General features: G+C 34.7%; 6 protein-coding genes and 2 long non-coding RNA genes across 16 annotated transcripts; 3 read left to right on the top strand and 5 right to left on the bottom strand.

Moving 5' to 3' along the window:
• The first annotated feature begins 1,110 nt into the window (after positions 1–1,110).
• Positions 1,111–14,423, top strand: LOC132055722 (uncharacterized). Of its 6 annotated transcripts, XR_009414639.1 has the most exons (7): positions 1,111–1,404; positions 2,580–2,664; positions 5,090–5,196; positions 5,284–5,426; positions 5,719–5,796; positions 5,884–6,081; positions 9,743–10,043. It is a non-coding gene; the product is annotated as an uncharacterized LOC132055722 (long non-coding RNA). The 6 variants fall into 6 exon arrangements; XR_009414637.1 differs by lacking the exons at positions 2,580–2,664; positions 9,743–10,043 and adding an exon at positions 14,202–14,423 and having other exon boundaries at positions 1,118–1,404; XR_009414638.1 differs by lacking the exons at positions 2,580–2,664; positions 9,743–10,043 and adding an exon at positions 9,134–9,446 and having other exon boundaries at positions 1,118–1,404.
• LOC132055717 (uncharacterized) lies at positions 3,263–7,680 on the bottom strand. Of its 2 annotated transcripts, none has more exons than XM_059447670.1 (4): positions 7,533–7,680; positions 6,795–6,861; positions 6,253–6,313; positions 3,263–6,126 (listed from the first exon to the last, which is right to left on the bottom strand). In XM_059447670.1, exon 4 carries the CDS (start codon positions 6,095–6,097, stop codon positions 3,485–3,487), a length of 2,613 nt encoding a protein of 870 aa, XP_059303653.1. In that variant the 5' UTR covers positions 6,098–6,126; positions 6,253–6,313; positions 6,795–6,861; positions 7,533–7,680; the 3' UTR covers positions 3,263–3,484. The 2 variants fall into 2 exon arrangements, with proteins under 2 accessions (XP_059303653.1, XP_059303652.1); XM_059447669.1 differs by having other exon boundaries at positions 6,253–6,291.
• Positions 14,424–25,766: 11,343 nt separating the features above from the next.
• LOC132055721 (flavin-containing monooxygenase FMO GS-OX-like 8) lies at positions 25,767–29,511 on the top strand. Its single transcript, XM_059447673.1, has 7 exons — positions 25,767–26,390; positions 26,962–27,032; positions 27,330–27,488; positions 27,590–27,672; positions 28,011–28,146; positions 28,769–28,942; positions 29,056–29,511. The coding sequence occupies exons 1-7, from the start codon at positions 25,838–25,840 to the stop codon at positions 29,245–29,247; spliced, it is 1,368 nt and encodes a 455-aa protein (XP_059303656.1). The 5' UTR covers positions 25,767–25,837; the 3' UTR covers positions 29,248–29,511.
• Positions 29,512–41,624: 12,113 nt separating this feature from the next.
• LOC132055720 (flavin-containing monooxygenase FMO GS-OX-like 9) lies at positions 41,625–45,163 on the top strand. The gene is made up of 7 exons (XM_059447672.1): positions 41,625–42,298; positions 42,754–42,824; positions 43,082–43,240; positions 43,341–43,423; positions 43,781–43,916; positions 44,349–44,522; positions 44,636–45,163. Exons 1-7 carry the CDS (start codon positions 41,746–41,748, stop codon positions 44,825–44,827), a joined length of 1,368 nt encoding a protein of 455 aa, XP_059303655.1. The 5' UTR covers positions 41,625–41,745; the 3' UTR covers positions 44,828–45,163.
• A 220-nt stretch (positions 45,164–45,383) lies between these two features.
• Positions 45,384–48,268, bottom strand: LOC132055718 (pentatricopeptide repeat-containing protein At2g02980, chloroplastic-like). Its single transcript, XM_059447671.1, has 2 exons — positions 45,731–48,268; positions 45,384–45,647 (listed from the first exon to the last, which is right to left on the bottom strand). The coding sequence occupies exon 1, from the start codon at positions 48,071–48,073 to the stop codon at positions 46,406–46,408; it is 1,668 nt and encodes a 555-aa protein (XP_059303654.1). The 5' UTR covers positions 48,074–48,268; the 3' UTR covers positions 45,384–45,647; positions 45,731–46,405.
• Positions 48,269–49,188: 920 nt separating this feature from the next.
• On the bottom strand, positions 49,189–52,952 carry LOC132055716 (DNA excision repair protein ERCC-1). Its single transcript, XM_059447668.1, has 9 exons — positions 52,603–52,952; positions 52,403–52,499; positions 51,630–51,733; positions 51,278–51,377; positions 51,110–51,186; positions 50,768–50,867; positions 50,520–50,591; positions 50,371–50,439; positions 49,189–49,969 (listed from the first exon to the last, which is right to left on the bottom strand). The coding sequence occupies exons 1-9, from the start codon at positions 52,827–52,829 to the stop codon at positions 49,646–49,648; spliced, it is 1,170 nt and encodes a 389-aa protein (XP_059303651.1). The 5' UTR covers positions 52,830–52,952; the 3' UTR covers positions 49,189–49,645.
• A 2,921-nt stretch (positions 52,953–55,873) lies between these two features.
• LOC132055715 (uncharacterized) lies at positions 55,874–60,593 on the bottom strand. Of its 3 annotated transcripts, none has more exons than XM_059447666.1 (4): positions 60,216–60,593; positions 58,842–59,073; positions 57,738–58,431; positions 55,874–57,514 (listed from the first exon to the last, which is right to left on the bottom strand). In XM_059447666.1, the coding sequence occupies exons 2-4, from the start codon at positions 59,058–59,060 to the stop codon at positions 56,196–56,198; spliced, it is 2,232 nt and encodes a 743-aa protein (XP_059303649.1). In that variant the 5' UTR covers positions 59,061–59,073; positions 60,216–60,593; the 3' UTR covers positions 55,874–56,195. The 3 variants fall into 3 exon arrangements, with proteins under 3 accessions (XP_059303649.1, XP_059303648.1, XP_059303650.1); XM_059447665.1 differs by having other exon boundaries at positions 55,874–57,520; positions 60,216–60,591; XM_059447667.1 differs by lacking the exon at positions 58,842–59,073 and having other exon boundaries at positions 55,874–57,520; positions 60,216–60,592.
• A 7,679-nt stretch (positions 60,594–68,272) lies between these two features.
• On the bottom strand, positions 68,273–69,413 carry LOC132058153 (uncharacterized). Its single transcript, XR_009415196.1, has 2 exons — positions 69,126–69,413; positions 68,273–68,975 (listed from the first exon to the last, which is right to left on the bottom strand). It is a non-coding gene; the product is annotated as an uncharacterized LOC132058153 (long non-coding RNA).
• Between the last annotated feature and the right edge of the window lie 1,155 nt (positions 69,414–70,568).

Below are 70,568 nucleotides of genomic sequence, written 5' to 3'. Positions count from 1 at the left end.
TATACACCACTTTTGTAACGAAGGGTATATCTGCTCTAAATCGCAAAGTTGAGGAGTATATTTGCACCTTTGCCCTTAAACTTATGATGTTGGATTTTTAGAATTTTCCCTTTCTGTGGGTTAAAAAAATCTGACTAAAACCATCTTTTCCTATGACCATTTAGATTTTAAATTAATTAAAAGAACTAGTCTTACGCCTTCAGCATATAAAAATGAAGTAAATTCTTCAAATGCTCACTGTGTACCCCTAAAATCGGTACAATTAAATTTGTATACGTGGTCAAGGACACGTGGATAAATATGACCGAAATAATGAGATAATTACAATAGAACTTAATATGAACAAAATGTAATTGAAAATAAGGAGTTAGAATAGCCTAAGCCTTGGAGAAGCTTTTGAGCTAGAGTCTCCGGGCAAGCGAACAATCAGAACTCTGCTTAATTAAACAAGAGCAATTAAGAACTAAAAGCAAAATAAGAGGTATTTCTTGTATATATTTTCAGATGTCCCTTCCAATGAAATGAGAAGCTTTATTTATACTTGAGCCATGGGGTACAAGTTCCATGAACTCTGTCCCCTTTACTTCCAATATCAATGCTATTATGGTGAATGACAATAAAGAGTATTAATGAACATTTAAGACTGGAGGAAGACTTGGGATTTCTTGTAACAGCTATGCATTGGACGACGTTTGACCAGTGAGTTGACATGCTTCTCCAGGCCCTTTATAATTTCTGTCTCCAGTAGCGGTTACCAAATTACTTCTCTGGATGTCGTATGTTTTCACGGGGCCCCTCGCTTGCTGATTCGAATCTGACTTGTCACCATCGACACATATCATATTTTGATATGTCCACTTGATGTCTACGGATTTTGTCCTATCTGAGTCACTCATGTTGACCAAATTACCTAGTAAAATTATTTTTTTATCACAATAAATCGCTCAATTATCGAAAAAGCTTTCAAAAAATGAAAGACACCAATTAAATTTCTTTCCGACTACGAAACACATGAGTTAAAATTTCTATTAAATTTAAATAGTTTATTTCATAGGCCATGTCGGACGAAAATCATATTTCAAAGGCTATTTCCACAACACCCAAGTACCCGACCTAATCATATTAAGTTATATATACGACTGTTAAAAGAAATTTACACAATCATATAATTAGTTGTTATAATAACAAATAATCTACCTTATTTTTAAGATTATAAATTCATATATTTCTGATTGACTTGATAATGTACAGAAATTTTACACTATTGACCTAGATAACTTAAATTTAAGTAAAACACAAGCGTGATTTTTTTAAGGGAATCTGGATTGGTGTGTCTCAACGTGAATATTGGACGCAGACAATTGATCCTTCTTTGCAGACGCGGGAATCCTCTCGTCATGACTGGTAAGACTCTTTGTCTTCTTTAGAAATCACATAAGTTTGGGAGTGGTACATAACGTGGTTACTGAAACTGACCAAGTCGTGGAAGAGTCACATCTTATATTTCAAAACTTCCATAAATCTCGCTCTGTCCCAAATTAAGTGTCTTAGTTTGACTAGCCATATAAGTGACTTAGTTTGACTAGCCATAGAGTTTTAGAAAATAAAGAGACTTGTGGTTCTGAATTAAAGATATGTAATGTAGTAAAATATTTTTTTGAATATTGTGGTTATAAACTTACCATTAAATTATCAACTTAGAGCCTATTTGGATTGGCTTATTTTATGTGCTTTGAAGCACTTTACAGTGTTTGGGTAAAATGAAAAAGTGATTTCAAGCACTTATTTTCAAGCCAAAATTGCAAAAATAAGTCAAAAGCAATAAGGCAACCCAATCATGCTGTTGCTAAAGTAACATTGATGGTAAAATGCTGTTTTTTGTTTTTGTTTGATCAAGTAACATTGATAGTAAAACTAAGCTGGTGTTGCTGAAATTGGAGACTTTGATCTCAACAACGCGGGCAATGATGTGATCTCCTGTATACATAGTTCTAGTTTCCCTACACAACGAACACTCTAATGTGCGAGGAATATAATCTCCGGTTATATATATATATATATATATTTTTTTTTGTAGGTTCTAAGCAACAGATTAATTAAGCTAAAGAGGAACGAAAAAGCTGAGGATTGAAGGTGCTTCTTCCCAGTGTAGAGTATATTTCAAGTTGATTTGCATCTGCTAATGTTTTACTAGTACTGAATTTTCTGCAAATATTCTGTAGCTAATTAGCTAAGCTTTTTTCTCCTCCTATTTGCTCTAGTTTCTTGCCTGCTGAAATATTCGATCTGTTTAAAAGCTATGCATTATATTTTCACACTAACAGGTTAGAACTGTGACTGAAGACGAAATGTTTAAATCTAGTTTAGGGAAGATTAAAGTACTTTCCCAGTTTGTCCAGTTGACAATTTGTTTTTGACAGTTTTGTATTACCTTATGATAATTTGAGGCCTGACCGTGCTCTGACCTGTATTCTCCATCTTAAAACTTTTATTGTAGAATTTTGAGATATGTAAATGCTAGGGTATTTATGAGTACCTTGCAAGACTGAAACTTGGTTAGTCTTTCTCGTACAATGTAGGAATGCACATGGAAAGGAAGCTAACACTTAATTTTGCAAGAAATCGCTCCTTTAATTTGTGTTCCGTTTGGAGCAATTTTTCATGGTATTGCTTCTAGTGCTTATTGCTTTTGTATATTTAGGAACTTTTCTTAGTTTGATGGCGAGAAATAATGTAAAGAATTTCTAGTTTCCCCAGTTTATGACATGTTTCCTACTTTCTGCCATCAACTTTCTTTTTTTTTGTTCGTTTTAAATTGAATGTAAAACAAGCTCTTTTAGCTTTTTGTTGTCGTGCTCGGATGCATGAAATATTGAAATGAACATATGGTATATTTAGGTAATCTGTATTTGGGAGAAGTAGCAGTGTTAAAAGTAAACCCTTTTGCTTTGGTTGAATATGAAATTTTTGCACCCTATCAATCAGAATAATTTAAGTTCAGCAATTTCTTCTTATTTTTCTCTGATCATCAAGCAATCAGGGAATGAAAAATCTAGTTCACGCTCCTTGGTTGTTCAACTCAAGGAGAATGTTTAAAGAGTAAGGAAACATTACTGATTCTATCTACGACGATATAAGTATTCATTGGTATCTAATAATATTCTGTTTTTAGATGACTGTTATCTTTTAAATTACAATAGAGGACAAGCTTTAAAGTTGTAATTATCATCAATTGTCTTAGAGAAAGAATACACAAGTATGATTAATGTGCAGCAATGTAAAATATAATGTCGCGTTACAAAAATAACTTACAACTACACCACTACACCCCTCCAATGACATTTACGAAGTATATAGAATCAGTTTGGAAGTATATATATCCAGACAGAGTAGTGCTTGAAATCCTGCACCTACTGCTTCAGTTATGTAACTCAATTTATCTATTAATTTATATACAGATTCCTTCTGTCAAAGCACGTAGCTATCATCTCCAAATAATTGGAGGTGAGGATGTTGGATCCTGAAGGGAGATTATAGTTTCAAAAGCACCCACCAAAGCCTTAACCTTGCTTCTCCTGGTCTCGACAAGCTTGGTTGCAGTCTCTTCAAGCACATTGTTAAACAAGATTGGAGCCTCTTTTTTGTCTCCTCTAGATTGGTGTCGAAGATTAACTTTCATATTTTCATCTTTAGCAGAATTTGACCTTCCATAAGCAATAAGTCTCCGAGAGCTTCTTCCTCTAACAAGAGGACTTCCATATCCGTTGTTATCTAGTATTTTGGCCGGCCTGAATTTTAATCTTCTTGGACTGACTTTCTCAGACTGAAAATCAATTATTTTTCCTCTCCTGAACTTGAGATTTTTAGGACTGCAAATTGCAGCCCTTCCAACTTTTATATCTTGGTTTGGGCTTGTGGTTCCACTTTTCTTGGAATTGCTGACTATTGCATCACCATTAATAGACTCGCATGCAGAAGTTGATGATAGGGAGGATTTCCTGTTGCCAACGTTTCTGGAGCTACTGCCACCAGAATGTGGAGAAGATGATGGGGAGAGAAGGGGTGACGATTTCTTCCCTCTTATTGGGCCATGTCTATCTAAGGAGGAGACTCTGGTCTTCTGATTTTCTTGAGAGATCTGTATGGTCTGGCTTTTAGTCTTTGATTCTCTGATGTGCAATGTCCCCTTTGGAACACTCCTGTAACTTCCTTGCTCCATCTTGCCTCGTTTAAGACTAGGACATTTTCTAAGTTGAGATGCCTTGTTTGGAAAGTTTGCATGACTTGGTTGCACTTTCTTTGTTCGTGCAAGGCTATTCAAATTATTAATTTGAGATACCTTGTTTGGATCATCTTCATGACTCACTTTGCCTGTTTTGCTGGGAAGACTAATCTGCTTATTGCGTTGATATACAATTCTTGAAGAATTGTTATTTAACTTTTTGCCTGATACCCTCTTCACAGAAGTTCTTGTAGTGTGGGAAATAATTATGGCATCCTTTTTATTGCTCAACCCTTCGGATCCCTTTTCGACAGCTATTTTGGTAGATGCTGGGATTTCCTCTCCCTGGGCTCGAAAAGTGGTTGGGCTCTTGAAATTTGGTAGCTCACTTGAGCTTAACAGTTTCTTCCCTATCTGCAACTTCACAGTTGTAGCCATTTCTGGGACTTCTCCTGATGCTCTTACAGGTCTTGTGGGGTGGAGAGTCCTCGCCTTTGTTTTAAGATCACTTTCCACTGTGTATCTGCAAACTTCTCGGCGAGATCCTGTTGGAACACTCAGAAAACGTGACAAGACCTGGGATTCACCCTTTTCAATAACTAAGCTGCCAGTTGAGTTCCTTCTCAAATAGCCAACTCTGGGTTCAATTTCGTTCAGGTTCGCGGGCATGACAACATCCTTTTTCTTGCTCAACTCATAAGATACAATGCCCTTATCCATCTCGCTTCCTCTGTCTGGTTTTGTGGTGGTTGCATCATCCAATAGAGACCCCTGAAGTGTTGGCAAACCCCGTGTTATAAGACTCTGACTGTATCTTCTTCTGCTTAGTTTGTTGTGTCCTGACACAGAATTAGCATTTTCTTCTAGATGCTTCAGCTTCAGATCACTTCGATGACTTGCAGAAACGGATAATTTTTTGGTGCATGCTTGCATTTCCTCTCCGTGGGAAATTTTCTGGCTTCTGAAATTTGCAGGTAGTTTAGTTGAGCGTAGTGGTTTCTTCCGTATCTGCCACTTCACAGTTGTAGCCAGTTTTGAATTTTCTCCTGATGATGTTACAGATCTTGCGGACATGTGAGTCCTCGCCTTTGTTTTGCAGTTGCGCTCCGCACCATCTTTGCTGGCGTCAAGCGAAGAACCTGTTGGAACACTCACATCACGTGACAAGACCTTGGAGTCACCCATTTCAATACTTAAGTTGCCAGTTGAGTTCCTTCTCAAATAACCATGTTCTGGTTCAATTTTCTCCAAGTTTGCAGGTTTCCCAACAGCCTTCTTGTTGCTCAAATTAGAAGATCCAGTGTTTTTCTCCATCCTGTTTCCTTTGTTTGGTGTGCTAGTTGCACCATCCAATGGAGAATCCCGAGCAATTGGTGATGTTCCCCCTCGTGTGATAATGTCACTGTATCCTCTTATCCTCAGCTTATAGCTTCTGGACATAGAATTAGCATTTTCCTGCAAAGACTTCATCTTCGAACCATTTCGTTGTTTTACAGAAACAGCTAAGCTTTTGGTGTATGCTGGGATCTCCTGTCTCTGGGCTTTACCAGTTGTACGCCTCTTGAAATTCACAGGTAGCTTACTTGAGCGTAGTGGTTTCTTCCTTATCTGCACCTGTACATTTGTAGCCAGTTCTGGGATATTTTCTGATGCTGCTACAGTTCTACTCAGCAGGGAAGTCCTTGCTTTTGTTGTTTGAAGATCACGTTCCGCACCTTTGCAAGCGTCATGGCAAGAACCTTGTGGACCACTCAGATAACGTGACAAGACCTTGGATTTAGCAATTTGAATGCCTAAGCTTCCAGTTGAGTTCCTTCTCAAAAAGCGAACTTCACGCTCAATTCTATCCAGATGCGCAGGTATGCCATCAGCCATTTTGATCTAGACCAATGAAACTAGTACCACTGCAGATAATATCATGAGACACAGAGAGGTTTAGGGAAGAAACTATCATGCTTGTTTCCGTTTATGTTTTTCAAAGCTGTTAAACAAGAACACTTAACGAGAGAAAAATGATGAGAAGCAGAAACCTTTTGATTGAAACCTCAGCCTCACAAGCACAGCATAGCCTAATAGAAAAGAAACAAGGACCTGTGAGAAAACTGGTAATAAAAAAGCAAGCTCATATCCTGTTTAATCGTAAAGATTTGGAGGGAGTCATGTTTTTTCATCTACTTCTTGTTGACTAAACATATCCATTGCGTCCAATAATATGCAGGCAAAGTGGTTTATTAAAGGTGTAAGCTTTTGCTTAGTCTTCCTTTTCTTCCTTCTTTGGTAACATACTCTTCAGTCACATGTAGTTAATGTTTTATATTGCTCGGACTCTACGAAAATGCTGACGTGTGCATTTCGGATCCTCCAAAAGTAGTGCATTTTGGAGGATCTGGCACGAGTTCAACAATATTTTGAAGAGTCCGAGCAACAAAGAAATATATAAAAACCTATCATAGCAATGATGATTCAGATAATATGATCAACAGTTGGAAAACTAAAGAATGTATATGCTATTGTGCAGTTGCAGGACAACAATTTAAGCGAACAACATTGTTAAAGGATGAAAAGAAAGTACTTATTCTGCAGCTTGCACTTCTTCCTCCATCTGAATGTTCCTCAAACTGCACTTGTACTCTTGTTACCTAATTAATGCATCCAAATTAGAGAAAACTCTCATCAAGAACTAAGTAATAAATTGCTTATCAATGGCATTATACATATAGATTTGGCACATATGTATTTTACAAAACAATTCTGTAACGAAAATAAGTTATGACACCTTTACCCATTAATTAATGTACAAACAATAGAAACGTATGATGCACCAGTATTCCCAAAATAATCCTACGATAACCGATGAGAAAAAGAGATGTCATTTCGTTTCAATAAGAATATAAATACTCCATGATATCCTTTTATCAAAACTAATAAAAATCTTCCTACACCAAACATGCAATCTTAATCTCCATCGTTTGGAACAAATTCAGAGGAGAAAAAGTGCCTTAAACATTTATATTTTCTTCAACAAATTCAGGTGAAAATTGCTGTTGAAAGGAAATTAAGAATTTAAAGGGACGCTAAGTTCGGCCTGGGGGTTGTAAAACTATATTGTATCATTCAAACATTAATACATCAAGAAGCAATAGCAAAACCAAACAAAAGGATGAATTCAGGATTTCATTAACATGGATTCTTTTCAGCTTCAATTAAAAATTCAATCTTTGAAGAACACAATCAAGAACCATTAGCATTAACAAAAAAGAAAGGAAAAAAAAAAGAAAATTCTGGTGGAAAGTGGAAGTTGAAATTATACCTTTTTTCTTGATAAGTTGGGAATGGAAAACCAAAGAAAGAGGGACTATAACAATTTGTTGGTAATTTTTTGAGGGAGCAGAATTTCTAAAATTGTAAAGAAAGAAAGCAAAATGAAAAAAAATGAGTGGAAATACTTGGTGGAAGAGAGATTATATAATTCATGAACATTTGTAAGAATAAGCGTGATTAATGCAAAGGATATAGATCAGCTTTGACACTAACAAAAATAGATATTTCGATCATAAGAAAAGCTATACAAAAAAGGAGAAAATAAAATGAGCGTAATAGAAAAGTGATCCCGCAATCTTCGTAGTCGTTGCATGTTGTACATGGCATGCAACGGATAAACTCTTCCACATACCCTATTGAAATTCTTGATTATTGCCTAAATATACTAAAAACATCCTTCTTATAACTTCTAAGTATATCTAATTGTTTTATACATAGTTAAATAGAGAAAGAAGAAATGAAACAAGGAAAGACATTTGTAAACACAACTTTGGACCCTCTCGCCATTTTTCTCAAAAAGGGTGAAAATCATTTATATCCCCCAACTTAGCTTTAAAAATCAAGCTCCCCACTCAACTCTGAACAATAGACATTCTCCTCCCTTTATCCTAATTGATTTTTTAAAATGCCTACTTTATCCTTTCATTATTAACTTTTTTTTTTTTTTACTTCTTTAAAATCATGTTATTTTTCATTTTTTTAATTTATGTAACAAATTTCTTATAAAAAACAAATATTATCTTCTAGGTGAAGTAAAAAGTGAGAAATACTAATTGAGTATGTAAGTTAATGATGTTCTATAATAAATAAGTTAGCAGAATAAACAAAAAATTAATTTTATTAAAAATAATCAAAACTTTAATATTTTTTTATACAAGTAAAAAATAACAGGTCATAATAACTTTATAAATATATTTCTATATGTAGATAATGCAAAAACAATTAAAAAATAGAGGCAAATTTTTAAAATTTATTTATTTATACTGTAAATGAATTTTATTATAATTTAAGAAATATTCCATTAGAGACAACCAAAACTTGTTTATTTATATAAACAATAGAGAATAAGGGAGAAGTAAAACTTAAATATACACACATGCATATACATACATATATACATACTTACTGCAAATAATATTGAAATAACAATCATAAAAGATAGCATTATCTTTTTGTTATAAATTCATAAAAGTATTATTCTACTTATAATGTTAATGAACTTAAAATAAGAATCTATAAATACCTAGATTAAATAAATAAATATTATATATAATATAAAAATGTATTACATAAATGGAGGATTGTAAAAAATAAGGGTGAAATAGTCATTGCATAGGATAAAGGGGGGAGAATGTTTATTGTTCAAAGTTGAGGGGGAAGTTTAATGTTTATTGTTCAAAGTTGAGGGGGAAGTTTGATTTTAAAGCAAAGTTCAGGGGGGGGGGGGGGGGGTCTAAATGGTTTCACCCTTTCTCAAAATGATCAAATTTTTTTAAAAAAGTGAAACTTTTATTGTGCTTTTCACATATCTTCTCCTCACAGAGGGGAGTTGCCATTTGTCTAGTTGAACTAAACCTTTAACTTCTCTAGGAAGATTTTGAGAAGAGGCATAGAAGGTTTGTTTTCCACTAGATGATGTCAATTTTGCAAAGAAATCAGCAACCTGATTTGCTTCCCTCAAACAATGAACAGAGTTATTTCAGCTTCTTCAACCATGTTGATAGTGTCAGAGACTATCTTCTTTATCTTCATGTTGGTGGTCCTCTTGTTAGTGATCATGTTGGAGATGATTTGAGAGTCTAGTTCCACATGAAGATTATGGTATCCTTTACTAATACACCACTTTATCCCTTGTTTAGCAGCCAATGCTTCAGCTTGAATATTAGTGTTACATTGTATTGGTCTGAACTAAACCTTTAACTTCTCTAGGAAGATTTTGAGAAGAGGCATAGAAGGTTTGTTTTCCACTAGATGATGTCAATTTTGCAAAGAAATCAGCAACCTGATTTGCTTCCCTCAAACAATGAACAGAGTTATTTCAGCTTCTTCAACCATGTTGATAGTGTCGGAGACTATCTTCTTTATCTTCATGTGTGTCCTCTTGTTAGTGATCATGTTGGAGATGATTCGGTAGAGTCTAGTTCACATGAAGATTATGGTATCCTTTACTAATACACCACTTTATCCCTTGTTTAGCAGCCAATGCTTCAGCTTGAATATTAGTGTTACATTGTATTGGTCTGAAAGTGCCACGATGACCTCTCCTTCACTGTCTCTGATGACTGCACCTATTCCCGCTCTTCCGTTGCTGCTGATGTAGCTTCCATCCAAATTTAGTTTGATGCATCCTACATTTGGTTTGATCCATCTAACTTGTTTAATAATCACCACTGGTTAAGTCTTTCAATGGTATTGAACATGGTTGCCAGTTTCCTATGATGCTACATTTTGGAAATTCTAATTATAATACTGCTTGTAGATTCCATATTGTTTGATATTCCATTTTGTTGTTATAAATCTTCCTTTGACTTCCAAATTTACATGTTGTCCATTCCTTCCAGATTTGCCAACAGATGATGACAGGGGCAACCTGCAAAATCATACTATACACTCTATTTTTACTGCTTATGTCCTACCATTCTTTGAAATTTTTTCTGTGGCCCTGCATGGTGTGTGATGCCAAGGGGAGCACCAATGAATCTCCATATATGCCTTTTTGCTTCACCTTCTGAGAAAGTATGCTGCATAGAGTCTGTTACGGGGGTGTTACAACATAAACAAAGAGCATTAAATTCATTTCCAAACCTAGAAATAGCTTCATTAAAAGGCAGCTTACCATAACCAGCCTTGTCACGCCCCGAACACGGCCGAGCATAACACGCCAAGCTTCGGCCTTGTACGTGTGTCCGAGTGAACCTCATGGCTTGCTTGTCAACATGGGCATCAAAACAATATAATCTATATGATGCAATTTAAATGAATCATGAAAATGTAATTGCGGAATAAAGTCTTGAAATTATCGCATAGCATGAAATAATCATGAAAACGTAATAGTCTACAAACATGAAAGCATTACTGACTCTGTGAACTAAAATCTGTCTATGAAACCTTTAAAGCATGTCTGAATACTAACTACCAAGACATGGCCCTGGACTACCATAAACTGAATACTAACGCACTCCATGTCGAACCGAGAGAATGGGGCTCACCAATAAGCCGATAACTCGAGGCGATTCTACCGGCGTGTGTATGCTCCGAAAACCCGTATCCGTACCGCGGGCGTGTGCCCCGGCATGGTGAATAGTACTAGTATGTAAACCCGCCGAAATAAAGAACATGGCACAACATAGGTATAGGACATGAACTGAAACTGAATATAACTTGAACATGAGCGTGAAACGTGAGTAAATTCTGAAAACAGTAAATCAATGGAAATACGTGTATCTATAAACTGCTTGTAACGTGGGGAATGCTATAGTATAACTGACAACATAATCTAGTACTTGCGTCCTACCAGCAGAATACTCACACCTTGCCAGGAATATGAGATTTAAGTAATAATAAGCATGTAAGTATCCAAACTGCATAATGAAAGTGTTGCCTCCTTGCTGACAACTCTTATCCTACGGTGGCTACGTAGTTTCGGTGCTTTATCGAGCCTTCTCGGTTAACTAAGCAAATCCCAAAAACATGAACATGATGTAGTTGGCTAAGAAGCCCATGATTTTCGTGAAATAACTTGTAACATGGTTTCAAGAGATATCTTGTAATATGATTTCATGAGATAACTTGTCATAGTCTTGCAAACATGTTCTTGATTCATGAGTAATAACAATAGTTCATGATTATATATATACTTGACTTGAAAACATGCTTGTAACTTGCTAGATAAAAATCATAAAGTTTCATATAAACACAATGAGAACACATGAGGAAGAATTCGTGATTCATGGATTAAGCTAGGGTTCCTAATAACCGAAATGGAAGATTACAAATACAATACCGAATATAGATACAAAGTTCATGTACATAAATACATAAATACGGGCTACCGATATGTTGGGTTTAATGCCCTAGGATTTGAACTTCATGGATATCAAGAAACAGAGCATGGGGAAGAACGTAGAGATTCCCATACGTGGATAGAAGTTCTACATACCTTAATTGCTCCAAAACTTGAATTAAAGACTTGAATTTTGGAGAAGATTTCCTAAATCTTGATTCTTGAACCCGAGATGGGTTTCTTGAAAACCCTAGATTAGTAACAATGATTTCTTGCTTAGATTATTAGAGTCTATGTTAGAATTGAGTAGGAAAGGTTTGGATTGACTTGCCTTGATGTTTTGAATTGTTGCTAGGGCTTGGAATTATGAATAATGAAATAAAAGAATTCAAGGCTTGAATTTATACAAAAGTGAGGCGGAAATTATATGGACATATTATACCGTCCGTATAAAGTTATACGGTCCGTATAATATGACCATATTTTATCATGGCATAAAACAGAACGTCAGGTTGAGGTTTCATGAAGTGCGGACGAGTTATACGGTCCGTATAAAATTATATGGGCCATGTAACTAGTTTGTATAACATGACCAGTGAACGGACTGCTCTATAATCCTTCAATAAAATGGCCATAACTTTTTGCATGTATGTCCCTCGACCCCATAATATACCGTTGGAAAGGTATTTCAAAAAGATACAACTTTCATTCAGAAAGTTTTCCCAAATTCCTAATTAATAAAGAGGTTGTGGTCGTTGGAAGTAAGACCTTCTACTAAGACCTTCTACAAACTCACTTGCAAACATGCCCCGTAGAGTGGCTTCCAACTTTGCTTTGCCCAAAGACATTTCTTATGACTTGATTAGTTTTCAAAACACTTCTTATAACCCTCATATTGGTTCCATTATATTATCATCTTACGAGTCAAACCTTCGCCCGAAGTTACGAGGTGTTACAACAATCTCCAACTCAAAAAAGAAAATTGAAAGGTAGAGATTTGTGCCATAGTTTTCTTAGGAAACTGTCTCTTGTTTTGGAAATTCTAATGCTATTCTAAGCAGGTTTGTTAGAGTAGTTCCCACCCTCAGATAAGTTCCAAATAGGTTCATCATTTAGATCCAGAGAGCCAATATCAATAGAAAGAATATTTTGAATGATATTATCAGGAAGAACATTAGCCAAAAGGTTGATGTCCCATACACCATTACTACTGAAATTCCTTACAGTGATCTTGTTGATATTTCCCTCAAGCAACATATGTGGGCCTTGAATCAACAGCCCCATCTCAGACCAGAAACTGGAGTTTTCTCTATTAATTCCCCACATGGGTGTTATGCTCTACTTGCTTCTAGCCCAAATCAAGTTTTTCCATCCCTGAGAGTTACTAGGGATCCATTTTTTTTTTGAGTTATATGAACTCTACAACAGTATTGACTTTGATAAAGTCTGCCCAAAGAGAATCTTTGGTTCTCAGTCTTCACCACCTCTTGATAGAAAGGGTATTAAAAATGCAATTTAATGACCTGATGCCCACTCTACCTTCTTCTTTAGGGAAGCATAGATTGAGCTAAGATCTCCAATGATATTTTTTCTTTTCAGGAGAAGAACCCCAGAAAAATCTGGCAATGTGCTTTTCAATCAGATTCAAAGTGTTCTTTGGAGGATTCAGAGCAGTGAGGATATAAGTGGGAAGAGATTGAAGCACACGTTTAATCTACACTGCCCTTCTCCCAAAGCTTAATATCTTACCTTGCCCACCATTCAACCTTTTCACAACTTTAGTCACCATAGGATCAAAGTAGGCAAATTCTTTTCCTACCAGCATAAATAGGGCAGCCGAAATAAGTAAAAGAAAATGGTTTGTCCATAAAACCAGTACAGTTTCTCAGTCTATTGGTTTAGTGAGCACTAGTTTTAGAGCTGGTTAAAAAAAACTTTTATCTCTGTTATAAATCAATAATTGACCTTTCTACGTTTTTTTTCTTTTTAAAATTCGTTACTAAAAAAGATCACTTTCATTAGCATGGCTCTGCAAAACCCGTTGACTTGCTCGATTTGACTTCATCATCTACAAAACCGTTGACCATCTGTCGCTTGATTACAAGGCTGAATGTAATGTATATTCTAAACTGCTATGTTGTTTGGATTCTCCAAAAAAATCATTGCACCGACTATGGATCATTATTTTTGGAGGATCCAACACATATCCGACAACATTTTGGACAGTCTGACTTTCGACAACATTATTCTGAAGTGAGTCTGCTTATTATATGACTAGATTCTAGTAGCCCGTGCTAGCATCTACCCAACAATTTGTATAACATTACCTCTAGTTCAAAATGTCTTATGAGGCTTTTGTGAAGAGAAAACGAATCTAAAAAGCAATATAGTTATTTTCTCTTTCAATTTATGAGATACTTTTCGCTTCTTAAGAGTCAATTTAACTAATGTTTGAACCTAAATTGAATTATATATCAACTCAATATTTTAAAATTAACATTTAAATACTCAGAAACTATCCGAAAAGTACTATAAGTTGCATTTATTCTCATGTCAATGATAAAAAATATATACTTTAAAATATGGCATCGATAGACACCTGTGGTCATCCGGTTCTTTCACTTGAACACCTCAACTAAACCTTATTTCATTTAGACACCTGAGGTGATATGATCCTTCTTGGCACACTTCACTTCAAGACATCCACCTGAGGCCAAGTCATGGAACTTCAAACTCCACAAGCAGCGTGGATGACAAGGATGGCATGGAAGGCCTTTTGAGGCTCCTACAAGCCACATAAGATGGCTTACGATGTGTGGAAGGTAGCTTGGGCGAGGCTTGGAGAAGAAGCTACTAGAAAGGAACTCAAAAGTGGCTAGACGTGCAAAAGAAGGGACATAGATGCAAACGGTCACAATTGCAAGCTTTGAGGATTGGATGATGGCTATATGTGCAAGACAGAGTCTTTTCAAGTTTCAAGACAATATCTAACTAGCCGAACAAGGCCCTTGCTTCATTAAGGGCAATAATGTAATAGTTAGGTTTCTTTTTATTTCCTAGAAGTATAAGTAGGAGGATGACCCTCATTTACACTTAAATTATGATGATATGAAATACTCTTTGAGTGATAGATTGTTTAGTTAGAATTAACTTAATTTTAGTGTTAGAATGATGGTGGATTCCATTATTGGTTGTAGAACCTTTTATTTCCAACGAATTCATGAAGATTGTTCATTTGTGGATTTCAATTGAACTCTGTGCCTTGATTCATATTGCTTTGGTTCTTTTGGGTGTTTGAATTCAAATTAGAAGGGTTTAGGTTTAATAAACCTAGATTTGTCTATAGGATTCCAATTCGGGTCAAGTATCTATCATTCTATTTCTCATTTTCAATTCTCATTCCAATTTCTTGAATTGATTCTTTAATTCCACGTTTTAGTGTTGATCATTTGGTGTTCCGAGCCCAATTAAATCGTTCTTATCTTTCTATCCTAGGTTCGTATTTTGAAAATCACAAAAAAATCAAAAATTTGAAAAATTTAGAGAACAAAAAATTCAAAATTGGTGTTTTGATGTTTGTTTGTTGGATTTGAGGTTGAATCTGTGTTTATTGCTATCTAAAATCTCTAAATCCGAAGTTTGGAGTGGTTTGGTGAAGATTGGAGCATTTCACCATTGTTAGGGTTTTGAAGCTCTTAAAGAACTTGAAAAAAAAAGGGTGTTCTTCGATTTTGAGTTGGAATTGAGTGTTGTTGAGGATAGATTTGAACTTATTGGCATCAAATCTAGTAGGATACAAATTTTGGTGGCATTTGGAGAAGTTTGGAAAGGGGTTTGTAGTTTTTACCATTGAAGACTTACAAAGAACTTGAAGAACTTCAAATGGGTCTTCAAATTTTGGGTTAAATTGAAGCTAATTGAGTGTTGAATCTTGTTCTCTAGGTGAAGGGGATCGTAAATCTAAAAGTCGGTGGAAGAACAAGAAGATTTGAAAGGGTTTTGAATTTGGGTGTTCTTGGTGTTCTTGAGGGTCTTCATATCTTCATAAGGAAGAAGGTGACCAAAGAGGAGTTTGATCCAAAGAGATTCATCCAAAGTTGTAAAAAGTTATTTTTTCACCCCCAAAAAGAAATATCCTAGGTTGAGTGGGCCCAATACATCAACAAAATTCAAAAAAAAAAAATCGGCCCAAAGTTCGAGGAATCGAGTACGGACCGTATAAATTATACGATCTCGCGTGTTGCACACGAGAATTGCGACGATTTACGGTCCGCCCAGATCCGCACAATTGTCAAACACCATCGAAGTGTTTGAACGGCTAATGGGCTCGACACGGAAACACCATCACATGTTAGCCCCGCGACGCGGACTCGACACGGAAAGAGAAATTTTCAGAGACTGATTTTTGCGTGTTGGTCCCACGACGCATGGCCAACACCTGATCAAATTTCTAAGTGTCCAAAATGGTTTGAATCTTTCCTAATCTCTTTTCTTTGATTCTTACAAGTAATTAACAACTAGTAATCGCTCTTATTAGTTGTTAACTAGTTCTTGAGTTTGATTCATTTCGTGCCAATTTTTTCAAGCTTTTCTCATTTAAACCTCGTTGAATCTTCTTGGTTCAAGTACTTTTGCTTTATAGAGTCTTCCTTATTTCGATTAACAAGAATCTATTCCTCCACAAAGATTAGCAATCTGGTGAATTGATTTGGATTAAAAGGGTTCTTGACCAACCTTGGAAGAAGCTTAGGTTGAGAGGTAAGTTTGAGTGCAAATATAAGTGACGTGAGGAGCTTTTCCTACTAATCTTGTTAGCTCATTTTGTAGGTACACGAAGAGGAGACATAAGGAGAAAGAGAGATAAGGATGTCATTCATAGCTTCCGATTCTTGTGGAGATGATTTTAAAGGTTATGCCTCTAGCAATGGAGGGTATGACTATGAGAGTAATGGAGGCTATGAGGGAGTTGACGAGAGTTATGACCATGATGGTGGGCATGACTATTCTTAAAATGAATATGATGGTGATGGTGCTCATAGATCGAATGATGAATATGGTCGATATGATCATAACCTGTATGAGGGTGAAGAATACTACTCCGAGGGAAATTGTGAGGCAACACCTCATGAGGCTTATGAAGAAGAAGAAGTAGATGATTATGACGAAGAGTTCTATGGTGGATACGAGCATGAAGAGTCTCATCCTACACGCCATGGACATGGGGGCGAATTGAGGTATGCTCCTTCCTTACACTTTCTATATGAACCAATTGGTGGGAACTTGCAAGAATAGGAAGAATATGGTGATGATGAGCCTAGTGGCTATGCACTTCATGGTGAATATGTTTGAGAAGACAATGAAGTTGAATATGCTACTTATGAGGGGTCTTCTAGTTGATATTCATGTACGTCGCCTTGTAATACTTTCCATTCCAAGCAAAATGGTATAAGTGTGTAGGTTGGGCTGAGTAGAAGTCCTTCTAGGAGGAGAAGAGAGCATACATTCCCCATGCCAAGAAATACATCGAATCATTACTCTTATCCTAATCCGGAGTTACCATATGTGAAATATGGTCATGGTATGGAAGGTAGGTGGTGATGTAATGAGAGGCGGAGGAAGTAGAGCAAATGCAAGATCTCAAGTTAGAAATGACCCGGAGAGGCGAATACTTAAGACAAAAATCACTTTGCTTGGTAGTGCGGGGTATATTCTTGTGTTGGATGATTGGAGCTGTGGCAACTACCTTGCACCTCAAGCGGTTGGACAATTGGGTATAGAGTGTATGATGAAACAAGACCCTTACTATGAGTCACGAGGGTACTTGGTTGATAGGAGCATGAAGGTGTTCTTTAGCCGTGGCGACTACCATGAAGAAGAGGTTTGGTGTGATATACTCCCACTAGACGATTGTCACATGTGTTTGGGTAATCCTTGGTTCCAAAAGCATAGGGTTTCGTTTGGGCGAAGGTGGCATGAGTTTGTAGTGGACAATGAAGGAGTGCCTCTCTTTCCAGAGAATGGAGGGCCTTCACTAAGGCTCAAGGAGCAATTAGAAGAAATGCACCGCATAATGTTGGGACGCTTACTCAAACAATGGGAGGAAGATGAACCCAACCCTTGTGAAGAGGAAGAGAATGAGGTAGAGAGTTTTCCCAACCCTTCTAAAGAAATACTTAGCACTTGTCCCAACTCTAATGAAATTGAGAGAGAAAAGATTGAGAGGAGTAAGGGAGCGAAAAGTGACAACTCTAGAGAGGATGTGAGCAGTGATGTCAGAGAGTTGTCACAAACTCTATCTAACCCTTGTAACTTTCCTTTCTTTTCTAGTGGTCTTGATGATAGTGCGGGTATTCTTGGGAGCAAGCCGGATGATGAACCTCAACCTTTGAAGGTTCTTGAGGTAGTTGAGAGCTCACCGGAGGAGCAAACGAGCTCCAAAGTTGAAACCCGAGGCAAATAAAATGAATGCGGATTTCAAGGTACAATAGCTAATCTTAACTCTCTAAGTAATGTGAATGACCATGTTGTTGAAATGAGTGTGAATGATAGATTTTTCGTAATTGAGCTTAATGAGTCTTTGCCTTATGATGAGCTTAGTGCTATAATGACAATTGACAATGTAGTTGAAATGGATGATCCAACAGTAGTTGATCCTATTGATGACTATCTTGACTCTTCTTTTGAGTTCAAGTTGTGTCCACCTAGATATGCATGTTAGTACATTGTCATGTGAATTGTTAGTACACCCACTAGTTGATCCTAGCGATGACCGAATTGAATCTTCTAGCAAGGTCGATTTGTGTCCAACTAGTATGGGTGATAGTGTTGGTCAACTTGCTTATATTGATAGTCCATTAATTAAGAAATGTTATGATACGCCTAATGAATCTCAATTTAGTGATAACTTTGACCAAGTTGATAGTGAATTTGAATATGACACACCACTCGTGTTTGATACATATGGAGATAGTCCCATGACCTTGACTTGTTGTCATTTTTGGAGACTCAAGATCTTAATGGTGTTATGTGTCATATAGTTAGTCATGAGAATGAAAATGCCTTGAAAAATGACCTTTGTCTTTTTTAGAGTGACATTGCATGCTTTGATCCTTCATTGTTCATTGATTCTTCTCTCTTTATAGATAATGCGTTATTTGAAATTGACATGACTATTGAGAGTGATGAACCTAGTGGGGTGTTTGGTAATGTTGAACGTTTGATTTCCTTTGGAGACTATAATGTGATATGTAACTCATTATGGGATGACGAAAATCTTCCCTATGATGGAAATCTTCCCTTGAGGGGTTGTAACCCTGGGGAGGGAAAGTGTTGCAAAGGAAAGTGATTCTTGTCTAGAAATTGCTAATTCTTCCTTTCATGTTCAACTTCATAGTAGCCCATTGGATAATCTTGTCCTTGAACCATATGGTGAGGTTACATTGGAAAGTGATATTGATGAGGAAGTTATTTTACGAGATACCTTTCTCTACTACTTAATTTCATATGATGACATTCTTGAGCATATAGGGAGTGCATCTTATGTGGGAGAAGGCTCTTATGATCTAGCCGATTGTGTTCTTGACCATACTAGGTGGATGTTCTTCCCATTTGATCCGGGTGACACCTTGTGTGATTTGAGAGCACTATCTTGGGAGAGTCCTTGTTTGAAAAATGAGAGTGTCCTTGTTTGGACATTGTGCTACATGTCATTGTAAACGGTTTTATTAGATCCAATGTCATGAACCTTGGAGGAATCAACTTCTTGATACCTCATGTGTGCAAATGTTAGTCATGATTGTCATAGATGTGTGGTTATACCAGAAGTTTGTTCATCCTTGGCATGAATATGTGATTATTGCTTTGTGTGCTAACCCTCAATCCTTGAGGAGTATGTTTTTGTATGTCTTCCCTTGGGTTTTGCTAGGTTCGGATTCGAGGACGAATCGTTTTGAAGAAGGGGAGGATGACATGATCCTACTGGCACACTTCACTTCAAGACATCCACCCGAGGCCAAGTTATGGAACTTCAAACTCTACAAGCGGCGTGGATGACAAGAATGGCATGGAAGGCCTTTAGAGGCTCTTACAAACCACATAAGATGGCTTACGATGTGTGGAAGGTAGCTTGGGCGAGGCTTGGAGAAAAAGCTACTAGAAAGGAGGCCTATAACTCAAAAGTGGCTAGAAGTGCAAAGGGGTAGAAATGCAAATGTGGCTAGACATGCAAAAGAAGGGACATAGATGCAAATGATCACAATTGCAAGCTTTAAAGATTGGATGATGGCTATATGTGCAAGACGGAGTCTTTTCAAGTTTCAAGCCAACATCCAACCAGCCGAACAAGGCCCTTGCCTCATTAAGGGTAATAATGTAATAGTTAGGTTTCTTTTTATTTCCTAGAACGATAATCAGGAGGTTGACCCTCATTTACACTTAGACTTAAATGATGAATATTTCAGAGATACTCATATTTTGAGTGATAGATTGTTTAGCTAGTATAATCTTGATTTTAGTGTTAGAATGATGGTGGATTCCATTGTTGGTTGTAGAACCTTTTATTTCCAGTGAATTAATGAAGATTGTTCATTTGTGGATTTCAAGTGAATTTCTTGCCTTGATTCATATTGCTTTGGTTCTTTGGTTGAATTCAAAATGGGAGGGTCTAGGTTTCATATACTTAGATTTGCCTATAGGATTCATTACCAGTTGGGCTAAGTACCTATCCTTCTATCTTCTCATCTTCAATTCTCATCCCAATTTCTTGTTATCCTTTAATTCCATGTTTTAGTGTTGAATTGGTGTTTTTCCCCAATTCAAATCGTATCATGAGGCAGGGTCCAACGGTGCCATTTAGACATTTCTCGCTGAATCAGTCAAATTTACAAAGTGTGTGCAATACACTCGCTGCTGACGTGGCAAATGACGAATAAAATGAGGACACGTGTCTTTTTTTAATTAAAAAACACTATTTTAAATATTTAATAACAAATTAAAAGTAATACTCTCAAAAAGGAAAAAAAAAATTGATTTACACCAAATTAGAAAAGGACACATTATTTACAAAAAGAAAAAGAAAGAAAGGACACGTTGAAAATGCTGAAATGAATAGCTGTTCTTGGTGCTTCACAATCTTCAGTTCTTGTTACAATCACGATTTTAATCCAAATTCTCAAGATAAACTCCTCCAAATTTGTTATAACTTCAGCTAAAGATTTCCCACGAAGACCCAAAGACAATCCAACATTAATTTCTCAAAATTTTCAGCAAATCAATTAACCCATCTTAAACCTGCAAGCTTTCTAAAGACTCCATTAATGACAAGTTTTTTTTTTTTGTTTTTAATCTTTTTGGGATTTTTTTCTTTTGTTCATTAAATAGATTTATTCAAAGAAAAATCATCTTTCTTTTCCTATAAACGCTTAGGGAGAGAGGGTGTTGGCGGTCTTGATTTTTCCGGTGAGCAAGATAGCGGTGGAAGGTTTGTTAAATGGAGAAGAAAGAGAAAGAATAAACTGATTTGTTCTCTTCTTTTTCATATTTATTCTATGTTCGTCAACGAACACCTCAAGAAGCATTTAGTTTGCTAGCTTAAGCGATAATGTACAATTATTCATTCAACGATAGTTTTTCAGATAATATAATACAAATAGCTGCTCAAGTAATCATTTAACATGTACTGATGAATGGGTCATTGATTTTTTTTGACAACATCACTTGATTGACCTCAATTTGATTTAAAAGTTACAGATTTTAATATAGGTACTTTAAAATATATACGTACTATTTAATTTTAGTGAGCCGTCATTTTGTTTAATTTGAAATAGCAAAATTGAGCAATCAAATTGGTGCGTTAACTTGTAGTTTAGCATGTAACTATTAAACTATATATTTAATCAAGAATACAAATGAAAATGAAAAATGAAAAATGAAAAGGGTGTGTATCTTTGCTATGTAGAAAATGTAATATAATCATCATTTCCCAACACGTGGCAGTATATTGGTTCAAAGAGCAAGTGATGTGTTGATTTTATCCAATCAACAATACAGCTATTAACTGAGCCCACAAAGGGCTAAAGTGCCTTTGATAATCGTTTAAGAAAAAAGGAAGACTTTTAAAATATGTAGTTTAAAATAAATCTTATATAAATGTGTGATTGTAAATTATCTCGTAAAATTAAATTATTTCTAAATATATAAAGATAATATTCTTTTTGGGACAGATAAAAAAAATAATGCCAATAAATTGGAACAGAGGAAGTAATATTATATATCCTGAAAGGACTAAAAGATGCTTTGGTCGGTAAGCTGACAAGACAATGGCCAGCTGCTTGCCAAGGCTCTTCTATATATTTATAGTAATTAGTAAAGTAAAACTTCAGAGATGACATCAATTGAACATGTAGATAAATGTATTTCTCGTAGTGCTTGATCAGCTATACTGTTGAAAATGATTCTCCCCCATTTAGCAAATTTATGCAGTTCCACTTTAATGTGGTGTAAAAATTCCTTAATTATTCTATGTTTCCGAATTGGAGATTCGCAGACGCTGGCCATATTTTAAACAACTATCCTAAAAGTGGATATCTTTGAAAGTCATCCCATTTTTAGGCTATTCATTTCCACCACCGAAGAAAAGATTTTAGCCCAAGATTACATATCAAACCCAAAAAGGATGGTGCCATGTAAAATTTTCTTTAATTTTTGTCCCTCATAACAAACAACTTTTTTGCGGGATATAAATTTATATTTTTGCATTATGATATCCACAAGATATGTCTCGCGTCATTAAGAACTAATGCCCCACTTGACATGAATTCGATGTTAAAGGGCAAAAATTAAAGACCAGCCCCCACCACCGAAGAAAAGGTTTTAGCCCAAGATTATAGTGCCATTTCTTTAATTTTTGCCAGGAGGCAATTTGCACGATTGTCCTTATTCGGGGGTGGTCTTTAATTTTTGCTCCTCAAATTAGTGGTCTTTAATTTTTTTCCTTCGCTAGAACCTCTTGGTTTCGGGTTTGAATTCCGGCTCAGTAAATTTTTTTTAAAAAATTCGCAAGGTAGAGGTCGGATTCGCCAGGCAGAGATTTGTCAACCTTAAGGCAGAGTTTTGCCTTATGACTGAAGGCAAAAAGTTTTTTTTTTTTTTTTTTTTTTTTTTTTTTAATTCAGTTGGAATTTTGCAAAACTCTGGCTTAAGGCCTAACTTTGCTACAAAACTCTGTCTTGCGAATTTTTTTTTTTATTTTTTTATTTTTACTGAGACGGGATTCGAACCCCAAACCTCATGGTATTAGGCGAAGGACAAAAATTAAAGACAAGTGCATTTGAAGGGCAATCCGCACAAAAAAAAAATCATTTTTGCTCCTCATAACAAATAATTTTTTTGCGGGATATAAATTTATATTTTCGCATCATAATATCTCACAAGATATGTCACACGTCATTGAGAAGTAATGTCCCACTTAACATAAATTCGATTTTAAAGGGCAAAAATTGAAGATCAGCCCGTTTGAAGGGCAAATGTGTAATTATTTTCCTCTTGTTGTATTACAAAAGGTGGATCTTCATGAGTGGTGAGTAGTGGTCTCTCGACCATACGAACAGTTGGTGCTCTATTTCTATCAGCTTGCAACAGCTCCAACATATCATGTGGAGGTTCCAAAAGGGTGATAACTTCGCTCCACAAAAGGTAAAATCAACTTTAACAACAAATAGCCTAAAAAGTTAATAATAAAAAGAAAATCTACTTTAACAAAAAAAAAAAAAAAAAATATGAAGAAGAAGAAGAAGAAAAGATTTAGGAGACTATGCCGACTACTTTACTCCCTCCATTCCATATTAAGTGACCTTTTAGACTTTTTATTTCGTTTCAAAATATGTGACGCTTTAGGATTTCAAGAAGAAATTAATCCTATTCTTCCAAACTTACCCTTATTTATAATCAAGAATCATTAAATAATTTTCTTTTTCTAAGCATTAATTAGGGGTAAGTTAGTAAAAATACTCATAATTTTCTAGGAGTAAGCAACTTTTTAAAGGGTGTGCATGAGTTAAAAGAGTCACTTATTATGAAATGGAGGGAGTAATAATTTCCCTAAAGAAAATGTTGGGACTTGTAGGCCAAGCATTGTTACAGTATCAAGAACTAGACTCCAACGCTCGATGACTATAATAATTACATAATTGCATGAGAAATTTGGCAAAACCTATTTTTGACGTTTCTTCTTTTTTCTTTGACGAGACCATGCTTTTTAAGTTTCAACAATGAAATAAAGTTGGTATTGAAGTATTAAAAAAGGTACTCTAAATGCCTTTTCCCCATCATCTGGACCAATGTAGTTTGTCTCCAAAGTTTCCAAGCTAGTGACTCATAATTTACTAGTACTACTTATTTAAGTGTAAAACATGAATCATGCTTGTCCTATTATACTTGAATTGCACCCCAAGAAGAAATATAGTTATAAATTAAAATCATATTCTATTTGAACTATTACCACCGAGGATAGTAATAGGATAGATATGCTCGATTGATCCCTCCACCCTTAACCAAATATTTTGAGTTCAAGTTCTGAGAATACAGAACTCTTAATATGAAGTCGCTTCTTTTATAATGGCTCTTACGACCCGCATTCGAATTAATCGGGACCTCAAAGTAGGTAATGGATATCGAGAAAAACTATTGAAGATTGATGAGTGGAAAGTGGAAATGTACCTTTTAAAAAAAATATTTTTACTTAGCTTTAGTTTAAAGAGGCAAAAACGGAAGGCTGAGATTTAAATGATGAACGTGCATGCTGAATCGGTAACACTATCTCATGATTGTTGATGTTCCCTTGGCTTCAAGAAGGGGAAATCAAATGGTTGACTCAAAAAAGACTGTCAGTTACCATCATTCCTCTCTCTCTTCTTTGATAATGTTAACCTAACTATATAGTAATAATGATTGCCTAATTATGTTTAGCATCTACCTAAGATATTTGCTTAAGTATATATTGTCTTTTCTCGTGTAAAAATGTGATGTGCGAGGCAATTAATGTAAATTTAGCCACGGGGGAACAAATTAGCCCTTTAAAGCTCAACCTCAAGAATGTTTAAGGGTGTGGTTGGTACGAGCTAGTAGTCATCCTTCAAAAAATATATTTTATGAGGAAGTCATTTTCTAGTGATTGGTTACAGGAATATTTTAAAATGGAGAAATGACTTCCTAACTTGTGTCCGATAATCACTTTTCATAGAGCTATTTTGACTTTTAACTTTATACTAATTGCTTTACTAACAGTTAGACATCATTATTTATATACAATTTTTTGAAGGGAAAAGGGTCAAATATACCCCTCTACTTTAGTTTATTGGTTAAATTTGCCCTTCGTTAGTCAAAGTAGTCAAATATACCCCTCTGTTAACCAAAGTATACACATATACCCCTTGAATAAATGAAAATCCCAAATTAGCCAAAATTACTCAATTTCAATTAAAATTATCCGACCCATCTCTTATAACCCGACCTGCGACCCCATCTCCACTCTCTCCTCTTTGTTGCTTGCTCCTAGCCCATCATTGCGGCATGGGCTATGGAGCAAGCAAATGCTGAGGGGAGAGGAGATCGGGGTCTCGGGGTCGGTTATAAGAGAAGAGTGTCCGATAATTTTAATTGAAATGAGTAATTTTTACCGATCGTGATTTCCATCCATTCAAGGGTATATGTGTATACTTTGATTAATAGGGGTATATTTGACTACTTGACTAACAGAGGGTAAATTTAACCAATAAACTAAAGTAGAGGAATATATTTGACCCTTTTCCCTTTTTTGAAATATAGTTTTCACCCACCAATGATATAATAAAAAATGACGAACCACACCCTAAAATAAAAAGAAAAGAAAGATGTTGTGACTTTTGTACGTGTACCTTTATTGAGGTCCTTAAGGATTAGGTCCTTAACCAAGTACTGAAAAATGCGTTATCCACATTTTCTTTTCAAGAGCAAGGAATCATTAATTCTTTGTCTTTGGGAACGCAAGTATATGTAATATGCCTATCAATATAGAAATTTGATTTTAGAATATTTCCTTGTTGTTTAGTGGGGTACAAGAATTGATTAGAGATGCAGTCAAAAAATTAGTGAGCAAGTCAAATACAGCTGATCATGAGTGTAAATACTGGGCAGTTCTTTTTCTATTCCTAGCCACTGATCCTATATATAAACCCCCCACATCATTTTTAACTTCAAAACATAAAACACAAGAAATAAACTGCATTGCTTCCAGGAGTTTTTTTCCAATATCAAACATGGTTTCTGAGAGAAATTTGTCCAAGAATGTGTGCATAATCGGTGCTCAACCGTCGGGGTTGGTGGCTGCTAGAGAGCTGAGGAAGGAAGGGCACAATGTGGTAGTTTTTGAACAAAACCATGATGTAGGAGGGCAATGGCTATACGAGCCTAAAGTTGAAGATCAAGATCCTTTAGGAAGTACTAAAGTCCAAAATGTTCATAGCAGTATTTCTGCATCTTTAAGGCTCATCTCACCGAGAGAGGTCATGGGGTATACTAATTTTCCTTTTGTGGTGAAGAAAGGGAGGGATACAAGAAGATTTCCTGGACATAGGGAACTTCTGTTGTATTTACAAGATTTTTGTGAATATTTTGGACTAAGGGAGATGATAAGGTTTACTACCAGAGTTGAGTATGTAGGAATGTTGAATTATCCCGAGTATGGTAAGGATTTGAGATGGACTGTGAAGAGCAAAGAGAAGGATGCTGAGAAGGGGATGGAGGAAATTTTTGATGCCATAGTTGTGGCAACCGGTCATTACTCTCAACCAAGGTTGCCTAACATTAAAGGTTTGTCAAAATCTTCATATCTTTGTAACAAAAGAAACTTTGCATCATAAGAAGATATAAAGACACCAGAAGTAGCAAAAAAATAGTGGTCATTTCAAGGCACACAGTCACCAAAACTAGGAAAAAAATAGTGGTCATTTCAAGGCACACAGTTGAATAAGAAAACCATAGGACCTTTTTATTATAAGTTATAACATGTGATTTATACTTGCATTGATAGTGTAGATTTTCTTTACACTGTGACGTGTATATAACTTAATCTCCCTTACAAAGAGACTTCGGATCAAAAGAAGATGAAAGAGAGACGCTAAAAGTAGCAAAAGATCCCAGAATTATAACTACCTTTATCAATCAAACAATTCCTTCATAGTCAGGTCTTGTCAAGGTACAGTTGAATAAGAGAACTGTAAGACTTCTTTATCAAAGTTACAGCATGTATTATATAGTAAGTATTACAGTATATATTTGCACAAACACATAATTTATGTTTTTTAATTTACTTATGTTCTTTTGTTCAATAGTATAAGAGTGATATTGAAAACTTTTTCTCTCTTTCGTTTGGGGTAATAAGGAATGGATGCATGGAAAAGAAAGCAGATGCATAGCCACATTTACAGGGTTCCAGAACCCTTTCGGAATGAGGTAATGCAAAAATCTCTACAATCATAGAGATGAATGATAATCAATAGGATTTCTTCTTTACTTTTTTCATTTTAAATTATAATTGTGTTGCAGTACTAGATTCAGAAAAATAAGTAGTAATAACTGAATTCCACCATATGTCATGTAGTCGGATAAAACAAAACAAACACTCCAGAATTGCCAACAGTGGACCACATGACCATAGCATCTAAGTTTTCTCTTAAAGAAGTGTTAACTTTGTTTTGAAACAAACTCACTCTTATCCGTACAACTTGCTAACTATTTTTAACTTAGCAGGTAGTAGTAGTGGTTGGAAACTCACTAAGTGGTCAGGATATAGGAATGGAGCTTGTAGATGTAGCAAAGGAGATCCATCTCAGTGCCAAATCTCTTGATGTTTCTGAAGGATTGTCAAAAGTTATATCCAAGCACCATAATTTACATCTTCGTCCTCAGGTTTATTACATTAAAAATTTGACGATGCAGTTAACTGAAACAAGAAAACCCCTAAACATTTTTCATATTTGATAATATACTAATTTAAAATGAAAATGGAGACAGAATCATTACATGAAGATGGGAGGGTATTGTTCGTAGATGGCACTTCAATCGTTGCAGATACTATCATATACTGTACAGGGTAAAATGCTCTATTCATGCACTTGCCTTTGCTAGTAAAAAGCTGAAGATAAAACCCAAGTGATGTTATAACTAGCTTGGGACTTCATCCATCAACTAGACGTTCTCATACTCAATCTGTCTTATGTTGCTTATATATATATAATCTTATTTCAAAAAGATTAAAGATTTATCGAGTTTAGTAAAAATTACTTGGACTTTTATACTTTGAATTCACCAGAAATAGTGAGATTGGACTAGGAAGTTCTTAGACTTGGAGTCTTAAAGTGAAATCTTGTTACAGCAACACGATAATTTCTCTTTTTTTTTTTTTTTTTTTTTTTTTTTGGCGTTGTACAGGTACTCCTACTCCTTTCCATTTCTTGACACCAAAGGAATGGTAGCAGTTGATGATAACAGAGTGGGCCCTCTTTATGAGCATACCTTCCCCCCTTCTCTTGCTCCCTCTCTGTCCTTCATTGGCGTACCCAGAAAGGTAACCACTTCCCAAACTGTTTCTTTTGGTTTTCCCCGGTGTTTGGACAAGCTTTGGGGCCTGACTAATTCGGAATAGTTCCGGGAAGTCCCACTTTGGGGTAAACACTCTCTGCCAAAAGTGATTCCATTCTTCGGGCTCGAACTCGAGAACTCTAATTTAAGATGACGGGATATTTCGCGGTTACCACCTACCACAACTACTTCCCAACTGTTAACCCCTACACATTTGTACAACAATTAATCAACCAATTAGTTAATTGTGCCTTGATTTCAAATTTAAGAAATAGCTTTAATCCTACTTGCTCTGTTTCATAATAAGTGGCATTTTCAGCTTGGGCACACCCCTTAAGAAAATTACTCACTCGTAGAAAGTAAGAAGTGTTTTTAGTAACTTATCCTTAATAAAATGTCTTGAAAAAGAAGTACTTTTTAATGGTTTCTTGGTATTTTGAAACAAAATGAAAATGTAAAAACACCACTTATTATGCCACGGAGGGAGTAATTATATTCTAGAAAAACAGCTTCTATCATTATTTTGGATTACCGTCCATAAATAGATCATTATCCTTTTTTAAGAGATGGAGTTTCAGTTAATATATCTTCTCTTATTTATGATGTAGCTCATAGGGTTTCCTTTCTTCGAGTCGCAAGCAAAATGGATTGCCCAGCTGCTGTCTGGGAAAAGAACACTCCCCTCATGGGATGAGATGATGCAATCCATCAAGGAATTTTATCGTTCAAGAGAAGTTGATGGTATTCCAAAGCGTAATACCCATGATATTGGTAATTTTGAGGTAAAGTTATTGAAGATGCTCTAAAACCAATCATCACAAATTTACTTGAGTATTTTAAGCTACGGCACCAGGACACCTACTAAATCTTGTGTTTGAATAATTTTCTTTGGCAGTACTGTGATAAGTATGCAGACTATATAGGATTCCCACACTTAGAAGAATGGAGGAAAGAACTCTGCATGTCAGCACTAATAAATGCACATATAAACTTGGATACATATCGGGATTCATACGATGACAGTGAGATGCTAAAAACAGCTTATCAAAGCCCACACTTCACTCAACTTGGTCCCGAGGCTTTTTGAATCTGAAATCATAATAACAGACGTATACAGATGGAGTACGGCCAATTTTAATTCATTTATTTTCTGAAGTAAGTTTGTTCCACTATTTAGTAGGAGTAGTATGTACTAGCTTCTACCGGCGTGGAAAGATGATGATATTATTTATATTCATGAAAGAAATTTTGGTTTTCTGGTATCAAAGAGTTTAGCTGAAGGCTATTCTCTGGAAACTAGATGTATGATATGTGAAGTGAAATCCATTTATAAGACTCGCATTCATGTTCATTAGCATTTTTTGTAATTTCATTCCTAAATATGTTGCCACCTAATTATATAAAAACGAGGCACGATAAAACGGTTTCATGGAACTATTGGAGGTTCCTGCGTTTAAATAGCTCCTCAAGGGATGGACTTTTACCATGAATGCTAATTATTTCAGGGAAAGGCACAGCCAGATGTATGGGCTAATAAAACTTGGCTGCCAAAGCTAGCCCAAGAAGAGGTCAAGAAGCAATACTTTTGTTATGGCAATAATAAATTCTGCCTCAATAGTCGTACAAGATTTGTAACTGAAGATCTTATGAAAAGAAGCAATAACTATGTGAAAATAGAAATTAGGGTAGAACGTGAAGTACCTTTGGTGTACGCATTTTCCAGCATAGATTTAGATACTCTACGTCACCGTCATTGTTGTCGAGAAGGTGAACTTCTCATATCATTGTCCTGAGAGTGCACAATCCACATATGAGACATGCCAAAATGTGTCTCAACTGACAAAACAGCTATGCTCAAGAGACTGTAATACACATTTCAAAATTAGTCGTCTAACTGACATATGCCATTACTACCTAAGATCATGGATAAGGTTATAAGGCAAACAGTTAGGCGTTAGCACATCAGTTTTGTGCAGTTAAAATAACACAAGTGAGCTCTGACACTTGAGAGCCTTCATAGCACACCAAAATTAACTCCACAAACCGTAAGATATTGGCAGAATAACTACCCAAATAGAATAGAAGCTCATAATCGCCTCAAAAGGTTCTGAACAGGTCAGCAAGCCAATGCTCTATCTGAGCAGCAGTATCAAGCACCATAATCGTATGTGAATTTTATCCATGTTGTGCTAGGCTATGTCCGATATATCAGGAAAAAACTAAAATATTTCCAGTTATTGTTAGTTTCTTAAAAGAAGGTGCAACAAAACGGTTGAAAGTATTGACTGAAATTTTCTCTCAATAATTTTATTAAGCATAGGAGGGAATAGCCAACTTAAAACAAAAAATCTGCGTAAATAATTAAAATTCAAAAACCTAAAATATCTCAACTTAGATCTTATCTAATTAAACTTGAATTTAAACAAAGACTCTCCTCAGGCTAAACTAATTTTTATTCTGGTAAATCAGCAGTAACAGAAGCAATTTTCAACAGTTATCCATCCACCGAAAAAGAAGAAATAACTACCCAACCCTAGTGACCTCACTTGGTTTAACCCCAGAAGCTAGCATTTCCCTGAACACATCAATTGCTTCTCTAAACCTCCTATTATGCGTATAACTCTTGATAAATGCATTCCATGTAACTCCATTTCGTTGACGAGCATCATCTGGTTGTTGACATATCTAATACATGAAGACAAGAGCAGTGTTAAGTAACGGCGTCAATTGGAATCATATTAGTACATGGGGCAGAAACATCAGTAGAGGAAGAGGGGCACCTACATTTTTTTTCTTTTTAAAAAATGCTAACGCACCCATGGTGTGCATTTAAATAGACAAAAATAAGCAGAGTCGAAAAAAATTAGGGATGCAAGGCGAAGACTTTCCAGGAGGTCACCTAGTACAACTCTCGACAAAAGGAGGGATGCACCTACATTAGCTAAGGTGCTATTACAAAAACAACGTCTAGTAGATAACAAATAATTTGTGGATGAAGCTGGTGTGGTATTACAAAAGGTGGATCTTCATGAGTGGTGAGTAGTGGTCAAGAGACTATACTAGCCGTTCATATTTTTTCGCGGGGCATAAGTTTATATTTTCGCATTATAATATCACACAAGTTATAACCCGCGCCCTTAAGGAACTTATGCGCCACTAGACATACATTTCAATTTAGAAAGGCAAAAATTAAAGAGCAGTCCATTTGAAGGGTAAACCGTGCAATTATTTCACAGTTGTTGCTCCATCTCTATCAGCATGCAAAAGCTCCAGCATATCATGTGGAGGTTCCAAAAGGGTGATAACTTCGCGCCACCAAACAAAAATCGACTTTAACAACAAATAGCCTAAAAAGTTAATAATAAAAAGATAATCGACTTTAACACCACAAAAAAAAAAAAAAAGATTTTAAAAGACTATGCAGACTATACTTTAATAATTTCCATAAAGCAAATTTTCTGACTTGTAGGCCAAGCATGCTACGGTATAAAGAACTAGAGTCCAACGCTCGATGACTCCAATAATTACATATTTGCATGAGAAACTTGACAAAACCATTTTTTGACGTTTCATCTTTTTTCTTCTTTGATGGACCTTGCTTTTTAAGTTTCAACAATGAAATAAAGTTGGTCTTGAAAGTATTAAAAAGGTACTGTAAATGCCTTTTCCACATCATCTCGACCAACGTAGTTTGTCTCCAAAGTTTCCAAGCGACTGATAATTTACTAGTACTACTTATTTAAGTGTAAAACATGAATCATGCTTGTCCTATTAACTTGAATTGCACCCCAAGAAGAAATATCACTAATTATAAATTAAAATCATATTCTAGTTGAACTATTATCGCCGAGGATAGTAATGAGATGGATATGCTCGATTGATACTTCCATCCTTAATCAAAGATTTCGAGTTCGAGCTCTGAGAATGCAAAACTTTTAATATGAAGTCGCTTCTTTAATAATAGCTCAAAGTAGGTACCGGATATTGAATGAGAGAAAATTGTTGAAGATTAATGAGTGGAAACTGGAAATGTACCTTTAAAAAAAAAAATTACTTTGCTTTAGGGTGTGTTCGGTATGGAGGAAAATATTTTCCAGTTTTCTCATGTTTTCGGTCACAAATTTTGGAAAATATTTTCTTTAGGAAAACAAATTCCTCAAAAATAGAGAAAATGATTCCCTAATAAAAGTAGGAAAAACAAATCCCACAAGTGACATTCCACCAACCACCCGATCACTACCCAACCCACCCCCAACCAACAAACTCCAACCACTCCCACCACCCTCTGCCCCCCAATTTTTCTTTTTTGTTAAAAAAATGGTTTTTAATTTTTTCTTTTTGGTTTTCTACACACCCACCCCCCCCCCCTCTCAAAAAAAAATTAGTTTTTTTCTTTAAAATTTTTTTCTAAGTTTTTGATTTTTTACACCACCAAACCCACCCCGCACCCCTACCCCCTCCCGAATTTTCTACCTCATATATTTAAGTTTGTTTTAAAAAAAAATTATAAAAATGGAAAGTTTGTGTGGTTAAATTGTGGGGGCGGGCGGTAGTGAGTGGTGGTGGGGGGGTGGGTAAGAAAAAATTTCCATTTTTTATAAAAGTAAAATAAAATATACTCTATGAAATAGAAAATCTGAGGGGGGGGGGGGGTGGGAGAGAGGGCTTGGTGGAGCCGTGGTGTGGAGTAGGGGTGGGTGAAGATGAAGTGCGTACGAGCGTAGTGGTTGGGTGGGGTGGGATTTGGTTGGGGGTATGTGGTGTAGGGTGGGTGCTTGGGGTGGGGGTGGGGGTAGGTGTGGTGGTGGGGTTGGGGTGGGATTGGTGGGGTTTGGGTGGATATTTTCTGAAAAATGTTTTCTATCAAACAATTAAACATGAGAAAATAAGTAAGAAATTCACGTATTTTCCACTACCCAACTGAATATAAGAAAATAAATAGCAATTCACTTATTTTCCAAAAACATATTTTCTAGAAAAACATTTTCCGTGAAAAACATTTTCCTCCATACCGAATACACCCTTGGTTTAAAGAGGACAAAAACGGAAGGCTGATATTTAAATGATGAACGTGCATGGTGAATTGGTAACACTATCTATCTCATGATTATAGATGTTCCCTTGGCTTCAAAAAGGGGAAATCAAATGCTTGACTCAAAAAGATTGTCGTTTACCATCATTCCTCTCTCTTCTTTGATAATGTTAACCTAACTATATAGTAATAATGATTTCCGAATTATGTTTAGCTTCTAATTCTAATGTTTGCTTAAGTATTGTATTTTCTCGTGTAAAGATGTGATGTGAGAGGCAATTAATGTAAATTTAGCCACGAAGTAACAAATTAGTCCTTTTAAAGCTCACCCACAAATGGGGTGTATATGGACTAGATTGGTTCGGGCTTTTCAAATATCAAATCAATTGTGTCGGATTTTATAATCTATAAACCAAGCAAAACCAACATAAGTCGGGTTTTCAACCTCAGTTTTCCGAATTTCTCAATTTTTCCTCGAAAAAATCTTCATATAAAACATATAACTTTTACTTAAATATTTTTTTAAAGTAAGATGCAACTATATAATTAAGGTGCTTTTTAAAAAAATAACACAAAATGTGAGATGAATGATGACATTATAACAAAATATACAACAAAAGGATAATGAAATGACATAAAATAAATGTTGCTAGTTAGTAAGTCATAATGAAAATGATCATAGTCTAAAAATACTAAGTCATGCTAAAATAAGTTTGGCTAATAAGTATTAATTACATGACAAAAATAAAATAAAATCTAAGTTATTTATTAATGTCTAAATCAATGCAAAACTAAAAAATAGATATCCAACATTATTATCATTCCTAGTGATAGAATTGAATTTCTTTTGTTAGCAATAGTGTTGATTTGGTTTTAGTTTGAACTTTATTTGAGTTGCTAACATTTATGAGCTATAAAACTTGTTGGACCATTCAAAATTCTAAATCGAAGCTTGAAATAATATGTTAAAAGACAAAACTATAAAAAAAAATTAAGAATTATTTATAAATCGCATGTATAAAATATTTTTGAAATTGTATATATATATATATATATATATTGACGGGTTGGTTTGGTTCGGTTCGATTTGACCTTTTTTAGTTAAAACCAAACCAAATCTATTATGATCGGATTTTTTTTTTTAATACCAAACCAAGTCAAACCAAACTATTAATCGGGTTTTTTTTCTTGGTTTGACTCGGATTATCAGTTTGGTGCAGTTTGTCGATTTTCTTTGTAAGCCCTACCAGGTGCAAATTTAAAGCCTAAATTTGGGGCACGTGAACCTATGATCTCTCTGTAAAACTAGATATTTTATGTACATATTTGTTAACATTGGTATAACATTAACCGCTAGAATTTATGTTACAAAAGACTAAATGGCGCACTTAATTGAATGTTGAGTTATTTAAATAGAGGACTAAGGATCAATTTCCACTTAAAATGTTTTTTTCTTCCTTTTTTAATTGTGCACCCATGTTGGAGAGATCCTACTTTCGCCTCTAAGCCCTACCCCAACAAGTCATCCTTTAGGAAAATATATTTTATGAGGAAGTTATTTCTAGTGATTGGTTATCAGAAAATTCTAAAATGGGAAAAGTAACTTCCTAACTTAAGTCCGAAAATCATTTTTCATGAAGCTATTTTGACTTTTAACTTCTTACTAATTGCCTTACTAACAATTTGAAGTTAATTCTTTTTACTAATACTAGTCTCTATGAAAGTGCCTCGCACGTTAATCCATGTCAATCATAACAGATGTTAGGTATTATTGTTTGAAATTACATACGTACTATTTATTTCATGAGGTAGAAAAATATTATTTGGTTGTATCCACTTAATACTTCTCAAACGTGCAGTTGCACGTTATTCCCAGTCAATCTCAATCATAATAAAAAATTATTAGATAACATTATTTGTAATTATATAAATTTATTTTATGAGTTACAAAATTTTTACTATAGTATATGATTTACGATTGTATCTACGTTATACTTCGTTGAAATTGATGTTCTCAGTATTTATTTATTTTTTCTTCCTTTTCCCCATATAGAAAACATGTCACGACTAAGATAATACAATATTAGAGCATAAGTGACCATATGTTTGTTTATTGTCATCTACAAATACAAAGGTGTTGAAAATCATTACTAAACAAAATTACATTACAAGAATATCAATCCATTTTAAAAATATTTAGTTAATAACTTAAAAATTAAGTGATCACTAAAATAAGGTATAATAATATTTTCTATTAAAAATTCAAGTAATACATAAAAAAAATACATCCAACCAATCCATAAATAAATATAAATATCAATTCACGAATTAGCACCTCATGAAAAATAAGTTAACATAATTAATAAACCACAAAAAATAGATATAGGTAAAAGAAACTCATACCATATCCTACCCAATACAGATTATCAAATTTGTAAAATGACTAAACAAACAAAAATTGATCTTCTAGTAGTCTCTATATATGTTTTACGAATTGCGTACCTAAAATATAAACCTTCAACTGCAATTTTTTTTCTCATTGATTTCCAAATATTTAAGAACTTTCTTCTATCACTTTTAACCTATTAAAAATAGAAACTTAAATAATTAGTTCCTTAAACGTACCTTAATTTCTCCAAAAGGAGTAATTAATTTAATGATATTTTGTTATTAATTGATTTCAAAGACCTAGATATTGGATAAAATCTTTAAGATTATAATTTTATTCAACGTTTACGTTACTCATTGTCTTGAAATTAATACGTTACTTTAGTTTAACGTCTCTTATTCTATCTTTTAAGACCACACATATAAAGTCATCTAAAAATACCCTATCAAATCATGGTCTAATAATTACCTAATCATTTTATTTGTTAGACTTCAAATTCTAACGTGCACAAATAACTTTCAAACACACAATTACTCCAAGGAAAATAAGGACATTCATTTGATACTTCCTAATTTGAATGTGATAGCAACTCTTTAACTAATTTGATTCGAAATCGAAAATTAGAAGTAGTATTTGCTTTAAACTCTAATTTTAGATGTGACACTTTTTATATTTACCAAAATAGTCAACAGATGTATAGTAGAATTAGACTAAAATGATATAAAAGTCATTTAATATTTAAAAGCTATTTTAATCTACTAACATCTATATCCATGCTTTTAAAATAATTATATAAATAATCAGTGGCAAACCCATATTAGGACTTAAGGTGCACATGCACCCATCCTAGTTGATGTAACTTAGATCTTTTAAGGTAATTTAAAAAATTTAGATCTACGGCGTCAAGTTTGCACCATGCCAAGTTCAACATTCCTTTGTAAGCATCTACTGCTTTCCTTCTTCTTCTTTTTTTTTTTTGTTTTTTTGTTTTTTTGTTTTGTTTTGTTTTGTTTTGTTTTTTTTTTTTTAATAAAGGCCAACAAACAAATTCATTATACACTTCTTTTCTTTCCTTTTCCTTTCTTTTCCCCCTGTTTTACCAATTTCTTGCCCTTAAAATTGCATATATCTCAAGTTTTAGGACATAAGTTTATCATTACAATGCTATTTGTCCTCTTTGTTTTGATCTTTGACTGTAAAAACTGAATTTTAATACTTATTTACTGTCGTTTCTGTTTGAAATAGGTCAGATATAGTGTTCATTAATTATACAGATCATAACTAAAGTATTAATGAAATAAAATAAAATAAAAATTTATCTCTTTGGCTATTGTACAAAATAATGTGATAAAACACTTAAACTTTGCACATGACTGACCAATCTGAATTTTTTTTTTCTGGTTAAACCTTTGGCTTTCACACCCACACATAATACCACGGGAAGCTTTCAACTAATATATACAACGTACATACAAAAAAATGAACTAATAACACAAGAGTCATAAGAAAACTTTCAGAGCAAAAAAGATCAATAACCGAAGCAACAGGATTAACTATGATAATTGTGAGCTATGCAGTATCGCTTTGAAAAAGTTAGTGTTATATATTGTCGGTATAACTAACAACTACGCGCTAAAACTAACGAATACTTGCGAAAGGAGTAAAACTTGCTACAACCAGAAAGAGAACCCATTTTCGTAAAAAAATGTTGGTCGATCGTTGATGAAGAAGCACGCAACATTGGCTAATAGCGTTGTTGTTCGCAGGCATGGTTTTTCATTTTGTTGTGTGAAGAGAATCGTTTTCTGCCAAAAGTGTGTATGAAGAGTTGGTTTTATTTTCTTTTTTGAAGCGTTGCCTTCTTTAAGTTTTTTTAATTAAGGTTATTAAGTTAGTTAGGTTTTTAAGAAGGGTAAATAGGTAATTTAACTTTTAAGTTTAGGAGTTCATGCTTTTAATATAGTATAGATTATTGTTAATCATTAGTAGTATTTTTTTCAGAAATGTATTTTTCACCCACAAATGATATATGAAAAATGACTTTCGTCACACTAACCAAACTCTAAAATAAAAAGAAAAGAAAGATGTTGTGAGTTTTGTACACGTACCTTTGTTGAGGATTAGGTCCTTAACCAAGTACTGAAAAATGCTTTATCCACATTTTCTCTTCAAGAGCAAAGAATCATCAAATTTTTGTCCTTGGGGAACGCAAGTATATAGACACTAGCAAACTATGCTCGTGCGATGCACGGAACCCAACATAATTAATTTAGTTACTCAATTTAGTTAGTTTTTATGATTTGTATATTTTGCAAAGGATACCGCGATTCTCCTTAGTGAATCTCTATTTTTTTTTCATCTCATTTTTTCCCTTAATTTCTCAATTCTTGTTAAAATTTGTCTTATTTTGGTTATGTCCATCTTTTTTTATATTTAGTAAGTTGACAATTCAAATATCCTACACGTCAAGTTTATAATCACAAGATTGAAAGGATATTTAGGACCACAAGATAGTCTATCTTTATTTCTTAAACTCCGTGTCTAGTCAAATGTAGATACTTAAATTGAGACAGAGGGAGTATACGCCAAATGAAGGAAATGAAAGAACAATTGAGATACTGCGGACACGTGGGGACTTAAAAATTAAGCACACAAGAGGTAATATTAATGTTAAACTTCTGAAATGTACACGTTAGTCCTGACTTAGAGTATAATTTCAGTTGCTTTTTGTACAACCTATTGTTGCTCTGTTCGTCCACTTGGGCGTCTGTTGTTAAAAAAAAAAATTGTCTTATTTTGGTTATGTCTATCTCTTTTTATATTTAGTAAGTTGACAATTCAAATATCCTATATGTCAAGTTTATAATCACAAGATTCAAAGGATATTTTATTATATTGTACACATTTTTAATTTAGAACCACAAGATTTGAAAGTCTATCTTTATTTATTAAACTTCATCTCTAGTCAAACATAAAAACTTAAATTGAAACAGAGGGAGTACATGCCAAATGAAGGAAATGAAAGGACAATTAAGACACTGCAAACTTGTGGGGACTTAAAAAATAAAGACACAAAGGTAGAATTAATATTCAACTTCTGAAATGTACACATGTTAGTCTCTGCTTAGAGTACAATTTTAGTTGCTTTTTGTACAACTTATTGTTGTTGTGTTCATCCACCTTGGACGTTTATATATAAGAAGAAGAAAAATATAGAATAGAAAAATAGACATATATTTTTAGTAATGTGGCCAAGTAATATGGGATGAAAGGAGTACTTTATTTTTATTAATTCTTAAAGAACGTGAAAAGTCAAGTATAATAATGTGGCCAAGTAATATGGGACGAAGGGAGTACTTCATTTATTAATTCTTAAAGAACGTGAAAAGTCAAGTAATGTGACCAAGTAATATGGGACGTAGAGAGTACTTCATTTATTAATTCTTAAATAACGTGAAAAGTCAAGTAATGTGACCAAGTAAGTGCACGGAGGAAATAAATATGTGTCGGAGAATTAAAATTGAAGTGCATATACATGTATACATGAGAAAAGAATAAATATTTAATAAGAACGTGAAAAGTCAAAAGTGAACAAGTAAAAGTGCACGGAGGAAATAAATGTGTCGGAAAATTAAAATTAAAGTGCATACGTGTATACGTAAGAAGAATAAATATTCGTACTACGACATATATACGCCAGATTTATTAATTCTTAAGGAACGTGAAAAGTCAAAAGTGAATAAGTAAAAGTGCACGGAGAAAATAAATTTGTGTAGGAGAATTAAAATTGAACTACATACGTCTATACATGAGAAGAGAATAAATATTCAGCAAGAACGTGTAAAAGTGCATGGTGAAAATAAATGTCTTTGGAGAATTAACATTAAAGTGCATACGTCTATACATGAGAAGGGAATAAATATTAAGTACTACGATGTGTCCACGTAGGATATGAAAATAGTCGGGTAAAGTGTACAAGTTATATAGCTTATGGTACAAGCATTCATTGCATGTGCAATTTGTAAAGCTTTTGGTACAAGTTGGTGATGCTGTGTTGGTCCTCCTTAGCCACTTATATATAATAATAATAAATAGAATAGGAATATAATATATATATATAGCTAGAAATATAAATAGATGGGTACAACATGGAATGCTCTATGTACAATTTGTTAATGCTATATTAGTCCTCCTTTGACACTTATATATAATAATATAATATATATATATATATATAGCTAGAAATATAAATAGATGGGTACAACATGGAATGCTCTATGTACAATTTGTTAATGCTATATTAGTCCTCCTTTGGCTCTTATATATAATAAAAATATAGAAATTTGATTTTAAAATATTTCCTTGACGTAAAGTGGGGTACAAAAATTGATTAGAGATGCGGTCAAAAAATTAGTGAACAAGTCAAATTAGCTGATGATGAGTGCCTTAAAATTTTAGTCTGTCCTACACGTAGGTAATTATACTTTCATTACTTTAACCAAGTTAAGCATATACCATTCGCCCTACTAACCAGGTAACAGTAGTATATAATCTCGACTAGTCTATTTCAATCTATTTGCCCAAGGCTCCAAGTCAAGCAGCACCCTCTCTCTCGTTGGTCTTATTACACAGAATTTCTAAATTTAATAGTTTACTTTATTTATTGTGATAATTGAGAGGTTTTAATGTGAAAGTAATAAATTGATATGATGACAAGAGAAACAATCTACTTTTCGCTTTCTTCTTTTGTTATTAAATTAAACGCAGCCAGGGTGCAAGGAATTCATCCACATCTTCTCGACGAAAAAATATACTGTATCGATAAGGTAATTTTTTTTTTTTTTATGTATATATAGTAAATATTGAATCGCCTTAGTTTATTCATGTATTTAATTCTTTACATTTTGAATCTCCGTGATGAAGCTTTTGGCTTCGCTGCTGATTGAACTGACACTCTATGTTGCTGCAAACTTCTCACAAACACTTCATTGATCATTGCAGCAGTGACACAGTGGAGCTATATATCCCATGGCTCGAGGGGTTCTAGTAAAATTTAACATATTATTATGATCTATATTTTTCAATCAAACTCACTACACAGCTACCTGATAGCAAACGTCTCAAATACAATTCAATTAATTTATATACTCCATTATAAGGATGTGTCAGTTAACAAGTACTTAGTGTAATTTAGAAAGACTAAGTAATGTCTAAACTGTCTCACCAAATCAAATCACCTACTACTAAGTCTTTAGGTACCATTATTATAAATAAAAGAAGTGGGTCGCACCCCATGCACGTTTACAGTAGTAGTAATAGAAATCATAAAGACAGCTAAGAGCTAAACGAGTGGCTTAAATTCCTTTTGAACTGCTCATCTTTTGGTAGCTTTGTGCAACTTTGGATGAAAGTTATCCAAAGGGAAGCCTTCTGCTTAAAGCCAAGTACCCTTACCGTGCATTAATAGGAAAAATTCGTTCTTTTAGTTAAAGGTAGAAGACTTGGTGAATTTCTTTTCGGTAAAGAAGAAAATTTGTTCTCTTTGTTCAATTAATGAATAAGAATTGTAGAACTAACGACTCAAATTAAAGGCAACTTCAAAGAACTAAATATTACATGCTGGTTGTGTTTACAACGTTACGTCGAAGCAATGAATGCAAGATATGTGTCTCTCATATACAGTTGTCACTCCACCATAGTTAAGTGCTATCTATTCTACGTCTAATATTTAAGTGATTTGGTTAATTTATTCGGTTTGGGGCAAACACCGTGTAAGGTAAGTATTTACCACTTAAAAAATCAAACGAACATGGTTAACTTTCCGAGCGACAAGAGCTCACTTTCGAAAATGGGAATCCATGGAGACACACACCAACCAAATTAATATTATTTGGTCACGTTCCCAGCACTCTCTCCCCTAAAAATAGTAGTATATATATAATCGCCAATCAGTCTCATTTACTACTATCCTCATAAAAAGAGAAGAAGTCAAGTCTCCTTTTTTCTTTTTCATTCCTAAGCAACTTCGCCAATATAAAATAATAAACCCCCCCCCCCCCCCCCCCGCCCCAACCACAAACACACACACATAGTGTTTAACTTCCAAAAATACAAATACAAGAAATAAACAGCATTGCTTCCAGGAGCTTTCCCCAATATCAACCATGGTTTCTGAGAGAAATTTGTCCAAGAATGTGTGCATAATCGGTGCCGGACCGTCAGGGTTGGTGGCTGCTAGGGAGCTGAGGAAGGAAGGGCACAATGTGGTGGTTTTTGAACAAAACCATGACGTGGGAGGGCAATGGCTATATCAACCTAAAGTTGAACATGAAGATCCTTTAGGAAGGACTAATTTCCAAAATGTTCATAGCAGTATTTATGCATCTTTAAGGCTCACTTCACCAAGAGAGATCATGGGGTATACGGATTTTCCTTTTGTGGTGAAGAAAGGGAGGGATGCAAGGAGATTTCCTGGCCATAGGGAGCTTCTCTGGTATTTACAAGATTTTTGTGAATACTTTGGACTAAGGCAGATGATAAGGTTTAATACCAAAGTTGAGTATGTAGGAATGTTGAATTATCCAGAGATTGGTAAGGATTTGAAATGGATTGTGAAGAGCAAAGAGAAGGACGCTGAGAATGGGATGGAGGAAACTTTTGATGCTATAGTTGTGGCAACCGGTCATTACTCTCAACCAAGGTTGCCCAACATTAAAGGTTTGTCGCATCTCCACATCTTTTCTCACTTGAGTTTAAGTTTTGTACGTCATGATATAATGTTGATCTAAAACAACTGGTATCATAATCAGAAGCTTAATTTAGCAAGCTGAAAAATAAAGTAACAGCCTACTACACTGACAATGTGTATATAACTTGAACCCCTCTCATAAATAGACTTTGGATCAAAAGAAGTGATGAGAGACACCAAAAGTAGCAAAAAGATCCCCGAGTTATAACTCACTTTATCAGTCAATGCAATTCCTTCATAGCCAGCTCTTGTCAAGGTACAGTTGAATAAAAGAACCATAAGATTTCTTTATCAAAGTACAGCATGTATTATATAGCATTATATATTTGCATAAACACATAATTTATGTTTTTTAAATTACTTATGTTCAATAGTATACGAGAGATATTAAAAACTTCTCATCTCTTTCATTTGTGGTAATAAGGAATGGATGCATGGAGAAGAAAGCAGATGCATAGCCACATTTACAGGGTTCCAGAACCCTTTCGGAATGAGGTAATGCAAAAATCTCAACAATCATAGAGATGAATGATAATCAACAGGATTTCTTTTTAACCTTTTCCATTTTAAATAATAATTGTGTTGGATCACATGTCATGTATTCGAATAAAACAAAACAAACACGCCAGAATTGCCAACACTGGACCACATGACCACATCATCTAAGTTCTCTTAAAGAAATGTTAACTTTGTTTTGAAACAAACTTCAACTCTTATCCGTACAACTTGCTAACTGTTTTTTAACTTAGCAGGTAGTAGTGGTGGTTGGAAACTCACTAAGTGGTCAGGATATAGGAATAGAGCTTGTAGATGTGGCAAAGGAGATCCATCTCAGTGCCAAATCTCTTGATGTTTCTGAAGGATTGTCAAAAATTATATCCAAGCACCACAAATTACATCTTCGTCCTCAGGTTTATTAAATTAATAATTTGACGATGCAGTTACTGAAACAAGAAAACCCCTAGACATGTTTCATATTCGATAATATACTAAACTAGAATGAAATTGCAGATAGATTCATTACATGAAGATGGGAGGGTATTGTTCGTAGATGGCACTTCAATCTTTGCAGACACTATCATATACTGTACAGGGTAAAATGCTCTATTCCATGCACTTGCCTTTGCTAGTAAAAAGCTGAAGATAAAACCCAAGTGATGTATAACTAGCTTGGGAACTTCATCCATCTACTAGACGTTCTAATACTCATTCTGTCTTATCGCTTATGTAGCTGATATATAATATCGTATTTCAGAAAGATTAAAAAATTATTGAGTATAGTAAAAAATTACTAAATCATTTGACTTTTATACTTTAAATTCACCAGAAATAGTGAGATTGAACTAGTAAGTGCTTAGGCGTGGTTTGTCTTAAAGTGAAAACAATCTTGTTACAGCAACACGATAATGACAAATCCAAGTGTGTTTTTTTTTTTTTTTTGCATTGTACAGGTACTCCTACTCCTTTCCATTTCTTGACACCAAAGGAATGGTAGCAGTTGATGATGACAGAGTGGGCCCTCTTTATGAGCATACCTTTCCCCCTTCTCTTGCTCCCTCTCTCTCCTTCATTGGCATACCCAAAAAGGTAACCACTTCCCAATTTTTTTTTTATTTTTTTTTTGGTTTTCCCCGGTGTTTGGATCAGCTTTGGGGCCTGACTAATCTGGATTCCTGCTGGAAAGTCCCACTTTGGGCTAAAACGCTCTCTATCAAAGGCAATTCTATTTTCCAGGCTCGAACTCGAGACCTCTAAATTTAGATGAAGGGACATTTCCTTGTTACCACCCCACTACAACCACTTCCCAAATTTTAACCCCTACACAATTGTACAACAATTACTCAACCAATTAATTAATGGTGCCTTAATTTCAAATTTAAGAAATAGCTTTAATCCTAATTATATTCAAGAAAAAACAGCTTCTATCATCATTTTGGATTACTGTTCAGAAATAGATCATTATTCCTTTTTAAGAGATGAAGTATCAGTTAAAAGATCTTTCTCTTATTTATGATGTAGCTCATAGGGTTTCCTTTCTTCGAGTCACAAGCAAAATGGATTGCCCAGCTGCTGTCTGGGAAAAGAACACTCCCCTCATGGGATGAGATGATGCAATCCATCAAGGAATTTTATCGTTCAAGAGAAGTTGATGGTATTCCAAAGCATAATACCCATGATATTGCTAATTTTGAGGTAAAGTTATTGAGGGTGCTCTAAAACCAATTGTCACAAATTGACTAGAGAATTTTAAGCTACGGAACCAGGACACCTACTAAATCCTGTGTTTGAATAATTTTCTTTGACAGTACTGTGACAAGTATGCAGACTACATAGGATTCCCACACCTAGAAGAATGGAGAAAAGAACTCTGCCTATCAGCACTAAGAAATGCGGATATAAACTTGGATACATATCGGGATTCATACGATGACATTGAGATGCTACAAGCAGCTTATCAAAGCCCACACTTCACTCACCTTGGTCCTCGGGATTTCTGAATCTGAAGGCATAATTACAGATGCATACAGATGGAGTGCGACCAATTTTAATTCATTTATTCTCTGAAGTAGATTTGTTCCACTATTTAGTATTTACTAGCTTCTACCAGAGTGGAAAGGGAAGTTTTATATATTACTTACGACTTCATCCCTGCCTACGAAAATACAAAACGTCAAAAGGTATGTGGTTGAATGATCGACTTTGTAAGAAAAGATGATGATATTCATGAAATTTTGTTTTCTTTTTTACTAAAGAATATTAGCTGAAGGCTATTCTCTAGAAACTATTGTATGATATGTGAAGTGAAATCCATAATAAGACTCGCATTCATGTTATGATTAGTATTAATTGTAATTTCATTCCTCAATACATTGCTACCTAATTTAATGAAATTGAGACACGATGTAACACATTCATGGAACTATTAGAGGTTCCTGCATTTAAATAGCTACTCAAGTGAAGGACTTATGCCATGAAAGCTAATTATTTTCAGGTATAAAAGGCACAGCCAGATTTATGGGCTAACAAAACCTGGCTGCCAAAGCTAGCCCAAGAAGAGGTCAAGAAGCAATGTATTTGTTATGGCAATAACATATTCTGCCTCAATAGTCATACAAGAGTTGGTACTGAAGATCCTACGAAAAGAAGCAATAATAATGTGTAAAAATTAGGGTAGAATGCAATGTACCTTTGGCATATGCATTTTTCAGCAAAGATTCAGATAATGTGTCACCGTCATTGTTGTCGAGAAGGTGAACTTCTTCTTAAAGCATTGTTCTGAGAGTGCAAACATAGAAGACATGCCAAGATGTGTCTCACCTGACAAAACAGCTAATGTGCTCAAGGGACTGTAATACAAACTTCAACATTAGTTGTCTAACTGAATTATAGGTCGTTACTACCTAAGATCATAGACAAGGCAAACAGTCAGCCCAAAACACTTGTAATCTCAGACAAACTTGAGAGCCTTCAAAGCACACATTCTGCAGTTCAATCGCCCGAAATCTTTAGGCCTTCAGCAGAGTCAGAGGTAAATAAAAGATACGTTGAGCCTAGTGCAATATTTCTCAGACATCAAGGACTAAAACATTCACAAAGATAGGTTTCTAGTAATAAACTCAACTCCAGAAACCGTAAAGATATTGGCAGAATGACTACCCAAGTAGAAAAACAACAACAACATACCCTGTATTATTTTGTAAATTCGCAACATTCTTGGGCTTACTGCTTCATTACGTGAAAGACACGAAGGAACACATGGTGAGCAGCGGTATCAAACACCAATCGTATCTGAATTTTATCCATGTTGTGCTAGGCTATGTCCGATATATCAGGAAAAGACTAAAATATCTCCAGTTATCCATCCATCGAAAGAGGAAATAACTACCCAAGTCCGATGGCAGATTCTGCGACCTCTCAGTTCACTTCATTTTCTGAAGCTCAAAAACTAAAGCTGACAGTTTTAATTATATAAATGAGACACAACATCCTCAGTGAACATTTGCCGGTCTCTGTGCTGTAACTTGTAATTGCCCCTAATGTGTCAGAAGACATAACATCACTAATATACTAGGTAATCACCAATAATCTTTGCATGAGCAAAGACCTCCAGTGAAATGATGGAAGCGCTTTATATCTCTAACAACAATATTCCTTTTATAAATAGCTGAAGCAAGCTTAAAGAATTGGTGGCAGTCCTGACAAATCCTTAAATTCTTCATTATCCTTAATGTAGGTTCAGATGAATATAGCAGCCCATATGCAAGAGCAAGCTTTTCACTGTGGTATATAAGATTATGCTCCTTTTCCTCTTCATTAATATCATACAGAACCATCTCTTTTTCAGGCACATAACCAGCTAATTTCAACTGATTTTTCATGTCTTCCAACATCTTATGGATTTCCTCATGCCCTGTTTTAAGTGGATCAGATGCCTTAAACTCATATACTTCATTTTCAATTTCAATTGAACTGCATCCAGGAATCTTTTTGATTCCGCCCCTGTCCATCAATTCCCTAACTTCTCCAACTTCAGTCCATTTCTTTCTTTGAGTGTGAACATTTGATATTAACACGTAGTTTTCCCCGTTCATCGGTTCCAGTTCCAGAAGCTTACGGAAAGCAAATTCACCAAGTTCTTCTCTTCCATGAAATCTACAGGCACCAAGTAGTATCCTCCATATTATTGCGTCTGGTTTTAGTTTCATAGAATGAATCATTTCCATAGCTTCATCCAAGAATCCACCACGTCCAAGTAGATCAATCATAGACCCATAATGCATGATCTTCGGCTGCAATCCAAACTGATTTATCATTCTTGAGAACCGCCTTCTACCTTCCTCAACAAAACCTTGGTGACAGCAAGCGCACAAAACACCCACGAAACTAACATCATCAGGCTTAAAGTCTTCAACAACCATCCTATCAAAAGCCTCTAATGCAGCCTCGCCTTGTCCATTCATTGCATACGCCGAAATCAATACATTCCAAGTATAAACATTTCTAACTCCCATACTCTCAAACACCTTTTTCGCCTCATCAATATCTCCACATTTAGCATACATATCGATCAACGCAGTACCAACGTATACATTCATTCTCAACCGATTCCTCACAATATAATCATGGATCCACCGCCCTTGATTCAAAGCTCCTAAATGAGAGCAAGCCGATAAAACGCCAACCATAGTAACCTCACCTGGTTTAACCCCACAAGCTAACATTTCCCTAAACACATCAATTGCTTCCCTAAACCTCCTATTATGCGTATAACTCGTTATCAACGCATTCCACGTAACCACATTTCTCTCAGGAATTTCATCGAACAGCTGGCGTGCATCATCGGGTTGTTGACAAATCCCATACATGTAGACAAGAGCAGTGTTTGTATAAACATCACAAGTGAAACCCAACTGAATTGCATTACAATGTATGGATTTTCCAACTTCTCCGTAACATAACTGAGCAACTGATTTGAGAAGGCTAGGGAATGTTGAGGAATCAGGAAGGATATTGAGTTTACGCATTTGGGTGTAAATAAAAATTGAACGCGAGTGACATTTTGAATCCGCATAGCGTTTAATAAGTGTATTACATAAATTACAATCAACGAAATGAGAGTAGTCGTGGAATAGAAGAGCAGTATTAGCAAACCAATTTGAAGAGATAGAAGAATCAATTAGTTTAATAAGCGAGTATTTGTCAGTGGGTTTATTGCAGGTTAGCTTTTGGTTCATGCGGCGCATTTTTGCTGCTATTATGGCAGTTGAATAAATATGGCTAACACTTAACAGACTAGGGAGCCGCCATGAATAACATTTGGAATTATTTTAAAATGCGCGCTTTATTAAGTGGCTAAATATAGAATTTGAAGATCAAAAACAAATTAATTTTTGAGTAACTTACGCTAAACGCCCTATAGTATACTTAATGGCAGATTCAGGATTTTCGTTGAGGAGGCTAAAAAAAATGAGGACCCGTTTGGCCATGAGAATTTTTTAGTTTTTTCCGGCATTTTTTTTTTTTTCACTTTATTTGAAAATTATCGTTTGGTCATGAAAATTCCAAATACGACTTAAAGTTGTATTTAGAATTGAAAACACCTAAACTCTTGTTTTCACTTTTTTTCACTTTCATTACATTCAAACAACGGAATATTCTTTGCAAAAACTATAACCAAACACAACTCCAACTTCAAAATCTCAAAAAAAGTGAAAAATTATTGGTTTTCATGGCCAAACGCCTACTAAAAATGTAGTACTTGGGATTTGAACTTGGAACCCTTAAACCATGAACAAATTTCTTCTCTTATCTTCAAGGTATTCAAAACCTATATATGTACATAAAAAAAACACCTTACATATACAGTGTAACTTTTTACCCCTTCTTTGGCCCTAGATCCGCCCCTGATCACTCATTTTTAGATACACCCCTTTGTATAATTAAATTAAACACTTAACACCTCTATAATATGAAAATCCTACACAGATGAAGCGATTGGATATTATAACAATTGAGGATTTTCCAAGCAGGGGGAGTATGAAATTCCCACAGAAAATCCTACACATGAAAATCCTGTTACCTAGGGATAAAGGCTATCTACCAGTCTACTTAACACGCCTATGAAAATCCTACACAGATTAAGTTATCGTCGTTGCTATTTTTAATCTTCCTTTTCCTGCCAAAGTCTCTAATTTTCGAATTTATCACAAAATGTTATAACAGCAAACGCATTGACATCAACGCACCTCAAGAAGAGAGTGAATTCGAAGTATCCTTAAGATTCAAGATATTAGCATGAATCATAAGAAGAAAGGTTGATCCAGATATCTAGCACTGGAAGTACAATGTGAGGACCACGTTGTTTCAGATAGAAAAAAGTTTCTTTTAGTTAATAGCATTCTTAAGTAAGAGAGATTAGTATTGGACAAGGATTCGAGCATGTCCTAGGCAAGTGAGTTATGCTATAGCTTCTTGATACTTTTTCTTACTCTGACAATAGGCCAACATTGTTATATAAAATCCTGTATAGAGCCATAGACCATTTGGTGGAGTGTGGTCGTCAACCACCCTATTCCCAAAGAGATGGCTCATTTTCTTTCTCCATGAGCAATGACAACTTGTCTTTGTACACTAATTATCTTCTATCAGTTCTCCCATTAATTTACATGGAATCACTACCATTGCATTTCCTGTCAAAAAGAAATCAAATAAATGGGGAAAATATAAAGTTAGCAAACTTTGGCTTGAAAAGAAGGGACTAAGAAACCTATTCTCCTGTGGGGTGATACACAAGATTTAGTCCAATAGGCCAAGATTCAGCCCTCGTTGCTGCCATTCGTATCTCCAGTTTTAGCTTTTTCATTAACACTACAATTTCCTTCTTCCTCTTCTTGTGGTTTATTCTTCTTTCTGGCAACTTTGTGTGCGTACTTAGCAAAAGCAGCAGAAAGTGCCGATTTGACAGTTACTTCGGGTTCTTTCTTCTCACAATTGCTTGTAACCCCTACTTCCTTCTCATCTTCCTTCGTACTGCTGGAACCAGGATGAGATTCATTAGCGACTGAAGTTTCTGGAATGCATTGGCGTTTTGGCACTTCTCGCTTGAAAGGTTCATGAAAAGCATCATACAAACGTTTTACCTGATCCATTACAAACCCAATGAGTAAATTAAACTGAACAAGGAAGTAATTGGCAATAATAATGAAGCACTTTGAAGGATCTTAATACCTAGCTCTTTGACTTTTTGTTTCTCTTGTTAGAGATTGGTATGTCAATGGAATATATAGAAAACTTCTAGTTTTAGAGAACCCGAAGTATTAATACTGGAATGAAACAAGTTCAAATGGATAGTGAGGATTTATATATAGCCGACACGGACTAACTTAGGATTTATATCACGAATACTAGAAACTTTTACAATACGGTGATGCCTCATGAGCTTCCTCAAATATAATTTGAGACGACAACCAGCAATAAAACAAACAGATCCAGCAAAACTATAAAGAATCAACAACCAACACGCACAAAAAAAAAAACTTGCCTTACGCTCTCCTATGCCAGGGCAACGAGCAAGATCTTCCATAGATGCATCCATCACGTGAGAAAGAGACTGCAAGGATGCCACCGACTTAGTCACTGACTTGAAAAAGTAGATTAGTTTCTAAGCATTAACTGCAATTTCACACATACCCCAAATGTTGAGCCAAGAGTCACAACATCTGTTTTGTTAACATGTCGTATTGCCGTCAGAGCATGATTCAGCTACAATGAAACAATAAACCAAATTTCAGTGAGCTCATATCAGAAAGCTTAGGGCAAAAAAAATCCATTCTCCAATTATTTTCTTTTCAGACAGGTTCCTGATTTTGACAAAATAATCCTAGTCCCTGAAATCAGAAACTAATTTACCATGAACTGTAATCAACTGACACACATACCCGTGATAGGTAGTCTCCATCCATTTGGCCCTGAATGAGGTCGGCAGGCTTATTTTCATAAACCTTTATCGTCTCCAAGTACCGTCCGCATTCTTCCAAACTAAAAAATTTAAGCAATTTACAGTGATTGGCAAAACTGCCTTAGACACATGTTCAACAGAAACAATTACAAAGAATTGCCTTTTCTCAACTGATCCTATGCGGCACAGCCGCACAGGAAGGGAATGATGATGTGCTGTCATGATGACATAGAAGAAAGCAGAAAAATCTCGGAGGTATTCTAACATGCTTTTAAGCAAGCATACCACTTCGCGAAATAAATCTACCGAACATAAGAGGTACCTCCATCCGCATAACAGAGTGCAATCATGAAGGAGAGAAGTTCTGGTAACTTCAAGTAAAGGCTTGACAACATCTTCCTAGATCCAAAAACAACCATGAGATGAGTCAAGCTATTGCCCAAGGATCACAATGTAAATATGAAGAAGTCAAAAGTATTAAAGGGCTTACAACATCAACATGGCACAAAATTATGCGGAGTCTGTAGTTCTTCTGCAATTCCCTTATCCGAAAATACAAGTAGTCTGGATGAAGCAGATGATACCGGAGGCTACTCCGGAAAAGGAAAGAAAAAATAAAGAAGGGCAGAATGTCAAGCAAAAGTATAAATGCACTATTGAAAAAGCATAACAAAATTTATATTTTACCACATCATCTGCCAAGTGAAGTTTAGGAACCAATCTTCGTAAGAAAAGAAAGCAATCATTATAAGAATTCAAGTACAGGCACCTATTGTCAGAACTTATATGATTCTTCCAATAGATTGTGTGCAAAATGAACTGAAATTGGTAGCACTTCAAACCTTAAATAAAGAGCACAAGTGTTCTGGCCCAATAAGTAGTCACAAACAATATCTGCAAAAGTCCACCTCACATTCCTGATATGTTTTAGCAACGGATTGCCCTTCTGCATCCGAGTAGAAAGAACAGAATAAATAGACAAACCTTACAAACAGCTTGCTTCAACAGAATGCACATCTGCACTGCAAAAGAAGGTCATGCAAAAAGGCGTATAACCAGCTTATAGAGGCATACGGCTAAGGCACCTACATTGATGCTAGTACATTCAACCTCCGTAATCCAGTATAAGGAAATACATAATGCCTGCTTGGGTTTAGATATTAGAATACAAGTTTTTAAAGCCATAATGAAGTATCATTGTTCAATCAAAGAAGCTTCAAATATCTTACAATTCCGAGGTAGCTCTGATAAGATGTTCATGATTTTCTACTGTGTTGATGGGAGGTACTAGGTAACCGGTGGAATAGTAGCAGTACGCGACAAGCTAGCCCGAACACCACCATCATCAAAGAAAAAAATATCATGCTTTTCTAGTATTGAAGATAACTTAAAGTTCCAGTAAAATTAGGAAAATGAGACCCCGCTTAGTGAGAGAAAATGAACAAAAAATCCAAAAGCAAACTACATACTCCCGTGAAAATGGAGACTAATTGCAGCATAAAGCTTGCATCTAAATGTTATAGTAAAAGATGGACAGTATTTTAATTTAAAATTTAGCTCGCAAAGTTGTCAAGATGCAATGTTGATTAAATGAAAGGAAAGTAAAAAGTCTGACCTGTCTATTGCTTACAAGTATAGCATTTCGATTAGCTGAAGATGAAGGCGTAGACGAAGATGATGAAGTGGGAACATCTGAACTATTATTAACCGGTCTATATTCCACAAAAAAAAAAAAAAAAAAAAAAAAAAAAAAGAATTTCAAATGTATGTTGTTTCAAAGTCAAAGGCACAAACATTGTGAAAATTCAAATTAACCTGGGAGTGGCGGTTTGAGAGGACGAAGAAGGATGAGGTGGCGGGGGAGGGGAGTAGAATTCGGAGTTCTTGATGGATTTGAAGGCTTGAGAGAAAGAAGGGTTAGGGTTGAACAGAGACGATGTCGTTTTGGGCTGAGAACTCTCCATAACTTCTTCATATGAAGGAATCTGTATCACAAAGCTCTTATTCTTCTCTCCTCCTCCTTCCTGCTCTGCCTTCTCCATTGACTTACTGTTTTCCTTTCCGTTTCTGTTTCGCCGCCATTTTTTCTGTTTTTCTCTCAACCCCAAACCCGACTCGACCCGAACCACCCGTCTTTTTTTTTTTTTTTTATATAGGAAATATCAATCTTTTACAGTATCTTGAAACGTATGTTATTATCAAATTATGTGTATCATTTTTTAGGCTTAATTAAAGGTGTCAACCGGTTCGGGCTAACGGTTTTAACCGGTAACGGACTCGTTAAACCGAACCGAACCCAGAGAACCTGTTAACCGTTCCGTTAATCATATAATTGTTCGTCCGGTTCCAATATTTTATAACCGAATCCCGTCAAAACGGAACAGTTAAACCGGTGAAAATAAAAAATAAAAAAAAAAAAAAAAGGAAAGAGCGTTAGACGCGGTGTCCGTTAATGGACCGTTAGCGTCCATTTGCAAAAATGGCTGTTTGTCAAAGCAAGCCATTTTGTTAATTTTTGGCCCCCAAATTTTTTTTTTTTAACACTTTAACCCATCCCCCACCCCTATATAAACCCTTCTTCATTTTCATTTTCATTTTAATTCACACCAATTCTCTCTCTTCTTCATCTTTCTCTCAAATCTCAATCTCTCAATTATAATTATTTTGCAATAACTAGCCACAAAGTCTTATTATAGTTTCAACTTTCAATTATTAATTTTGCAATTATAATATTGTTGGTGGAGTTGGTGATTTTGCAACAATCCGAAGTAGCTTTGGTGGATTTGCAATTCTAGCCGCCTTGACTTTGTTGGAAATTAATCCGGCAATTTGGTACCTTCGTTCCAACTCTATCTTTATTTTTCGCAATTTAATTTACGCAATTTAATTTGTTGTAATTTATTTTCTTGTGATTTATTTGATTGTGATTTAAATTAATTCTATTTAATAATGTCAAAGAGATTAAGACGTGTATATATATATAGTAGTAGTCGTATTGTTATTATATATATTAAGTTATATATATATGAGGAATACATTTATGTATATAAGAAACATATAATTTAGGTATTGATGTTGGTGGAAATAATACTATATATACTTTATAGGTTTATTTATATATGTATAACTTAATATATAACAATATATATTTTACCGACACTTTTAGTATATATAAGTATATATAGTAAATAGTACATATATATATAGTTATACACATATTTAGTATATATATATAGTATATATAGTATATATGTATATATATAAGTTATACATATATTTAGTATATATATTAAGTTATACATATATATAGTATATATATTAAGTTATATATATATAGTATATATATTAAGTTATACATATATATAAGTATATATAGTATATAAGTATATATAGTATATATATTAAGTATATATAGTATATATATTAAGTTATACATATATATAAGTATATATAGTATATAAGTATATATACTATATATATTAAGTTATACATATATATAAGTATATGTAAGTTATACATATATATATGTATACGAAAAACACTATTCGTATTCTTGACTTCTTTGTTAATTTGGTAGTCGATAAATATTTAAACTTTAATTATAAAGTTGTATAACATATGTAAATATACCTACAATATACAAATAAATACTATAATATATATATATAATACAAAAAACAAAAAAAAATATATTTTAAACACTCCAAACCGGACCGGTTCCGGTTTGGAGTTTAAAAGCCGAAGCTGGAACGGTTAAGCGGTTCCGGTTTTTTAACCGGAACCGGCCGGTTCCTTAAGCGGTTCCATAACCGGTTCCGGTTGGAACCGGTTGCCACCTTTAGGCTTAATGCATATAGAGACCCCTAAACTTGCCTCTTTTTTCCATTTTGGCACTTTAACTAAGTGTTGTTTCTATTGAACCCCTGAACTCGTCCTCAATGTAGCAACATGCTAATATATAGTTTAATTTAACTATGCCATCTTTTAGCTAAAATTAACAGCAATTGAGAGGGAAAAAAAGAGTAGTTCTTAATTAAGCTGGCAGTGGAAGAGCAGAACCAGTAGAAACCGATACATATGCATTAAGCCATTTTTTTTTATCTCCAATTTAAGGGAATAAGGGGTCAACACTCAATACCAGTATTGCTACATATAGTCTCCAACCAACAGCCAAAAAATTAGTAGTAGTAAATAAATAAATAAATAAATAAAAGCATATTCCAATCTGGATTTATTCTCTACAACTTAAATAAATTATTTTTAACGCATTTTTAATTTGGAGGAAATTAGTTAAAAGGGGTCTTTCAAAAATAATAGAGAACCCTCAGGATACATGGCCGATTCTGACATAACACACAAGCATTTGTTATATTTTGTAGAGGATCATTTAATCAATTCACTTTTAATTTGATCTAGGTTAAGTAATTAGTTTCTTTCTTTATGAGCAATCTTAATATGATATACATGCAAATCCAAACAAATGATTCTGCTGATGCTATTTAAAGAATACCATGCCTGTTGCCTCATTCACCTTAATTGATAAGAGGCGAAGAACATAAGGATATCGATAACGGGAAAACCACATTACTGCATGCTCGGGAGCTTTATTGTTCATTGTGAAAATGTCAAAATTTCGATTAGCCAAGTCAATGGGGGATGATAGTTTACGTAACAAGTGTTTTCGTCTGAAGGACAAAGTATAATAAGTACTAACTTGTTAGGGAGCCTTTACCCCCAATTTGGGACTTTCCGAATCCGGATTTAATCGAAAGGGAAAATGGCTCTCTGTTAGAGAGTGATCGAGAGAAATTTTCAGTTGGGAGCCATTCTTTTGCAGCTAGGAGACATTGTTGTTCTGTTTCCCAGTTATGAGCCCCTGCAAAAGTAATAACAATCAAAGCCGTAGGTGGGTATTCAAATAAAGGGAGCCTTTTGAAGATCGAAGAAATTCCCCGGCTTTGATAAAAAAATTTAATCGACTTTTGGTTTGATGGAAGAACTTTCAAAGTTTCCAAAATGGAGGATGCGAGATCATTATGACTGGAGGAAGCCCGTAAGTCCCAATGCGGGTACCGGACACCTGGTGGAAACTAAAATAGGAACAAACTAGATACTATACTCGAGCCAAATTACAAAGTTCAGTTCCCTTTCATCTAATATAGATGGGTACTGTAATTCATGAAAGATGGCAAAGGTTCTATCAAACTAACAACAAAATGTTGTTATCTCTGTCACTGTCATTGTAACTACAAAATGAGCAGTTCCTCATTGAACAAAAAAATAAGTATACTATACGAATTTGGGCTACTACCTGTACATACAATTCCAAAAGCATTACCCCTAAGAATCAACTTTCTGCACCATATAATATTTTCATGAGTCCAAAATAGTGTCTCCTAAATAACGCATCAGCTAAAAGAGGAGATAGAACGAGCTCTCCGACTGTTTTGCCGCTCTTTTGTTTCCCCCCAGCCTTTGCAAAATCTATCTGTAATGCCCTGCTTGTCATTACTAGGATGTGGTTGTAACAGTGAGCAAGTTGTTCTCTCTCCAATATGGGAACATCTCCTACTTCGCGAACTAGCCCTGCGTGGAGTTTTCATCCGTGGACCTGATTCTGATGCAGAATTTGCAGGTGACTTGAGACCTCCCATAGCCAGAAGTTCTCCATTCAACTGATGCAGAGAAACAGTAGCAGGAAGTATTTCGGTTGGAAGAACCCTCTTATACTTAGCACTCCTTGGTCGGCTCCTCTTTGACCGAATATGCAAAGTATTACATACTGCTTCCTTCTCTTTTCCAACCTCGTTCTGTGGATTACTTGCCAAAGAAGTTGCAATATCAGCAAGCCAGCCCAGATTATCTTGAGCGGCTTCAGATGTTCCACCCTTGGCAGTCTTTGAATCTCCCCGGGCAACGGATGATGAAATAAAAAGTAGTGTCTCTGCTGCAGCCCTGTCAGTTTTTCCAGTGTGATCACTCATGTGGTCTTTTTTAGACCACCGGACAGACTTACCAATTGTATTGTCCAGAGAATCTCCTCTAGGTGGAGAACATTCCTTGTTTTCTGGGCTTATAGGGGTCATTGTTGCTTCACTGTGACCAGGTGATAAGGTTTCATCCTTGATGCAGTTAATGCAAGAATTAGTTGTAGAATTTCTAGATTCGAGTGCAGAATCAGGTCTCAGGATACAATCAAGAAGAACAGATTTTTCACAAATATCTGTTTCTCCACCTTCAAGGAGATTCAGATGTGAGATATTGGAGGTAGGGGCAGAAAACTGATTATCAGACAAATCAGGAGAAGGTGTACAATTCAAGTCCATGACCTTCATCAAACTCAAGCTATCTGGAATCTTAGATAACTTAACAGCATCAGTTTGTCCAGATGTAGATTCATTATCACCATATTTCATCAAGCAAGAGCCTGATGTGCCAGAAGTTGGACTAGAAGCACTACTGTTGTACAGGTCACTTTTCTTTCCAGTGAGACAAGAGTTCCCAACAGAAGATTTAGGACTCTTACTGAGTGATGCATTAGAGACAAAGCATGGAAGAGCTTGAACTGCGAAGGGCATCTCCTTAATTTTTTTCCGAGCAGTTTTGGTTCCATTGTGACTCTTGTCTACAAATCTTGTAGTTGAACTTGCTGTTTGTTTACATTGAAGAAGTGTTCTCTCAACAGAAGAAACTTCATCGGAAGAATTCAGGTTGCTTATATCTCCCCCTGTAACTGCAGGTAATAAAAATGAAATGAGTGTGAAGTTTACTCTACCAATATTTTTGTGATAGATTTAATTGGATCAGCATGTGACTCAAAACAAAGAACATATAAAGGATCTGATGGTAGAAATACAAAAGCAGCCAGTATTGTGCAAAACAAATATTAAGAGCATCCTATCAGCTTATATTGTATTTAGGATATTGTCTCAAGGGAATAGTCAGAATACCTTCTTTCTTCAGAGTTGAGCATTCTGCATGCGCTGTTCCAGATAGATCCTGATCCATGTTGCTGATTTCCTCATGAACATTAATAGATTCAAGTGTAGAATTTGGATACCCTGTTTCATCAAGCTGTATTGGTTCATTCAGATCAAACAAATGAAATGTGCCCCTAGGACTTGAGTTAGAAATTGAAGAATCTCCAGGATTAGCAAAGTTGGCTTTTGAAAGCTCTGAAATCAGAATATTGGGCCCTTGAACAGGACGCTCCTCTACATTGAGCCCTTGAACAGGACGCTCCTCTACAAATTGTTCTTCGTCTTCAATATCTATGTATTCTTCTGCTGGAAGTTCAAGATCCAACATTCTCTTCCTAGATGTACTGCTCTTCGAAGAAGACATTTTCCATTCTTTTGCGAGATTTTGTTCAGTCAATAAGTAAGCACCTGGTTGCACTCTCTGACCAGCAATAGAATTCGAAGAACCTTGAAAAGTTTCTCGATGTAGTGTAGATGGCTCAATGCTTGTCTGGTCTAAAACCAGAGGACAACGGGATTTGTGGGAAATTTCAGGTCTTAATTGTGACACAAAAGACTTCGACTCTAATGCTTGCAAGTGTAAATGATCCCCCACTGGCTTTCTCCTCTTAATCTCGTCCATTAACTCGCTTTGTCTTCTATATACGCGATGTAGTTCATTGACCTGAGAAAGAAAACATATTTTAGACTTATAGCTGATCCTGATTAAAGCATTCCGAAGACTACCATCGCCCTAGACCGACAATAATTGTAAAAAGACTGACAGCATCATTGCAATCATTTGCAATATCTATACCACCCCACCTTAAACAACAGAGAAGAATAACATCAGATAGAGAAAAGGAAAATATCTAGAAGATATTGCCATTCTAGTACCACAGTTTAATTCTAAATCAACTGGAGCAATAAGGAAAGGAAATGAGCATGTACACTTCAACCAACATGAGAGGACACATAAGTACAATTAATTTACATGCAAAACAAATTGACGCGTTCAGTCAAAGACATCCTTAACTTGATTGGACGATGAAATGATCTCTTTCAAAGGGTAAGATCAAAGGCTCATGTCTATACCTGATATCTAAATATTGCTTCCTGCTTGAGTATCGTCTGCTTCAATATTTCCTTTTGATGAACTAATTCCACGCTCTGGTCTGCCATAAATGGAGGTGGCAAGGAAACATAGAAGCCTCTGGCACCGTTCCAGGCAATATCATTGTGAGGTATAGACCATGAATTACCCCCAAGGCTATCCTTTGGATGATATCCTGGAATATAGCTTGTACACTGCATTTTTCTCCCCACCCTTGGACACAACAAAATGCAGAGTTTAGAATGCTATGCATATGAAACGAGATAGTTAATACCTCAATACTATAGAAAAGGGCATATAGAGAAAGATACTGAAAAGTAGGTCAGAGAACTATTCTATTCTCAATTTTCTGTTGTTTCCTCTTAAATTCGAGCAGAACTTATTGTACTTCGAAGTTCGAAGTATAGAGACAGGGAGATTTATACTGAAAAGAAGCACAATGATGCATTCTTTATGAATATGTCATGCAACCTCATAGCAAACTAAATTTGATTCTCCATATCGTGTTAATTCTATTTCTTACTGTTCAACACGTTTAAAAATGGTAAATGAGTTGTGAACATTATTAAACTTAGGAATCAAGTCAAGCAAAGTTCTTTTTTTTTTTTTTTTTTTTTTTTTTTTTTTTTTTGAAACAAAAGATTCTGATAAAGAGGCAGCAACACGGCTACAGATTCAAATATAACTACAGTTACGCTCCGTTGGTATCAGAAATAGTTACGAAATGAAAAGTTGTAACCATGTGCCTTGTTTGAAAAAGATACTAGTCTAAAGTGTTTGAGACTCAATTAAGAATCATTTGCCGAAAGTTAAATCCAGATTTAGAAAATCATCAATGCACAAATTGAGTGAAGGAAACGTGAAAACTGACAGATTGATTTCAGGCACTTAGCAGTACAAATCGCACATCCACAAAAACACTCATTTTCTAAAACAAAATGCACTTATAGTGGGAACACACCAAAAAAGGGGGAAACATTAGAAAGAAAGAAACCCATCTGAATTTTGACTCTGAAAACATTGAAACAGAGAGCACATTAAGAAAGAAACAAAAAATGCCAATACAGAAAAACCCAAATTTTGGACAAAATACTGATAAAGAAGGAAAAAAAATTCAAGAATCACAGATCCAACCGATACAATCATCAGTCAAACAACACAAAGAAGGAGAGAGATGAAAGAAGAAAAAGAAAACCCAACATACAAATCCACAAACATGCACAAACAAAGATGCATCTATGAACATACCCAGACAAAGAAAAACTCAAAAAGAGAAGACAACTAGAACAACCCCCAAATCAACTAAGATTATCACCCAAACAGATAACACGATTCAGGGAATTTGTAGAAATTACCAGAGATGAATTCCACCAAATGGGCTCAGCTCACAGAAAACAAAAAACACAGACAAAGATCAGTAAACCAAGACTATCTCTAGCTCAGCTCAGAGCTAAAACAAAACCAACAAAAACCCATTATAACCCAAAAGATAAGGAGATTGAAAATGAGCAAAAATATCAGAAGCAACAGCTTGTAGGAAAAGCCAAGAAAGAGATGCTACCGAAAGTTCATTGCAATCAAAACACGGAGAAATGGTGGGACAAAAAATATGGCGTTTTGTGGATCTGATGGGACCAACCAGTATGTATATTTAATCTCCTCTTTTAGCTCATTTATTTACAAAAAAAGATGCCTTTGCGTCTGGGTGGTAAAAGAGAGAAGAAAATAGAGAGAGAGAGAGAGAGTGAGAGAGAGAGAGACATATATGGCCAATTTGTCAACACTATTATATTATCTTTACATCTTTTTTGTTGGATTTTTTCTTGACGATGAAGCCTAAGATTTATGGATTTTTCTTTAGATTCTTTCCACTATCCTTGTCCTTTTCTCATGGACCTACCATAAAATACTACTTGTATTTCAAACTATTTTTATAATACTTCTTTTTGGGTGGAGTAAAACTTCATCCAAGTTTTCCTTCTGGATCATGATTTTATCTTTTTAGATTTTTCGGTAATTATTCTAGGTTCAACTAATTTTAAGAAATTCGACACTAAAAATTAAGTAAATTTGGATTCACGTGGAAATTTTCACTTTGGAGATAAGGATGTCCTATAAAATGCACCTCTACGAGTACTTAAAACCCGTTTGGCCATAAGAATTATTCACTTTTTTTCAAAAAAAAATTTCATTTTTTTGGGAATCAGCGTTTGGTCATAAAAATTCCAAATGCAATTTCACGAAGTTATATTTGGAATTTGAAAAACTTGTTTTTTAAGTTTTTCACTTTTTTCTCAACCAAAACAAGTATATTTCAACAAAATAATACAACTTCAAAAACTATAGCCAAACACAATTCCAACTCCAACTCCAAAATTTTAAAAAAAGTGATTTTTTTTTTATTTCTAAGGCCAAACGCCTACTTAGAATCCACCACGATCTTCTCGATCTTTTTTTTTTTTTTTAGATCAATGTACTCTAGAGATTAGAGTACAAAAATCTTGTCAAGAGTGTTTTTTTTTTTTTTGAATTTTGGAGTTGGAGTTGTGCCTAGCCATAATTTTTGAATTGTAGTTTTTGGTGAAATGTAGTTAAAAAAATTGAAAAAAGTGAAAAAAAATTGAAAAATAAATTTTTTGAGTTTTTGGTATTTCGGAATACAACTTCAAGTTGTATTCAGAATTCTCATGGCCAAACGTTGATTCCAAAATAAAGTGAATAATTCTTATGGCCAAACGGGGGCTAAGTTTAGTGGGGTTGTTAAAAGAACAGTGTACATTGCGGTTCAAAAAATTAATTTTTTTTTTTTGTCTAGAGATTAGAGTAAAAAAATATTGTCAAGAATTTCATCTCAATATTAGTTTAGTGAGATTCTTGTAAAAACAGTGTACATTTCAAAAAAAAAAAATTTATTTTTTTGTGTAATTTTTTGTTTTATACAAAGTTAAAGTTAAGATTTAATATTTATTGCTTTCCTATTTAAGGCCAGTTGTCTTTTTCATTCAACTAAATCAGGAAAGTTCCTTTTTTTCCTAGTAAGCATTGTCGATTCTCTTCTCATGAAACTTTTGACAAGCAATCTCTTTATATTTCTCCAGCAAAATGATTTCCTTCTTCTTTTTCTTCTACATTTTTTGTTGGATCTTTTGATCATCACTATTCTATACATATCCATCTACGTCAAATAGTGAGTGTCACATTTCACAAGTTTACATATGTTTACTCGTAGTATTATTAAAAACGTGATGAGATAGATAAAATCTTTCAGCCTTATAATTAGAAGTTTTGAATGACAACTTGTCGTAAAATACTATTCTCCTAAAATAAGCTTTTTTTTTTTTTTTTGGACGGACATTTTATTAATAGTTAAACTGGTACATACGACATACTTGGTACATTAGTACTATCATAGATAGAGAGAACATTAGCATTCCCTAAACTAGCTAAACTACTACACGTAGTTGGTGATATCAACTTAGTAGACATCAGTCCTTGCTTGTCTGCTTCCAAAACGGCGTTAGCAAAATAGACGACTGAGAGTTGGAGCTAGGTTTCATTCCCTGCTTGGACAAAAGGTCAGCTACTTTGTTGCATGGTCTAAAATTATGACGTACCACTGGACTCCCCAACCTCCTCAATAGCAACCTGCATGAATATATTGTATCAGTAAACATCGGTTGCGATTTATCAAGGAGATGTATTGTCTTTACTGAGTCTGTCTCCACTTCCAAGGGAATATAATTCATAATTAAGGCAAGCTGTAACCCATGAAGCAAAGCTTGTAGCTCAGCCATGGTATGGTTTAAACAATGTATGGCTTGAGAAAATCCTAATATCCAATTCCCATTTGAATCACGAAAAACTCCACCAATGGCTCCTTTATTCGTTTTGGAAGAGAATGCACCATCGATATTCAACTTCATGCAACAATTATTAGGGGGGTGCCATTTAATATTTATCAGATGTCTAGTGTCACTGTGATGATCAATAGAGGTGGAGTATTTATATTCTGTCGCTCTCATAACAATGTCTTGAACATTCAGGTTGATAGCTTGGCGATTATAGGTATTATTATTCCTATTTATCCAAATGTTCCAAAGGATAAAGGGATAGAATTCGGACCAGAGAAGGTGATTATATTGAGGAGGGATTCGAAGATTGTGGAGATTGTTCAACCAGTGAGTAGAGGTACTGAGAATGTTGTTGAGATTGAGGCCAAGATCTAGCCAAATTTTCCTAGCAACCCTACAGTCTATCAAGATATGAGTGATAGTCTCCTCTACAGAAGGACAAAAAGGGCATAAGGAATCAGGTATGATGCCTATAAGATGGAGATACGATCTGGTAGGAAGACTGTTATGGGAGATCAGCCAAAGAAAGGATTTTATTTTTGGTAGCGTGGGAAGAGACCATATCCAAGTAAAACTATAAGTTAGAGTAGTATCATTAGTGAGAAGTTTAAGGGCAGATTTCGTGGAGAACAGACCATTTGCTTCTTTAGCCCAATAAGGGGCGTCATTCTCTCCTAAGTGTAAAGTAACAGTTGAGGCCAAGGCTTTAATATGAGGAGGAATGACCACCGAAAGATTATCCCATTGCCATTGAACGCCATTCCAGAGGTTAGCAAGAGTGTAACTATTCTCTTGAGCATGTAGCGGCCCATGAATAAGGCTTCTAAAATAAGCTTTACGCAACCCGAATTCGAAATAATCATATTAGAAAATTTCATGCATTAAGGAAAGAGAAACTAATGGATCGCTGAGTTCCTCTTTAAAAAAAAGAAATGAGATATCTTGTCCCCTTACAATTTAAATAGAAAAAAGTAGATTTTTCAGATCTCTTATGTGTAAAAAAAAAATTAGAATTATAAAACAAAAAAAATTGTAGAAGGGCCAAAAAACATTCAGCATAGATAGCATAAATCTGTTAAAACTCGACAAGCTATTTGCTTAATTATATAGTTACCATTGGTCCTTGATTTGCGATATTAAAATAATATTATAAGCCCTTAGGGGTCGTTTGATGCATGGTATAAGCTGAGATATCCCAGCACTAATTTTTTGTACCATGTTTAGTATAAGGTATATACTTCTACTAAACGGAGTATAAAATGAAGCACAATCTTAAAAATGGGATATCCCACTAACCTTAGAATTATTTTATTCCATCTCTCAGATGGGATAAATTAGTCCCGAGATTATAATTTTGAGATAATTTAGTCCGCGTATCAAACTACCCTTATAGTATTTAGAACCGACCAAACTAAACTAGATGTATAGACCTATAAAGACTTGTTGCTCGTTTAACCATACGCTAACCCAATAAATGAGCTGGAAAAGTTTAGTTTGATGAGCATTAAATTGAGTGAATCATGCTATGGCAATTCATCAAACTATTAATTAATGGGCAACTTACAAAAACAGCTACCTTTTAATAGCTTCTAACAATTTATAGCTACTTTTCTATATTTACAAATCGTAGCTAGTTTTTGTTGTATTTAGTTGTATTTCGCGTTTTTGAAATATAGAGAAATACACGGAAATACAAATACGGGAGAGTTCACATTTTTGAAATATCTTTGAAATACAAAATGCGGCGAGTAAAAATATTTGTATTTATGGAATAGATTCTCTTCTTTCATTTTAAATGGTAAGTCAAATTAAATCAACCATGTATGACGCATATTTGTCGAAGTTCCATAACAACCCACGTTTCTCTCTCAAATTACTCCATTCCAAACTTTTAGAAATACTTTCAAATACGAGAAAAATATACCTTTGAAATACAATGAAATATGGTTGATTGTTTAAGAAATATAAAATTGTAGTATGTGTATGTACAATGGAATACAATGAAATATATCAGAAACTGTTTCAGAAATTAGAAATACATTGAAATACAACGAAATATATTAGAAACTATTTCATAAATTAGAAATACAAAATGCAGAATTACATTGAGATACAGTGAAATACAAAAATCGTGAAAATAAAGTGGAGCAAAAATAGGTTCTACACAAAAAAAAAGATAAATACAGTGAAATATAGTGAAATAATACACTGAAATATACTGAAACATTTTATCAAACACTTGGTGGGCGTGAAGCTCCACAACTCTCATCAATGGTGTTTCTACAACTTCCACACTAACCACAGATTCACCAAAAATCCAAGAAGAAGAAAAAATTAACATCTTTGAGAACAATTCTCCTTTATCATGCCCAGAATTTTCTCTATCCTACAGGTGCCAACTTGAGCTTCGACTCTTTTAGTGTCTTCTCTGTAGATTGCAACAGGTTGGGCTTTTAAAGCAAAATTGACATGGAGCACTTGAGCAATCCATCTAGTTTAATGGGACTTTGTCATCCGAATTGGCTCCCTCAACTCCCAATTCCCTTACCCAACTGGTTTTCGAATTTTGTAAACTTTCCTGTTGATCAAGACATCCATGTTCTTCATTTTACCTGTTGTCCTCCTTTATTCGTTACCTACACCGTGTGGGTAACGATTAAGGAAGATAGAATCGTGCTAATAATGATGATAGATAATGGCCGTATAATACGGTTGACAATATTGAAGATGGGAGAGAAATTAATTTGAAAAGAGAAGAGATTGGGAGTTATTGGGGAACATGGGCCGTAAGTTTAGGGGAAATACAGAGACGCTTGTAGATCGATTCTGTTGGTAATTTTGAAATAAATTTAAGCTACTAAAAATAAATAAAATAAAAGGTAGCTATTATTAATAAATAAGTCTTAGAAGTAGTTATGTCCAGTAAATTTTCCTTAATTAATATTATCAAAAGATACCAAAAAGAATAACGCGAAAAGGCTGAAAATATAGTACTAGTAAATAAATATTAGTGGTTGTCTCAATTGTCAACTGCAAGAGATAATGCTAGTTGTAGTTGTTAGCATTATTCAATAAGAGAATATAAGTGTAATTTAATCCTAGCTTGTCATTATCGGAAATCATTTATCAATACAGCTGGCCAATGATTAGCAATCCATTGATCCCTAACTTAATCTAAACAGAATTGTGACTTAAGTTAAGACAGAGAAATTGCAATATTCACCACTATTACTTTCTTTTATTGGATCTAGTTTCAGATCACCTTACATTACATTCCGCATAAACTCACATTTTCTCCCTTTAATTGTAATGGAAAAATTCAACCATATGTTAATCTGTGAAAGGTCAATTGCTTTTACTACATGGACGAAATTTAGACATAGCAATTGATGTGAGTGCGACCGATAAGTAAAACTTAAAAGTTTATTATCATTATATTTAAATAAAGTGCGGCCAAAAAATATATATTTTAAATTAACTTGAACATTCTTTGGAATAATGTGAATCCCAATATACTTTGAGAATCCAATAATGAAAGATATCGAGAAGTACAGAAAATAGTTAAGGAAGTGTGACATGATCTTAGAATAAATTCAGATAAAAAGAAAGACTACTAAATTTAACAAAGCAATGTTAGATTTTGTATTTTGTTTTATATTTTAATTTTTAATCAGTTGGGTACCAAAACTTCATATATAACGCTCAACTTGGTGAAACTTTTTAACCGGAAAAAAAAGGAGAAGAATTCCCAAGGAGTGGAAGTAAACGTGGAAGGAAAATGATCCCCTTGTTTGATAGGAGTAGCAAGGACATAAAAGAAAAATTAAAGTAAAATTGGATGAATGAAAGAAAAGTAAGTAAAACAAGACTACCAAAGAATGTGGTGAGGGGTTGTTTTTCTCAATCACAGGTTTTGAGTTCGAGCTCTGAGTACGAAAAAATCATTGGTGGGAAGCGCGAATCCAAATATAATCGGCCTCCAATACTAACAACGAACACCTGACGAGAAACAAAAAAAAAAATTGGAGGCATTGGACATCGACATTTGCCAATGGAAAAAAGAAATTTAGTAGGCGTTTGGACATGCGTTTTCAAACCATGACCCCAAACCAGCGTTTGGACATGCATTTTCACTCATGGTTTCAAACCCCAGATCATCCAAAGAGGCATTGGTTTCAACTTTTTAAAATAAAAAACTTAACCCATAAGTTTATATTTTGTAAAAAAAGACTCATAAGTTGGTAGATATTTTTAACAATTACCCTTATCAATCATTTATCAATCTAATTAACTTCCATCAACTTTTATTTATGTATACCAACCTTTAATTTATGTGGGAGGATTATATTAAAGAGTAGTTACATTACTATTCATGTTAAATTTTCGTTTTTATTGAACTAAAGCTTGATTAATTGATGTTGTATTTTTTAGAAAGGTCTTTTAGTAGTGTACTAATTTTATTATGAACTATGACTTGCTCATTTGATAAGATTGTATAAGAATTGAGAATGTTTTTATAGTTTTCACAATTTGTGGGGTTTTTATGTCTATAAGAGAAAATACAACTTAAAATATCCAAATTGCATATCCAAACATAATTTGAAATCATATTTTCAAATCATGTTTAAACGGGGCCTTAATTTTCTATTTGTCTTTCTTCCCAATTTTGGGAACACAACCCAATCCAAGACACCACCTTCGAAAATTCCAAGGTTGCCCTTTTTAAATGACCACTTGTCTATGCGTCGACAGTACGTTTTCATGGGCACGAGACCTAGGTGGGGTCCCCACCACTAGCTGATCCAAACAAAAATTCCCATTACTCCATATGATCATGTGACTTCTTTGACTGAGTACGGATAAATAAATAAAATTTTATAATTTTAAGTATGTCATAATATTTATTGGGTTTTAAGTTTTTAAAAATTATGATCTCAAATATACCATAACATTTCTAATTTTATATTACTATAAATACTTCTCATTAATAAAAAATTAGAGATTTAAATTACATTTATTTCTAAATTTAGAATATATTATTCTTTCTTATACAAATTAAGAAAAAAAATTACTACAAAATGGATTGGAGGAAGCAATATAATAAGGTGCCAATAGGGGTTGAGTTATCTCTCTTTAAAGCAGCCAAGTGCACTAAAGCTTCTGCTATGCATGAAATTCGAGAAAAAGCCGAACCATAAGAATTTACTGTATGCGCTTTTTAACCTTAAAGTGAGCTCTCTGACCACCCACCCCTAGGGGTGGGCGTTCGGTATGCGATTCGATATTTTCAAAGTTCGGGTTCGATAATTCGGTAATCGGTAATTGAAAGTAAATACCAAATACCGAACTTTCAAACTTCGGTTCGGTAATTCGGTTATCGGTAGATTAAACTTCGATTCGGTACAGTATTCGGTAATGTCATATTGAATTCGAAGTCCACTGTATTACATCACAAGAATGTCACTGTTTTAAGTATCAAACAAGAAATTTGATAAATCCAACGTAAGATGCAACAATCAGAGAGCACAAAAACAGCAAATTCACCTCAACTACTCACCCCATTAAAAATGCATAAGTTGCTCAACATTGCTTCACTGTTGAGTAAAAAAACCGAACACTTCAACATCTAAGACAATTCCAAGCATATCAAATTTTAACAAGGTAAAAAACTCCAAGAAATTAAATCCATAAGGAACAGATGATAATCAAATCCTTTCATTTCCAAGACATCATACAGTACTACATGAAAACATAAATAAGAAAATACCTCCCTCCATCCAAAGCCTTAAAACCTGTACATAAAAATTATAATAGTCCACCAAATATGCCCCAGTTTTGTGAAGGCACAAATTCTATTTTACATTGTTTAAACACAGCTTTCACTCTTTTCAGTTATTATTTAATTTGCCACTACATGAATCTTTTACTCATAATAGCCCTTGTTGTTTGTATGAAAATAGGCATTGCTATCAATATAAATATTTTCTTCTTCCAATTGAAGATTGAACTTTTACTGAACCACAAGGAAACTTAAGGACAAAAGCAGAGGGTTTCCTCTTTTTACTGAACAAAAATGGGATTTTTTGGCTTCTTTTTGAATTGCGTTTGTGCAGATGGAAAAATAAAGATTAGTGGGTAATAGATGGTTATGGCAGTATGGTGCTTAGATAACACACCCAAAAATGGTTTCTGGGTTCTTCAACTTTTGCAGCAATACACTCTGGAAGATGATGTTATTGCTTATCCAACCAGAAGGACAATCTCCTAAGTACAATCCTCAAAATCAATTGAAACCAACTTTTTCTTGAACGATGAAAAGATTTTAGAGACCCAAATTATTTAAGAATAAGATAAATCTGCTCAAGAAAGAACAAGTAATAGATGATAACAAAGGAATAAAGCTTTAGCACTTACCGGAGCTGGATTATGCGACGAGTGATTTTATGGTCGGCAAACAGTCACAAAGCTTCGACAGCCTGAGAGGTGTGACTATGGTGTGAGAGAGGCGGTGATTATGGTCGTTGGTATTGAACTGTTGATGGGCTATTGGGCTGAACTGATGAATATAACTGTAAATATTAATGGGCTGAATTCTATTTGCGTAGTAATTATTTCGGTATTCGGTAATACCGAATTATCGAACAGTATAAGTAGCTCAACTGAATAACGAAATTGAATATCGTATTTTTAAATTTCATTCCCGAATACGGATATCGAATACCGAAATATCGAAATTCCCGGTTCGGTTCGATAATTCGGTTTTCAGTGTTTTATGCCCCTACGCACCCCCACCCCCCTCCCCAAATGTAGTAAAGAGATTGAAAGTTGGAAAGAAACTTGGTGGGATAGTTTAGCTAAAAGAAGAGCTTTTTCAAACTTTTGGAGTCCACCATTGGGCCCAAAAGGAGAAAAAAGGTATGGGTTGGGCTGGAGAAGTTACAGACCGGACGACAGCATCTGCCTTTCTTTAAGACTTCCGACAGAAAAGTAAGGGCAAAGTAATCGACCCCTTATCTTTCCACTTTGGCAAAATCGTTTCATCATCTTTTTGTCCACTTTGGGTGCGTTTGGTATGAACAAAAATGTTTTCCTAGAATATATTTTTTTGAAAAATAAGTAGATTTCTTACTTATTTTTTAATATTTGGTAAAAAAAAAAAATATTATCCCAAGAGCATTTTGTTGGAAAATATATCTCTAGAACACAAAAAATATATGAAGAAAAACACAAAGATAAAGGCTTGACAATATGGATAACGAACAAAGGATTGGAGGCTTGAAAGGTGAAACACGTGCGAAACGCTTTCCTGAAAACGATATTTGCATCCCCTCCTCTACGAGATTGCTATGGGATTGTACGCAAATAGCTTTAGTGGATATGACAAGCCTTTTGGAAATCTGCACTAAACAAATAGTGAAGAAAGTCATCTATGGAAAACAAGAACATTTCTGGTTTTTAAGTGCAGGAATTTTGTAGAAGAAAAAGAGTTTTTTGGAAAAAGTAACGTTAAAAAAAAATCTCTCTTCAAAATGCAAGAGAATCTTTTAAATAGACAAGAGTGGTTATGTAATTTTGAAAGGACACTTCTTTTCATTTAAAAGACACCTTTTCATTTAAATTACTTAATTTTATTTAAACAAAATTCTAACACACATTTATATGTAATCTAACAAAACATTAATGGGATAGGATGTTGGCGAGATTGGGGTGGCTTGGGGGGGAGGGTCAAAGGGCGGGGGTTAGGGCATTGGGTGGGTGGAGAGGAGACAAGAACTCGGAATGTCACTTATGAAATTTGTTTTCCTTACTTCCATTAAAAATGAAATTTTTTCATTTTAAGAAATTAATTTGACTAAA

Source organism: Lycium ferocissimum, chromosome 5, assembly GCF_029784015.1.
Source record: "Lycium ferocissimum isolate CSIRO_LF1 chromosome 5, AGI_CSIRO_Lferr_CH_V1, whole genome shotgun sequence".
Taxonomy (NCBI): domain Eukaryota; kingdom Viridiplantae; phylum Streptophyta; class Magnoliopsida; order Solanales; family Solanaceae; genus Lycium; species Lycium ferocissimum.
The sequence above is the reverse complement of the archived record's forward strand: the minus strand, read 5'-3'. Positions and strand labels throughout refer to the sequence as shown.

Bases quoted from the DNA above. Each gene is read 5' to 3' on its own strand.
- LOC132055717 (XM_059447670.1), bottom strand. From the start codon at position 6,097: ATGGCTGATGGCATACCTGCGCATCTGGATAGAATTGAGCGTGAAGTT.
- LOC132055721 (XM_059447673.1), top strand. From the start codon at position 25,838: ATGGTTTCTGAGAGAAATTTGTCCAAGAATGTGTGCATAATCGGTGCT. The intron at 27,033-27,329 runs GTAATGCAAAAA...TTAACTTAGCAG, and splicing joins CAGAACCCTTTCGGAATGAG to GTAGTAGTAGTGGTTGGAAA. The intron at 27,673-28,010 runs GTAAAATGCTCT...GGCGTTGTACAG, and splicing joins ACTATCATATACTGTACAGG to GTACTCCTACTCCTTTCCAT.
- LOC132055720 (XM_059447672.1), top strand. From the start codon at position 41,746: ATGGTTTCTGAGAGAAATTTGTCCAAGAATGTGTGCATAATCGGTGCC. The intron at 42,299-42,753 runs GTTTGTCGCATC...TGTGGTAATAAG, and splicing joins AAGGTTGCCCAACATTAAAG to GAATGGATGCATGGAGAAGA. The intron at 42,825-43,081 runs GTAATGCAAAAA...TTAACTTAGCAG, and splicing joins CAGAACCCTTTCGGAATGAG to GTAGTAGTGGTGGTTGGAAA.
- LOC132055718 (XM_059447671.1), bottom strand. From the start codon at position 48,073: ATGCGCCGCATGAACCAAAAGCTAACCTGCAATAAACCCACTGACAAA.
- LOC132055716 (XM_059447668.1), bottom strand. From the start codon at position 52,829: ATGGAGAAGGCAGAGCAGGAAGGAGGAGGAGAGAAGAATAAGAGCTTT. The intron at 50,440-50,519 runs GTATGTGTGAAA...GCATCCTTGCAG, and splicing joins CTCTTGGCTCAACATTTGGG to TCTCTTTCTCACGTGATGGA. The intron at 49,970-50,370 runs GCAAGTTTTTTT...GTAATGGATCAG, and splicing joins CTGGCATAGGAGAGCGTAAG to GTAAAACGTTTGTATGATGC.
- LOC132055715 (XM_059447665.1), bottom strand. From the start codon at position 59,060: ATGCAGTGTACAAGCTATATTCCAGGATATCATCCAAAGGATAGCCTT. The intron at 58,432-58,841 runs GTATAGACATGA...TTTCTTTCTCAG, and splicing joins AAGCAATATTTAGATATCAG to GTCAATGAACTACATCGCGT. The intron at 57,521-57,737 runs GTATTCTGACTA...TATTACCTGCAG, and splicing joins CTCAACTCTGAAGAAAGAAG to TTACAGGGGGAGATATAAGC.